This window comes from Mirounga leonina, unplaced genomic scaffold (genome assembly GCF_011800145.1).
Source record: "Mirounga leonina isolate KUSES-001 unplaced genomic scaffold, KU_Mleo_1.0 Mir_127, whole genome shotgun sequence".
Lineage (NCBI taxonomy): Eukaryota > Metazoa > Chordata > Mammalia > Carnivora > Phocidae > Mirounga > Mirounga leonina.
The window spans coordinates 27,279,866-27,351,954 of NW_023270316.1; positions in this window are offsets into that span (position 1 = coordinate 27,279,866).

Below are 72,089 nucleotides of genomic sequence, written 5' to 3' on the forward strand. Positions count from 1 at the left end.
TATTTAAACTAGATTCAGACTTTTTTTTGAGCATCTGGCCAAAATATGAGTTGTTGGAAAATAAAAGCAAAGGGTATCCAAATAAACTTATCTTCTTTTTTTTTTTTTTTTTAAGATTTTATTTGTTTGAAAGAGAGAAAGACAGTGAAAGGGGAAACATAAGCAGGGGGAGTGGGACAGGGAGAAGCAGGCTTCCCACTGAGCAGGAAGCCCGATGCGGGGCTCAATCCCAGGACCCTGGGATCACGACCTGAGCTGAAGGCAGAGGCTTAACGACTGAGCCACCCAGGCGCCCCAAATTTATCTTCTTAAACATAAAACACACTTCAGTATTACAATAGAGTTACAAAGAATATCAATTTTAAAATTAGAGATTATTTAGAAAAGCACTACATATCAAAACCTGCTGAATAGGGCTAAAACAAAAAAGATTGACAAAAATTAGACATTCACTTCAAGGATCAAGGGAAAATAAAAAATAGGACTCAATTCATAAAGGGAATGAAATGATGAAGATAAAAAACAAATCAAATAAAGCTATAATAAGACCAATAATGGATAAATAAAAACAACAGCTTGTTCTTTGAAGAATTTAGTGCAACAGACCAAGTTTTTGCCTCATCAAAAAAGTTAGAAAACACAAACAGCTTTCAGAATGGAAAAGCAACGTAACTACAGATATGGAAGAAACTTCATAAATTATAGGAGATTACTACCTGTAGCTGTCTATTGATAAATTCAAAAAACAAGAAGTTGAGTTGTGAGGAAAATATGAAATAAGTAGAATGACCCAATAAAAATGGAAAATCATTGACATTTAAAAGATTCTACTTTAAAATGCATCAAACCCCAACAGCTTTATTTGCAAGTCTTTCTAAATCATCAGAGTAGAGTTAAATTCTATGACATTAAAAGGTTTTTAGAAAATAGAAAAATACACAAGGCTTCTCAAAGTTGGCAACATCTTCATGGCAAAATGTAAATGGTTAGGATTTTAAAAAATTCCAGTGCAATCCCATTGATAAATACAGACATAAAAATATAAATAAAATTTAAAATACAGTCCAGCTGTGGGTTGGAATAATACTTGTAGCCAAGGAGAATATTTTCCCAGGAATGCAAGGACTGTTCATCTCTAGAGCATCTCTCACCAATATAAGTATATGAAGTTGTTTATAAGACTCGTATAGAAGCTAAAGGCTTTATTCAGATGATGTATCTCCCAGTACCTGAAGAAAATGTAACTCCCTGAGCCAAAGCAGGACTGCACGTTTTTTTTTTAATTTTTTATTGTTATGTTAATCACCATACATTACATTATTAGTTTTTGATGTAGTGTTCCATGATTCATTGTTTGTGCATAACAGTTTTATAAGGCAGGGAGAAGAGCCCCCCCACACCCACACCCCCGCACATCCCTATGGGCTAGTCCAGGATGCACTTTTCCTAATCTCTGCCTGCCACTGAATTTATGGTTGGGACAACTGGAGATTGCTCGTGCCTCTTGCTTGGGATCACTGGTAAAATCCCACCCCAACAACTATCAGAACAATTCTTTTAAGATCTGATTTCCCAAATCTTATAATTTGTCAAGGTTCGAGGGAGATAGGGAGTAAAAAACAAACAAAAAAAACCCAAAAATGAATGGCAGATGCAGAGTGGGGAGGAGAGAAAAGAAATGAGGGGGGAGAAAAGCAATGAGTCAAAAGTTGAAGCAAGAGACATTTGGGTTTTTTTTTTAAATCCTTTAAATACTAAAATGATATGAATAGATTTTAAAATATAATCTAGAAGATCATCTAGACAAATGCTGAAAACACATCACATACATAAAATTTAACAACAATTCATTACTTTTTGAAATGTATCTACCAGAAAACTATAGCATTTACCACATATCACACTTCATAGATAAACATTTTTTAAATACAATCCCATTAAAGGCACTAATAAGATTAGGAAGTCCACTATTGTGGACATCTTCTGTTTGTCTGCTTAGCACTATTCCTTTGCTCTAGGGAAAATAACCCCCTTCCATGGGGAGCTGCTCCCCGCAGCAAGACAACTCTATGGTAGGGATAAAGGGCCACCACTCTCAGTTCATTGTTAGGGTTAAAATCTGAGCTGAGCCAAGCCAATCGTCATTCTTTCCTAGATTTTATTTTTGTTTTTGTTTCCCCTAATTAAGTGGAACAAAGGAATTGAATTCCAACTAGTGGCAGACTTTCTGAGACATGAAACCTGAAACTCTCTGTATCCGGGGTCCCTCTCAATAAGGGGGCAATCAATAGGTATAGAAAATGAGGCCCAAATGGAGAGAAAATTAAAAATGAGCTAGCGAGAGCCTGCGTCCTGGCTGTGCTTGTTTCTGGCTTAGAGTGTTCTTCAGGCCAAACTGCCTTGACTTCAGGCCAGCTGCAAATTGTGTGAATCTCCTAATAATTTCCTCTTTTATACCTAAATTTATTCAAATTAAATGTATGTTATTTGCAACCAAAAAGATCTTGACTGAAATATCATCACTACTACTCAACATTGTTCTCAGGATCCAAAAAGTGCAGTAAAAGACAGAAGATGAATAGAAGAAATAGAGTGAAAATAAAGATGTGATTATGTGAAGATGGTGTTTATATCCATCTAAAACAAAGAGAGATTCAATTTAGAAATATTTTTAAAATATGAGCAAATGGTAATGTTGCTTAAGGTAAAAAAATAAAAATAAAAAATAACTTTTCCTGGATTATCAACAAGAAATTAGAAAACATAATAAAAAAGATCCAAATGCAGCAAAACTCCCATGTTCCTAGATAGGAAGACAAATAATAAGATGTTTATTCTTTAAAAATAAATCTTCCCGGGGCGCCTGGGTGGCTCAGTCAGTTAAGCGTCTGCCTTCGGCTCAGGTCATGATCCCAGGGTGCTGGGATCGAGCCCCGCATCGGGTTCCCTGCTCGGCGGGAAGCCTGCTTCTCCCTCTCCCACTCCCCCGGCTTATGTTCCCTCTCTTGCTGTCAATCTCTCTGTCAAATTAAAAAAATAAATAAAAATAAAAAATAAAAAATAAAAAATAAAAAAATAAAAATAAATCTTCCCAATGATAACACCCTAAAATGTTAGTATTTTTCACCTCTGGGCAAGGACAGTTGGAGAGAGATGGAAGGAAAGGGGAAGGTGAAATCTTTCATTCTTTAGCTGGTTTGTTTTTGTATAATTTGAATTATTACAACTATGCATTCATGCATAACTAATGTAATTCAAGAAAGCAATGGCACAAAAAATATTTTTCACCCCTAATGTTACAAATCATGTAATTATTTTACAAAATGAGGGGTCAGAAGTGGGAGGATGATCTGCCATGATTCCTTGAAGAATATTAATCAGTTTTTATAATAAAATTTGCTGTGTGCCTCCCTGCTTCCCCAAACTGGAGGTCAACCAGACAGTAAGTTCCTTGAGAGCAAAAACATCTTTCATCTTTCTACTGTGGTGCTTACCACAGTGGTGGTATTTGGTGGCGTTTGATTAAGTGCTATTGTGTTTGTTAAGTGAATACATGGTCGAAGAGAATGTCGCTATTCTGGGATAATACACTCACATCATAAGGCCATCTGCCTTTATAAGATAAAGAATCCCCTAGAGGTACATGGAAAACTCTAAGTGAAAATGTAAAGTCTTTAAAGTTTCCTCTTATAGCTTCTCAGATGACCTTTTCCAACATGTGAAGAAATACAGTGATGGAGAGAAAGAGAATGATTTGGACGCATGCTACAATTGATTTGAGAGCATAGGGATACATTCAATGTTCCAAGAATGAGAAGGACACCCAAAATTATATATATATATATGTATTTTTAAAGTCTGGTGAATTATTGATTATTAAAAGAAAAAGTTCTTCCCACATTAAGCAGATTCTCGCAATGTTCCTAGGCAAAGAATGTATCCCTGGGTAATAAGACATGCCAGGCTAGGTTAATTCTAGATGTACTGCATGTCATGGCAGTAAATGCAGTACATGGCTCAGATGTAGAATATAAATATTTCACCAGTTTCTTACCATTGAATTAAATAACAGCATTAACTTTTCCACAATAATGCATATTTGTAACTGTTGAAAGTGTCAAGAATAGTCCATTCTTTTTTCTTTATTTATCTAAATCTGAGGCTCAACTTTCATGAACATTTGCAACAATCGTTTTCTAGCAAATATATTTTTAAATCACAAGAAATGCTTTATGCTTAAACTGAAAATTATTTATAAATATTATTTCCTCTCCTAGATACATTCATTCTTTTGTAAAAGAGACAATAGTGAAAGAAGAAAATATTCCAAGATTTGCTGGAAGCAGAGAGCCTGATCTCTTTGAGATGAATGAACTATCTCTAAAATCGATACTGTAAATGACATCTTCCCCTTTCTTCCCCTTTCCAACAGAAAGATTCTACTCTGAAATACTAAGTTGGGTCTTGGTAGTTCTGATGCTGGTGATTCACATACAGCCAAAGGCTGGTCCTATAGCCAGAGTTGAGCTTATCCAAAAACAGTGCTTTGAATTTCAGAAAAGAGAAAGAAAGAGACTCTGTATCAAGACTCCATTACGTAGATGATTAAAGGGAACATTTCTATGAGTACTGATATAAATTTAGTTTTATAATGAACTGTTTTCTTCCAGTAGGTTTGGCTTCTTAATTACGATGAGCTGAAAGATATCAATAATAGTAATAACTAATAATAATAAAGTAATAATAATAAATGCTAACATTTTTTAAAACACTTGGCACCATGTACTATTTTAAGTACTCTACATGTGATATTTAGTTTCCGCTATTACCATATACAATAGTTGCTATATTATCTCCATTTTGTAGATGAGAAATCTGATTAGTTTAAGCTGATCAGTTTTTCCAAGTTGTATCAGTCAGGAGCTGGCATAACTGAGTTTGAAACTGAAGCCTGACAAACCCGGGAGTTCATGTTTTTCTTTTCCTGTTTTTTCCATTACCCTCATAGACCCACCATTTTCACCTATGCAGCATTTTTTTCCTTATCCTTTCTTGGACTACATTTTTTTTCCTGGGGTTACGTTAAGAGAATTTCAGCATGGAGACCGTAATAATCCTGGATTTACTATTTCATGGATGTTGTAATTACTTTCACTTTTTAACAATTAAAACCTTTCAAAATCAAATTTTCCTTTGAGGTTCACACCACCTCAGAGATTTGGCGTCTTCCTCATCATTTTCTTCCCTGCCATAATTTGGAGAGACTCCTTTTTTTTTTTAAAGATTTTATTTATTTATTTGACAGAGAGAGTGCGCGAGAGAGGGAACACAAGCAGGGGGAGTGGGAGAAGGAGAAGCAGGCTTCCTGCGGAGCAGGGAGCCCGATGTGGGGCTCGATCCCAGGACCCTGGGATCATGACCTGAGCTGAAGGCAGACGCTTAATGACTGAGCCACCCAGGCACCCTGGAGAGACTCCTAAGTCATGTAGAGGACTCTTCTGAGACCGAATAGCTTTACAGTTTATTGGCCCCTCAACTGGATGACTTGATTTTCACTTGACTTCTGCAACCACCACCTTCATCAACCGGCAAGTGCTTTCCACCTCAACAAACAGAAACCCCAATATCCTTTTTCTCCTCCAACAATAATTTTCTGTTGTGCTAAGATTTTTTAACCCTCTTAGCTTGCCAAATATATCTCCTGATACATCCCCCTCCCTGTTTTTTAACTCAATTTACATCCTATTCTTGATGATCTGTTACCCTGCTCTTCTTCCAAAGTGTCCCCTGCAAAACACCTGCACCTAGGATGCTAGGCACAGCTCAAAATAAAAAAAAAAAACAGACATACCCACACAACTATGTAGATCATTAGATTGTTCCAACAAAACTTTATATTATGCATTTTCATCTGTGCTTCCAAAACTATGTAGCCATCCGATTGTATATTCTGAATAAGCTCCCTCTCCCAGCCCCTTCAGTGGCCATTCCAAGCTTTCACACTTACCCTCATGCTCTCCGTCCCCACACGCTCTGACCTCACAGCAGATGACTTCACTTTCATCATCACACAAAGGGCAGAGGTGATTATAAGCCCATTCCTGCATTCTTGCTTCCTTACCTTGTTCACCCTGTCACCGAGGAAACAGTGTCCAGGCTATTCAAGCATCTGCACCTGAAATCTCTCCCCTCCAGAATCTTTATCAATGGGCTGACCCAACATTTCTGTGCACCTGATCTCACTTTCCAGTGGCTCTTCTATGTTAGCATATAAATATCCTCGAGTCAATCTCATTAAATTAAAACAAAAAAACAAATAAAAAAAACCCACCTTCATGGCTTCACACACTTTCCTAGATTTTTGCCTCAAAACTTCCTTTCCTTTCATTACCAAATATTTTACAAAGCATCTCCCCTCATTGTCCCTACCTCAACTCCCTAAAATCCAGCATCTGACCCCACTTCTTAACAATGACCTTCCAGTGACTAAATCTGATTCCTCCTCATCCCTGACCTTCCCTGCTGCCCCTGAACTTGGTTAGGTTCCCTACCTCATTATGTGTGATTGCATTTAATACCTCCCTCAGAGTTACCTTTTCATATGCTTATCTTACTCTCCTCCTTGAATATAAAACACCATCAGTATCTGCTGATATTTCCTTCCAAATACTATCTCAGTCCATTGTCTCATTTTCAGCCCAGGACAATTCAGGCCTTCAGAATTTCTTATCAAAAAAAAAAAAAAAAAGTACGTTACAATAGATTATCCTCTACCTTTAGCACTTCCAGAATAAACTACACACCAAGTAAACCGATCACACTGAATGATTGAACATACGCATTTTGATTTACTCCATGTTCCCCAATTTTCTCAGGACAGCAATGAAAATAACGGAAAGGTGAACTAAGACAAGATCTAGGTGGATATGTCCCCGAAACTAGGGCAAAGATTGGAAAAAGGGATACAGAGACATCCCAGGGAAGGCAATATGAAACTTACAGTCCAGGCAGTCAGGGTACCATCAGGCTCTCAGTCTCCTTCTTACGGGAGCCAAGACATTCTGTCCGCACAAGGTACGACACGAAGAAGAAGGTACCATCATCCAAAGTTTTCCAGATCTATCAGAGACTTAAAAGAATGACTTTTAGGGCGCCTGGGTGGCTCAGTTGGTTAAACAACTGCCTTCGGCTCAGGTCATGATCCTGGAGTCCCTGGATCGAGTCCCACATCGGGCTCCCTGCTTGGCAGGGAGTCTGCTTCTCCCTCTCCCACTCCCTCTGCTTGTGTTCCCTCTCTCGCTGTGTCTCTCTCTGTCAAATAAATAAATAAAATCTTTAAAAAAAAAAAAAAGAATGACTTTTAAAAATCCCTGAAATAAAAACAAGAAAGTTCTAAGAAGTATTTTTCTGCTTTTTTTTTGTTCCTTTTCTTCAAAAAAAAAAATTTAAAAAGTAACCACACTATACTGTTGCTTTGATGAATTATGAGTTTAGCGAGCATATGACGACTGAATTTGTTTGTGGTGAACAATATGCTCATCACCCCATCAGTAAAGCTCTATCCAGTCTTATGAGGCCACTCCCTTCAGATCTTCATTTTTGTGCTTGAAATTAGGACATAAATACAATGTTATAGCAGTTATAATATCCTTGTACAACACATTTTTTCTTAATGTTACTTTGTTTGTTTATTATAGTTCTATCCCTAAGCAGATATGTGATCTTGGGCAAGTCACTTGGAGAAAAGGGATGCATGGAGAGTATTGAACCAGATGATTTCTAAGGACTGTTCCACCATGAAAGCACAGTAATCCTTTGCATGCATCTCTTTTTTTGCAGCATTCAGGGTTGATGAGCTCTTTCGGGAGACTATAACTTTAGAGGGAAACTGGCTACACAGCAAGACAGCAGTTGCCAGCCCCCCTAGTACTCTCCCTGGGCAGATGATCACTCCCTGTTTAAAACCCTGAATATTTACGTCACTGATAAGTGCCTGCGGAAGTGACATTTTTGCTAGTGACCAAATGCCAAAATTACCAAATCATAGAGCTAGAAGAGACCCTAAGGTATTATCTAGTCCAGTTAGGGTCCTCAGACCCCAGTGATAGGGGTGCATCCCTGAGCCAATTTCAGTATTCCAAATGTCCCATGATAATTCTTCTACATTTGAGGACAATCTTGTAAAGTTAATCAAGCTAAATTCATGAGTTTAGATATAGAAGAGATGGTCCCATAGATTGCTTTTTAAATAAGCTATTACAGTGTAAGAGACTAGATGTAATAAATGCCCTGAATTATAAAGAGCTATTATTCTGATGATTTTTATTCTGGATTTCAAAAATTGTTCTAATGTTCTGTATTTGGAACCAGAGATTATTTTAAAATGATTGACAAGTAATATGGTAAGATTTTTTCTTAGGAAGAAAAAAAAGAACCTTAATCGTGGCAAAGGAAATCATGTTGCTGTTGTAACAACCATTTGAATATGAGAAGGAAACTCTTGATTGTATAACAAGAATGTTCAACTGCAGGTGCAGGGAATAGGAAGTTATTCTCACAAGCAGAACTTTCACAGCGCAGAAGTACGAGATAGAAGGATAAACTCAGCTTTGGCCCTCGTACTGAGATGGCTGGAATGATGTTCCACTCACTGTGGGGACCACCTTCACTGCCTGACACTCTCATGACAAAATCACAGCTGGCCGGGACCCTAGGGACCTGGAGCCCAGGCTCTGACCCCGTGTAAGAATGTCTTTCCCCACGTCCCTGACAGATGGCCTGCCTAGTTCCAGCGGAAATTCAGAACCTCAGAAAATAGCCCTGCTCACTTCTGGACATTTCGAGAGATCAAAAGCTGTTACTGAACTTTGTATCAAAATTTCTATCTTTGGACCTTTATGTGTTGGTCTTGGTGTTGTCAGACACACCAGAGACCTGACAAATCTATTCATTTGATAGGATAACTTTTTGTGACATCTATTATCAAGCTTTCCCTTCTTGGGACTAAACATTCCCAATTTTTGCAATGATTTCATATTTGGCATAATTTCCAGAATCTTCACGATCTGTATTTTCTTTTGCTAAACAAGTTTGCCTTTCCAAAACTTGCCATAAAACGTAGCATCATATAGCTATGGTACTCAGAAGTAGTTTGACCAGTAAAAATGTGATGAAACTATTCATTCCTATAGTGAACTATTAATTTTAAACTATGTAGCTGTATTAATCAGCCTAAAAATAGAACAGATGGACCTTTCCTGTTTTTAGTCATTGTTAGTTCCCATTAACTTATGAAAAAAAAATCTTTTATACAGAAAATGATTCCAAGTAAAACTGATTTTTAAAACACATGGTTTCCCTGTAAACTTTCATACATTCCACTCATACTTGCAATATAAATAATAAAATAGTTTGGTTTAAATTTAAATAGCAAGTCTAGATGAGTACATGAAAAAAAGTACAAATTTTTATTGAGGTAGATTAACAAAGCAAACATAAAAATGTCTTTCTGGTTAGAAATGCTAAGTATTGTAAATAACATTAAATTTCCTAAAAATATTTATTAGATGAATATATCTCATGTAATATTACCTATGGAACTTTTGAAGGATCTTAACAAAGTGTTTCTAAAGGTCATTGAAAAACATGTGGGTAGAAACAGACAAGCACTTAAAAAATGGTGAGAGTTCATATCACTAATTATTAAGACACACTGAGACTTCAAAGTAAACAATGGGATCTGCGTCTAGAGTATGCAGAAATCAGAATTTGTTGCCCTGAAGCAGACTATGTACTGTATTAGAAAAAAATATTATATATATGGCTTTTCATCACAAATCAGTAGAAACATAGAATATTAATACAGAAAATTTTGACCTCTTCTTCATTTCTGGTGGAATTATAAAATTGGCACAATCTTTCTAGAGAGAATTTTGGCAATACTTATCAAATCTTTTAAAAGATTCTACATTTTTTATGCAGCACATTCCTGCCTAGAACCCCTAAGAAAATAATCAGGTATTTGGACCAAGGACAGTACAGAATAAGTTACTTATATAGGGGGGAAAAGGGAAAAAATGTATAAATTCTAATAATAGTGGAAAGAATAAAAGTTATGGACCATATATTGACAAGCGAACACTGGTTTCTACAAGAGGCAACCTCCAGACACAATGCCTCAAATATAAACAAATTTATTTTGTTTCAGTACAAACCGAGTGTTTTTGATCAGTGATGGCTCTTCTCTCATTTGTGATCCAAGTATCCGTGCTCCTTCCAGCTTGTGACTCTGCCATTTTTAATCCAGGGTTTCCAAAGAAGCTAGTCTCTGTCTAGCAAAAGGCAAAAAAAGCCTTGGGAGTAACATCTGTATGAGATGTCCCATGTCAGTCCTTCTGTGCACGTTCCCTGTGCAGGAGCTCATTCAGATAGCCGCCTGTGATTGCCAGGGAGCCTGGGAAGGAGAGCTGAGCTACACGCACCAGATGAAAGGCAACTGTTGGCGAACAACCGAGCTGCAGCAACACAGCCTCCCTTTGGAACTCCAAATTGTACCTTTCTTTCCACACAGAGCATGCCCACCCTCTCCGCCCGGGAAACACCCAAAGTGCCCCCCTCAAAGTCTAGGATCCCTAAACGAGTGGCAGTTCTCTCCGTCAGATCTGGAATGAGGTTCCTTGTGGGTCTAGTGACCTATCTGCTGAAAGGACCATTTATTTCTTGCTTCACAGATAGATAACTCTGGGGGCGGGGGTGGGGGAGAAAAGAAAAGAAACACCATTTGGAAAAACTTAAGAGAGAAACAGAGCAATTGCTAGTCTTTGGCAATTGTGAAATCTTCCTGAACAGACATTTGGGAGACCCAAAGATTATTTTCAGGCTTAAGCAGTGGAAGATTGTTTTTATTTTGCCTAGGTTCATACCTTTCCATCAAGTGCCAATGAGGTTTCTGTTCTTTTGCTTTCTAGTCAGTTCTATGTACTAATTACTGCATACAGAGTTCTTTTCTAGATGCTGTACTTCTGTCTTAATTTAACTATGGCTTCCTTGAAACCATTTGAAAAAAATGATGTGGGTCAGAAGATATTATCCTTAATCTACTCTTTGCCATAGAACTAATTTGATTTCATTCCAGGGACAGATCTGTTCAGCCTATGGTTCCCAGCCATTCCCAGCCTTCCTTTACCATTTAGGATGCAGAAGTACTCACTTTCCAAGCATATAAACCTTTCATATCTGGACTCTCTCTGTTCTCGCCATCTCTGCTTGTACCCCAGCCTAAACTTATTTCTATTACAATAATTTTTAGTGCTTTTTTAAAAAAAATAATCAGCTTTATTGAGGTAAAACTGACATATAAAATTGTTAAGCTATTTAAAGTGGACATCGTAGTGATTTGATATACGTACACATTGTGAACAGATCCCCCCAGTCTTTTTAATTAACACATCTATCACACATATGTTTTTGTGTTTTGTTTTATTTTGTTTTGTTTGGTGAGAAGATTTAAGTTCTACTCTCAGCAGATTTCAGTTCTACAATACAGTGTTAACTGTAGTCACAGTATTTTACATTGAATCCTCAGAACTTATTCATTCAGAGAATTTTAAACTGTATTTTTCTTGTGCTTTTTTTCATCTCCAGCCTCTTGTCCTTAATTAATTCAATTCCATTCTTTGTAGTTCAGTGTTATGAGGTTACTGCTCTAAATTTTATCTCTGTAGAGCTGAATCTATGGGACACATTTTTATATGTAGCATATTATCATGTTTGTTGTTTTCCGGATTTTTTTTTGTCTTTTAGAGCCAAGAGGAAATAGAAAATAGAAAACATTTCAATATGTCCAAATGGTTAGATATTTTTGTTTGTTTCTAATTTCACTTGTATTTTATTATATTATACTCAATTTATTTGATTTTCATTATTTCATATTTTAAATATACTTATGCTTTTATTTTGGCCTAGTATAAGTTCATTACTTTTGCAAATGTTGTAAGAGCACTTTGCAAAGAAGATGCATTCCCTGTTGGATATAATGCTTACTACCAGTCTTTATATAAAGATGTTTCATTCACAAGTTCTTTTTCCTTTGAATTAATATTTCAGTTATTGGGCTTTGTATCCAAGTAATTTTTTCAGAAAGATCTAAAAATATACTATAATCACAAGTTGTTGCATAATTATGTTTCTATTTCCTTTATATGTGCATGATTTGTACCTAGTTAAAGAATTCTTAATTAGGACCCTGTAGGGTCTTCTTACTTATGTTTAAAGAAATTTGCCATCTGAGTCATTTCTGGAGAGATATGCATTAGTTCTTGACATCGATTTCATTTAGGCTCAGGTTGTCACTGTTTCTGAAAGATATTCCATGGTTTGATAATGTGGCTATTCCTTAGTTTATTATAGTTAAGGTTAATTTTCATTGTTTTTGATCATTTTGGTAATTTCAGGCAGAAACTTACATAAAAACAGCTTCTTTCTCTTACCAGAACTACATGGTGTGCTGAGCCTTTGCCTGTTTAAAAATATCTTCTTTGTTGCTTTCGGACATGGACTATTATTTAGATCAACACATATTCTTGAATCACAGTTAAGTTTTCTTTTATCCTTTGAATTTCTCATTGCCCTCTGGTACCTGATTCTGCAATATCTGAAGAGAGCCTATTTTTGCTTTCTTTATTAGTAACCTGTTATTTTTTGTGCTCAATTACTTGAAGTTCAAAACTTACTCCAGGATGTTGCAGGGAAGTATATAAGCTCCAGTCATCATATTGCTGCATGGTTTCATAAAATGAGAACACTAACCAACACTTTTGTCATCTCAGTGAAGCATTTTGATATAGTCTCTGCCCCTCCCCACTCCCCCTCATGAAAAGAAGGCTACAAAACCTGATGGGAGCTTAGCTAGCATCCTTTGTTTCCCCTACGGGGTGGTAATATACAGAAGATCATTGCTCACATTTGGCCATGTACCCGCTGCTTTTCCTCTCTTGTAGGTACCTGCTCATAAAAGTAAAATGTGTTCTTTCTTTTTCCATGTTTGGTAACCTGCCCCTTTGCGGAAAGATCTGCTGTCTCCCGCTATCTATCTATAACTGACAGGTAAATTCATTTTTTTTTTAAGATTTTATTTATTTATTTGAGACAGAGAGAATGAGAGACAGCATGAGAGGGAGGAGGGTCAGAGGGAGAAGCAGACTCCCCGTCGAGCAGGGAGCCCGATGCGGGACTCGATCCCGGGACTCCAGGATCATGACCTGAGCCGAATGCAGTCGCTTAACCAACTGAGCCACCCAGGCGCCCAGGTAAATTCATTTTAAGAAGTTAAAAAAAACACCCAGTATCCTCCAAATAAGACATAACTTGATGCTACATTTGACTGTCCAACTGGTTCTTGCATCTATTTCAATTAACAAGAAATCAAGGGTAGGCAGAGAGATAACTGATAAGCTTCTACAAACCCCCCACAAAGATAAATCTTTGTTTTATCTATTTTTATTAATTTTCTTTTCTGGGTTCCTGGTGAACTCTTTTGTTCTGCAGATATGAACTTTAACTTATTTTTTTTTAATTTTTTTGAGAGAAGAGAAGGTGCTGGAAATATGGGTAATTCCAGATGGAGAATTACATGTCTTCGTGGCCTCGTTTCTCTTTTGTTTTCATGTGTGCATTTGCTTGTTCAACTTGTGAAGTACTATGCCAGCTTCTAGGCTCTGCTTCACTCTGCATCGCCATTTTTTCTGGTGTAGGAATAGCATTGTCTCCTCTCAGATGGAATTTACCTTGTGAAAGGAGTTCACAGGAGCGACACTCTTGACTGCTTCTCTCTGACAGCTAGGCCATCTCTTGTGATAGCTTCTGCCACCAAAGCTCAGCCTGAGTTACGGGGCTGCCACTTGCCACACTGATAAACCAGCCCTCCTGAGGGATGAGCACCACTGCTGAGATGGCTCCAGCTGTTAGTGTCACCTGAGTGATGGCATCTAATTAGCATATTGGCTTCAAGTGCCTTTCCCTAGCCTGATCTTACAGACTCTGTCTGGCTAAAATTGTCAAAATGACTGTCAGTTTGGTGACTTTTATGATTTTAATCATAAATGCAAGTTGTCCTTTGTTCTGTATTTCAGAGAGGAGCTGATAAACCACACATGTCCTCATGTTCCCACCTTTTGTCATAATTCTTGAATTACAAATGTTAAAAGTAGTAAATACCGGGTGCCTGGGTGGCTCAGTTGGTTGAGCGACTGCCTTCGGCTCAGGTCATGATCCTGGAGTCCGGGGATCGAGTCCCGCATCGGGCTCCCTGCTCGGCAGGGAGTCTGCTTCGTCCTCTGACCCTATCCCCTCTCATGTGTTCTCTCTCTCTCATTCTCTCTCTCTCAAATAAATAAAATCTTAAAAAAAAAAAGTAGTAAATACCTAGATCTCTAAAACTTTAGAAAAGGAAAAAAGTAGATAGAAAAAAGCAAGTTTTTGTTTTGTTTTGTTTTGTTTTGTTTCTATAGCAAGCACACACTCAGGGTTTCTCTGCCCATATTCAAATATGGAGGAATGATTATAAAGCTACAGGAATGAAACTGTGCTTTCCCACCCACTGTACAACTGAACTATTTGTGTTTCTGTAATACAGGGCTCAGTTAATTAAATTACTCTATATATCAAATCCTTGGGAGGGAGGGAAGAAAGAGCAAATAGATTGCTTTATTATGAGTATTGTATTTGTCTTATTTCCTTTCACAAAGAGAAGGGACATAAGATCACTTAGGCCTCATCCTGACTTTCAAAAGATATGGCAAACTCCTATGAATTTCTAATACTATTTTTTATTATCCTTGTGTCAAATTTAATGTAAACTAACATTTATTTTACTAATTTTGCTAATAATTCTCTGCACTTAAACAGCACCCACATTGGCAATCACTATTCTGAGTACAAAATGTCATACTAAGAGAGCCCATTGGTTCTCAAGACCAGAGATGCAATGAGTTATTAATTCAAAGATATTGGATACGATCTAGATGGAATAGGTAATGCCAAAACCACTGAGGGTATCTGAAATAGGCTTTTGATTAATGATGTGTGTTAACCAGTCCTAGGTATTCACAAATGGAATGTAAAAGCACGGCAAAATAGGAATAAAAGCTAACCAGATGTCACTCTTTCCAGCAACCCACTAATACATGCCTAGCATGCATTTTCCATATCTATAGATGAAAGTAAATTAGCTATAATAAGCTGCTAACTGGGCATTATCTGAGGGTTGGAAGTAGTCCTACCATTTGGAAATGCTAAGATATTTAAATGAATAATACTAAATCTACTATAGCAACTCTGAGTCCAAAAGCAATTTGTATTTTGTTGTTGTACATGTTGATGTAAAAGAAAGAACATAATGAGCTGGTTTTTCCCCCAAAGGAACTTGACCTCCTTAGTGGAGAGAAAAAAAAGTAGAAGAAGAAAGATAAAATAAAAAACAGCTGTTTGGCCTAGAGGAAGAAAAGGATTCCCCAGTGACAAATTTATAATCAAGAGAAAATCGAGTCCAAAGAAATGAAATAAAGACAGCCAATGGGATTGTCTCTAAATTTATATAAAATCGTTTGAGTATCAAAGGACAGGAAAGAGAAATGTCTCCAAAGAACCAAATATTACAGTAACTCTCCAAAAGGAACAAAGAAGAAAGAAGAAACAAAATGTAGTACTTGTATATATTATGCATTTCTGAACTTGCTTTAAAACAGCCACAAAGTTCCCATATATCTTTAGTATATATTTAACATAGTTACAGCAAGGAAAGTTCTCATATATCTTTAGCATATATTTAACATAGTTACAGCAAGGATGGATGGATGGGCCCAGACTCTAACCACACCACAACCTGCATCTCAGACACAGAGACATCACATATGTCCTGTAATAAAAAATAAACAACATTTCTGAGACAATAAGTAAATGGAATAAAAAACATGGATGAAAATTACAAAGCCTGTTCCTTCAGCAATTTAATTAAAACCAAAGCATTCAGAGGAATTAGAATCAGAAGTGGTAGTGAGGGACGCCTGGGTGGCTCAGTCGGTTAAGCGTCTGCCTTCAGCTCAGGTCATGATCCCAGGGTCCTGGAATCGAGTCCCGCATTGGGCTCCCTGCTCCGCGGGGAGCCTGCTTCTCCCTCTGCCTCTGCCTCTCTCTCTCTCTCTCTATCTCTCATGAATAAATAAATAAAATCTTTAAAAAAAAAAAAAGAAGTGGTAGTGAAATCTGGGTGTACATTGATCAACTCAATCCATCCAGAACTTACAAACGGATTTTCTTTTTTTATATGAAAAAAAAAAACTATTATTGCATACAACAACACAGGTATTTTCTGTTTGCACTCTTTGCTCTCTTAGCAACAGCCTCGAATCCTAACACTGACCACTGCCTGTGTTGTGTTCTCACACAGGTTATTGTAAATACCAGGTGCCTCACAACCTTGTAGATATTTAAAATAGAATTCAGGATTTGAAGAGGACTCAAAAGTCTCACAATATCATCCCAAAACCTTTGTTTAAGAAATGCGTTTTATGTTAGTTGGCTTTAGTGTGAAACCTCAAAAGATAGGGTTCATTTTTCAGTCAATTGATTCAGTTGAGTTCTGCCAGTGGGGGTGGAGAGTGTTAAGATCTGATGGTACCCTAAGGACTCCACCTGCAGTTATCACTTTGTGTGCCTGCCCTCCGTTCCTGTCATTAACTTTTCCCTTCACCTGCCACAACGTGAAATGGGTACCAACATTGTGTGTGCTTCCTTCTGAGTCAAGATGAAATTCTGCACTGTGCTGTCAGAGGGGTAGCTTGCAGTCATATGTAAGTCAACAGATGAAAACTTTTGAGATGATTTTCTCTTATAAAATATGATTTTTTTTCTTTTTTTTGTTAGAAAAGAACTCCAACTTGTTAAGATGAGATTTCCTTTAGTTCTCTCTTAATGCTTTTAATAGTATACCGATTGCTTGGTGTTCCCTAAAGATATACACACATATGCAATAAGAAGCCCATGTATAGGATTTTTTGAAATGACATAATAGCAAAAATGGGGGTGTAGGTAATTAATGATAACATTAAAAAATTACTTTCAAATATCCATGCTATTCCCAATGGCAATAAATGGTTTCTGTATGAATAATAACATGTACACAAAATTAATAATAACTGGGCCATGTTTTTAAGCATATGCTTATACCAAAAAGAAAGAGAATAATGATGATTGCATCTCAAATCAATAGAAGAAAAGAATTGCAGATGTTATGGCTCCTAACCACAGGAGGCAGGAGCCCTGAGCAAGGAAACTCTCTGGTGGCTGGAATTGCTGAACACACATCCTGAAACAAAGAGACGCTAAAGTTGGATGAGAATTCTGAAGTGCCAGGAGAGGCAAAGCAAGCCTCCGAATTGAAAACTCACAGAATTGTCTCCATTTGCTTTACCTGAAATTTAAATTAGGTATGATGGAATTGGGTGGTCTTTCTGACTAAACGGGGGGGGGGGGGGGGGGGGGGTGAGAATAGCAAATAATTTTTGGAGGCAACAAAAAGAAAATTGCTTTTCTGTCATAGGACTAATCATAATATTTGTGCATAAACGTGAAAAACCGGAGAAGAGAGCTTTCGAGAGGCTGTTACAGATGGTACATGTAGAAGAGGTTTTATCTGTATGAGAATCTCAAAGGCAACCTTGACCACACTCATAAGGAAATAGCCACAAATGCAGGAAGCTGTATAGATGGTTCTTCCAGCCCACATTCTGCCAGCCACAGTGGATGAGGAGCATCTTTTGAAATATTAAAACCAGGTTGCAACAAGGAGATTTACTACATGCTCTTAGATATATTCAGATTTCTGTGTTTTGAAGATACCGTTTATGCAGCAGATATATTTGCTTAATAAACATGGGAAAATAAAGGAATTATTCTTAAATAAATGCAAGAAAGTAAATTCGCTATAATTTGAATAAATGCAAGAATAATTCATTTTATTTCCCATGTTTGTTAAGAGACTATATATTGCAGATACATATATGTATGTATATACATATGACCTCAGAACAGCATAAAATGAGCAGTGTGACACTGAGTTGATATGATTCCAGCTAAAAGTGAAAACACTTGATTTGACATTTTAGTTTTTTCCACCCTCATTCTCAATTAACACCAAATGTTCCTTATATATTTTTTAATCCTGAAAATAGCTTACAAGCCTACCTTCTCCCCTGATTGTTTCCTTACATATCATATAATTACATATAATTATAACAAATCTTTAACAGATTCAAAGGATTTCATTGTATTTGGAACTGAACTGACTTTAAGAGGAATCCAATTTGTTTCCCCTCCCTGAGGTAATGTAAGTAGATTTGATAAAGACTTAAGTATGTTGTTCTAACTGAATAAAATAGTTGTTTCTGCAAAGGCTAATATAATCTTGAGCCTTATCAATTGAATATGACATCTAAAATGAGGAAGCTAAGAATCTCTCTCTACTCTGCTTAGATCATTGTTGAAATATTTGTCTATTGTGGCGACCATGCTTTCAGAAAGACATCAGTGAATTTGAGTTTTTCCAGAAAAGGGTGTTGTATTTGATAAGGAAATTCAAAATTATGCTCAAGGGGAAGCACTGGTTGAGCTACCCCGATGGACCTGGTAGGCCCAACTATTCCATATTTCTATGAATAAATTCAACTTAGATTATGAATAATGTTCTTATATAATGTATGTCAAGTACATCAAAGTGAGAAGTTTCATGACTTCCCATTCACGTTATAAGTCAAAATCTGATGACTTAATAAACCAAACTTGAAATCCTAATTTAATTATATCACAGAGCTAAAATGCACATTTTAGCCTCACTTCTTTTTGGCAGGAATTATGACTTTTTTCTTCCATCTATAAAAGACAGAATTTTGACACTTTTATTATAGAAAATTGAACTTTTTACAGGAGCTCAGTTTTCTATAGTTTGTGGATGCCTAGATTTTACAAAGCAAAATCTATTTTTAGAATATAATTAGAAGAAAGGAATTTTTTCATAAAGATTAAAAATATTTAAGTATTTCCAGGAAGGAGTAGGACACTGGAGTTGGGATGATGATAGATTTGAGGGATCTTATCCAGGATAAAATAGACAGGACTCAGATACAGTTGTGTGTTGAGGAGGAGGAATGTCAATGAAGATATCTGTCCCCCGTTCTTTAAAAACTAAGGTTAAGGAACTGATGTTTTCAGAATTACAGCATTCCACCAGAACCACATATATATATGTATATATGTATATATGTATACATTCCCTAAAGTTTCACTGAGAAAGGACTTGCCCTTCCAGGAAGACACATTTTTTTTCTCTGTGCCACAACACTTGCCATGCTTTTTTCCCATCAATAGAACGTCAAGCCCCTTCCCTTAAAAATCCACCCTTTCCTCTACCTTCTTGAAGACACACCTCAGGCATCTAAGCAAAGCACATACTGTAATTTATTAATCCACCTTCAAATTCTTTCCATATAGACCCACTGCTTTCTCTTCATCCTTGCAATGGTTGGTTTCACTTTGGAGGTCTTCATCAATCATCCCTTTTCTTTATCCCATAGTGCTTGCACAATATGCAATTATTTCTTCATTTCACTTAGTTGCCTGATTATTAGATATTTTTTCTACCTGTGTGGGTGAACTAAGTATAAAACCATTTCTGCCATATCCCTTTGATTAGATATTTTTCTTTGTTTTCACTTTATTTTCCCATTTTTCTTTAAAAGCTTTTATCACCACAAGTAAGTAAGCAATAGAATGAACATTGCCTAGAAAATGTTGAATGCCTGCTGGAAAAAAAAATCCATATTCTATAAGGAAATATCCTGTTTTTACCTAAAATATTTATAGCCCTGTGCAAATATAAAATCAGCCGTGGGTAACTTTTTGTATGTGTTATGTTTCTCACAGGTTGTCTTTAATTTCTTCTGTGATGCTTAAATTTATTACACAGCAATTCCAAACAAAACCAAACACTGCAAAACAACTGAATAGAACATATATCAAGAAAAAAAATCCTTTAAATTTAAGTAAAAAAGAGCAAAACAAATTAGGGATGTTTATGCGATGGAGTTGAATTTATTTCTTTAGAAATTTCCCTCACTTACCCATGAATGCTTATGTTGATTAATAGGGTACTTTTCATTTTTTATTTCAATTCATTAGAATCTCTGAGATGGGAATTTAGGAGTTACCAGTTGTCCCACATGACAATCCAAATGAGGAGCTAGCATACATAGGCTTTTGGAGGAGGTCCTAGCCAATGTCCAGTGACCTCTGCTGAGTCAAGGGCCAATGAATGGCTAATCAAGTGACTTGTCAAGGCAATATTTTTTGTCCTGAAAAACAGAAGAATGACACAATATTTTATGCTTTACCATTTCCCTGCAAGTTTTATCTTTTCCTTTCCCAGAACTGATGAGAAGTTTATTTTTTCTACTAAAAGAAAAGTAAAAAAAGAGGAAGGGACTACTCCATTTAGACATAAGAAATGGTACCTTACAAAAACAGAATGAACAGAGATTATACAAGAGGATTGTAATGGAGGTGTTCAAAAGAACTTCACTCCAATATAGGCCAAGCCCCGTTCACTGTTTTCATCCTAGCTTGATTAGCAGGAGAAATCTTTCCTGTTGGTAAAACTAATTCTCTCAGAACTGATTGCCGAAGGTCTCAGTGTAGCAAAATCTTTCTCTGGGAACATTTGCTACTGTCTACATAAAAGCAATTGCTATCATAACTTCTTTAAAGTAAAACATATAAATGACATTCTTTTCCTCTTGCATTCACTGCAAAGGCAGGACTCTGATTATTTATATGACCTATGTCTTAATGTCACCGCAAAGGTTAGTTTACTAAGTGTTTATAGATTTATTTCCTAAAAATGAAAGGTAAGCTTCTCAAAAATCACAGAGTAGTAAATTTTCTATAAACTGGCAAGCTATTGCAAATGGGGAAATAATGTTCTAGAATTGAAAAACAATGCAGATATTTGGAAACATTTAAATCTATAATGAAACATGCAATATTGTCTTTAAATGTTAGGAAAGAAAGAAAGAAAAGAGAAAGAAGAAAGAAAAAGAAAGAAAGAAAGAAAGAAAGAAAGAAAGAAAGAAGGAAGGAAGGAAGGAAGGAAGGAAGGAAGGAAGGAAGGAAGGAAGGAAGGAAGGAAGAAAGAAAGAAAGAAAGAAAGAAAGAAAGAAAGAAAGAAAGAAAGAAAGAAAGAAAGAAAGAAAGAAAGAAAGAAAGAACAGAGAATCCTTTAGGAAATGGATCTTTTGGGAAATCATACAGATGACTGTTTTTTTAAGATTTTATTTTTTTGACAAAGAGAGACACAGTGAGAGAGGGAACACAAGCAGGGGGAGTGGGAGAGGGAGAAGCAGGCTTCCTGCCGAGCAGGGAGCCCAATGTGGGACTCGATCCCAGGACCCTGGGACCATGACCTGAGCTGAAGGCAGACGCTTAACAACTGAGCCACCCAGGCGCCCCTGCAGATGACTTTTTCAACTGCTCTTACGGAAATTGTAAATCAAACTGAAGCAAACCCTAAAAATATTATCTTTAGTTTATTAAGGGTCATAAGTCCAATTAAAGACCAATTACCAATTCTGGAACATTTCTAGTTGTGTCTTTAGCAGAGACATAGAATTAATTGACCCCTCATGCATATGCCACTATTTTGAAGGAACAGAACTCTCAGTTTGATCAAAGCCCAGGTCCTTGTCTTTTAATATCTTTTTGTATTAGTATTCTCTCAATTTTTCTTCTAAATAACTTAAAGCATTATATATTTGTCCCTTTTGTGAATCTTCCCATCATCCACGTGGGAGAGGAATATGATAAAAGATAGGGTGACTTATTTCACTTAACATAATACCCTCTAGGTCCACCATGTTGTCCCAAATGGTAAGATCTCAGTCTTTTTATGGGTGCATAATCCTGTGTGTCTGTGTGTGTGTGTGTGTGTATGTATACATCTTCTTTATCCATTCATCTATTCATAGACACTGAGATTGCTTTCGTATCTTGGCTATTGCAAATAATGCTGCAATAAACATAGGGGTGCATGTATCTTTTCTAATTAGTGATTTTGTTTTCTTTGGGTAAATACCCATTAGGCTACTTGTAAGGTTTTGATAATCATCTGTACACTGATAACTCAAAAATCTGTATCTACAACCTCAAATTTTCTCCTGAACTCCAGCCTTCTGCCTTTAACTGGAATACAGCCTATGTATTCCACAGGCATCTCAAAATCAATTTGTATAAATATGTACCTATTATCTTCCCCCAATAGTCTATTCTCCTATTGTAATCCCCAAACCAGGAAATAGCACCAGCTTCTGCCCCAATGCCCAACCTGGGGACCTCTATATATCATTAACCATGCCCCACACACCCACACATCCACTTATCTTTGCTTCTACTATTACTTCCCCAATCCAGACTACTATTCTCTTTTGCCTAAACCCTTATTTTTGCCCAGTTTCCTAAATATGCACTGTTTCTTTCCAATCTATCTTCCGCATTACAGTATAATCTTTTTAGAACTTTTTTCTCAATAGGTTAGTGTTTCAAAAACATCACTTAACCCTTTGAAAAATTTCAAATTCCTTGACCTGATCTTAACAATGGGTTTATAATGAGCCCAACTTTCCTTTGTCACTTTCTCCCTAATAATTCCACCCCAACTTTATAGACCTTTGTCCAGTTCTTTGGAATTATCACACACCTTCCAAGTCGACATTACCTCTGATGAAATATTATCCTCCATTGTTCTTGCAACTAATTCCAACTCATCCTTCAGGTTTCAACCAAGAGGTTTTTACTGCCAGAAATCTTACATGATCCCCTAACTTGGACTTTCATATCACCATATAAACAACACTACACTAGAATTGGTTTTATTTATCCAAATGTGGCCTACAAGCTCAGAAAGAACAGGGAATGTGTCTGTCTTGGGCATCACAGCAGCCCCAGCACCTGGCAGCCAGAGTAATTGGCACTTAGTAGTTACTGAACACATTAGGGTCAAATAGATGAATTTTTTAGGGCAAAGTCCAGAATATGAATTTTAGTCCTGACTATTACCTTACTAGGTTAGTTCATTAGGTCAAGGATAAAGTAAAGCAGATGCCAACATCTGAGGCTGTTTTTAAAGATTTAGGGAACAGATTTTCAAAATGGATTCGTATGGTTTTCAATCTTCTCTCTTAGCAACTTAGCAGTCAGATATCAATTGGTAGAAGGCTTTTTCACACCAGAATTTAGTAAAAGCCAAACTGTTTATTGAAAATGTCTTTCATCTCCTTATTTGTCATCATTCCCAATCTTAATAGAGATGTTAAATGAAATTTTAATTAAATTTTCATTGCCCTCTGTTAATTAATGGATTGGTTTGCTATGATTATTTCTGCTCAGACTCTTTGCCTAATAAAGATTGATTGACTCCCAGCCTTCCACCTTGAGATCTGGAATCAGTTTACTGGTAGTTTACTGGAACAGAGCCAGAGTTGTCCTTATTCACTTGACATAAATAGCTGTATGTGACAGCTGTGTGATTATGATGGTCTCGTACTAATTTACTAATGGAATTGGACGGGTGGATTTAACTTTCCTAAAGAAAATATTGAGTCTGATCTAAGTCAAGCCCACTATAATCTCATATCGCCAATCCTTATTTCAAACCATACCCCTTTACTAACATCACCAATTTGGATAAATGCTGTCTGAAGCAACACGCTAAAGTGAATAATTAGAATGGTGGCTTTGTGGTGACGAGGTAATTTTAATTTCATTTCTTTGTATCTGGTTATTCCATATTCACTTATATGATGTGTGTAGCTAATAATAAGCTCGTTTTCATTACTTGCTTCTTTTCATATAGATAGATATGGATATATAAATATTGATGCAGAGGTATGACATGGGTGTAGATGTAAATAGATATAAATATGAATATGATATAGATATAGATGATACAGATAGGTATAAATATAAATTTGAGGTATAGAGATAGAAATATAGATAGATATACATATAATGCTGTTTTTTCTTTTTATCAATTTCTGTAAACTGTCATAGTGTTTAGTGGTATGCTTTACCTAAGATTACTGGTATGCTTAAGTATCTCTTAGTATTAATATTTAAAAACATTGGTCCTTTAGGAATTCATTTTTTAAATTTATCTTATTGTTAAAAATAAGGAAATGGCTTAGAAAATTTCAATCCAAAACCTTATGTGAAATTTTCACTTTTAAGGCCAGTTTCTAAAACTAATGCCTTTTTTTCTTTTTTTAATGTGGCCTGAGTCTTAAATGTGTAGTACTAAGGTTGTTTGGTTTTTCCTACAGAAATAGTAAGGAAAACCTGAAGTTCCTTTTCGTAATGTTCACTTGCACAGAAAGAGATGCATATATATGTTTTAGTGACCCAGACTTTTAGAACAGCTCATTAGTGCCATTTAGCATGTAATAGATATTTTGGCTAAAGAAGTTTATGGGTTTTACAAATAATTTCTTCCTCCCACACACCAAATTTAACAGTTTTATAGTCTTTTACAACTTCCACCCCCATTCATGCACCTCATCATTATACCAAGAGCCAAATTTTAATGATTTTTGTTGCCTCTAGCACCAAATACATGTTCAGAAGTGATGCACCCCAAACTCTGATTAAATGCCAAACTTTACTGATGAAAAACAGGTCCACTGAGTAAGTAATAATGATGAGTGAGATTTCATGCTGTTTTACTGCCAACAGACCATCAGAAACGGAGTTCAGTTCATATAAAAACAGGCTTCTACCAAACAAGTCAGGATGGCTGGCAGCCTTGGTAAACATGTAAATGAACTTGATAACCCTCCCTATTTGGAGAATTCATGTAAAATACTCTCCTGCTTGCTTTATTTGGCTTGCTTTAAAATGTCAAGGGATTTGCAATGGGGCCTTTAGCTTCTAAAGTCCTAAATTAACTAAATGTGTATTACGATAGCTGACCAGAACCTGAAGTACAATTTGCAGAGAATCTTGAAGAAACCTGAGAAACACAACAGAATCTAATGTTTTATCAAGAATAATGTAAAAGGTAATTAAAAGGTACCATTATTACAGGGCACTACATAAAGAATTAGCTTCATGAAGAATTGTATCTTGTTATCATTAACAAGATATAATGATACGATCTTAATAACAATACATATTTACTAATCACCTCGTATTTGCTAGACCCAGTGCTGTGTCTCTGCATATATGAATTCATAAAACCCTTACAATATTTTCATATAAAGAACATTATTTTATTTTATTTTATTTTATTTTATTTTATTATTTTATTTTATTTGACAGAGAGAGTGAGAGAGCACAAGCAGGGGGAACAGTGGAGGGAGAAGGAGAAGCAGGCTCCCTGCTGAGCAGGGAGCCCAATAAGGGGCTCCATCCCAGGACCCTGGATCATGACCCGAGCTGAAGGCAGATGCTTAACAACCTGAGCCACCCAGGTGCCCCCATTATTCTCGTTTTACAGATATGAACAACACTGAAGATCAGGGAAATTAAGTACCTCGCTCAAGCTCACATATAAGCTTTGTATTTAGATCTAGAGCTCAAATCCTGGTATATTGGATCCAGACTCTTCTCACTACACAATAAATAACACACAGCATGCACATACACATACACAATTTATATTTCATTCATTCCTTTTTAAACTTAAATTGTCATATTAATCATCTGAGTCTTTTTAGAACCAAATCCCTACAATCTTTGTAACTGAAATAAGAAGGGGCAAAACTTGAGTGATTTATAAGCCAATTACTGAAACAAGACCATGCTATGATGTGCACACATACAGTTGTCCCCTTCAAGGCTGAGTTGGTTCTAGACAAAATGAGACAACAAGGTTTTGAGTTTGAGCCCCTCCAAATTTTATTTTACACACCATTCCCACCACTTACCTCCAGAAAGTGCTTGCCCTTTTTCAGTCTTATGAATATCAGGATGTCCTTCTTTATAACCCAACTCCACTGGGCTGGACAATGGCCCAGATTTGCTGATGTCTTTATGTAGCTTTCCAACAACACATTCTATAAATCTCGTTCTCTGTATGTCATTCTCTCATGCCTTCATAGGAAGCTTCTTCTATCTGTTAAAACTCAAAAGATTTCTATTATCCCCAGTGAGAGGAAGGTCTGTTACCCTAATAAGACTTTTTCTGAGTGTTCAACCAAACTAACAATAACTGCAAACCTCTGGGTCAGTGCTTTCCTTTGCCTAAAAACTTATTTTCTCTGCTATCTTAAAAACTATTTTCTCTGGATGTATTCTGTAATTTCCAAATTTTGTCTATCCCTCTTGCTTCTAACTAGCTCTTATATTTAATGCCTGAGTGACTCTGATTCAACTTTACCTCTAACATTCACAATTTTGACCCACAGAGTGCACGTGAGCACTCACACCCACACACACGCACGCATGCACACGCGCGCGCACACACACACACACACACACACACCCCTCTGGATGACTTCTTGAATGAATGACCTCTTTTGCCTCCTGGATACTAAACTTAGTATGATAGCCAGCCTCACATTGCCATGACTACTTAGCTCATTCTACAATCCTGTTAAATTTCATTGCACCTCAATAGAGCAGTAAAAATCAAAATGATATTTTTATAAAATATTAAATATTTTGCAAAATACTATCATTTTCTTAAAATAGCCATTCTGACTTTTTATCATTTCACAAAGATGAACAATGGCATCAAATACTGTGTCCTAGAAAAATAAATTAGTAAGACAATTTGATTACTGGGTCTTTGGTTCTAGAATAAAGGACATCTTTAATTCACTCCATTTTAATTGTACTGTACTTTAAGTATACACCTAAAAGAAGTTATTTGAACATAATCCATTCCTAAATACAAGCACTAAGAACAGAATTGATCAGTATTGTTAATAAAGTAAGTGAAAGATAATAGTGCTACAACTAGGCAGCTTATTAAATAAGAATTTCTAATGGAAGAAAGTACATATTGGACATACTTGAAATATGAAAAAATACTTAAGTTAACATGCTCGAAATTGGAATTAAAATATATATATATAAATTTTAGCTGTTAGGAGAAATTAGAAAGAACAGGAAATAAAAAGAAGAGAATAACAGCAGTAAAGAATTAATTATAAAAATGTATCAAAGTGCTATTCTGATGAAAAAATAGAATAACATGGAATTGATGTTAGAAAAATTGCCAATAGTAGAACAAAATAAAAAGTGATAATATTAAAAAGCAACATATTTAAAACAAATCTGAAACACTTTAGAAGGTAATAAATTTTTTGCTTTCAAAGTTGCTAGGCAGCAAATAAAAAATATTTACTTCAGAAGATTCTCAGTTCAAAGAAAAAGCATGAACATAGATCCAAAACATAGAAAAATGCAAATATAATAAAGATTTTATTAGTCTTATTACCATTGACAACAAAAAGCTTACGACAAATGTGAGAATAAAAGAACCTTGGGTATAAAAGTTACTTGAGTTGAGGTGCCTGGGTGGCTCAGTTAAGCGGCTGCCTTCAGTTCAGGTCATGATCCCAGGGTCCTGGGATCAAGCCCTGTGTCGGGCTCTCTGCTCAGTGGGGAGCCTGCTTCTCTCTCTCCCTCTGCCTGCCGCTCTGCCTATTTGTGCTCTTTCTCTGTCTCTCTGTCAAATAAATAAATAAAATCTTTAAAAAAAAAAAGTTTCTTGAGTTGAGAGTAACTTGAGTTGCTTGGAATGAACACAGATTAGTAAAATGAATAATTGTCCTTCGCTTTAAAAGAGTATTAATTTTCAATAAAATTAATTTTCAGTAATTAAAAACCTAAGACTAGAATAACATAGCCCTGCTATTTCTTCATATCTGTTCTTCATGGAGTAGCCAAGGACTTCAAAGGGAACCTAAGTAGAGAAATATTAGAGGTTCTGAATTCTGGGATGCCTGGTTGGCTCACTTGGTTAAGTGGCTGCCTTTGGCTTGGGTCGTAATCCCAGGGTCCTGGGATCGAGTCCCGCATCAGGCTCCCTGCTCAGCGGGAAGCCTGCTTTTCCCTCTCCCTCTGCCTGCTGCCCCCATGCTTGTGCGCTCTCTCTCTCTCTCTCTGGCAAGTGAATAGATAAAATCTTAAAAAAAAAAAAAAAGAGGTTCTGAATTCTAAGAAACCTAGCTCAGTAGGAAGAAGGAGTGCTGTCTTTCACGAATCAACATCAATTTTTAAAAACTTGTATTGGGGTTTGTACTATAGCCTCTAGAGCAAAACCAAAGAAGTCTAAAATCATGCCTTGTTTTCAGGGTGGGGGGAGATTTATTATTGGTTAATAACCAGACTTAGCACATAGGGAGGAAAATCACGCATAGCATAATAATAAGTCAGAGTAGAGATAAGAATTATATGAAATCCAAGGATGGCCTTCAAAAGCAAAATGATCAGAAAATGATTTTTTGCAATTTGGGATTTGAGCTTGACTTTGAAAATAGGCATACATTAAGGTAGAAAAAGATAAAACCAAGAAAGAATAAATAAAGTGTATAATGATCCAGATACAGCAACACCAATTCTCCTGGGATAGTGAGGACCAGCACCAAGACTTCATTTCAGAAACGGTAGAAAATAAGGTGGTCATAGGATAGAGATGGATCATGAAGTTTTGAAAGGAAATAGAGCATTTATAGCGGTAACCACATGTGTTACCATTACAAATATTACACACTCTTCAGGGTGATGGAAGAGAACCAGATAGACCCTGTATGTGCACAAAAAGGATTTCTTACACCACAGAAGAGAAAACCCAAACTCTAAATCGGGAAGATTGTACTGGCTACCTAGTGCCCTCTCCCCTCTTCTGAGAGGGAAAGAAACCTTTGCTCCCTAATGTTTTACAATTCTTTGGAATGTGAACAGATAGCCCCAGGTTTTATCTGGGTTTTACGCCCTTGGAAAAGCAAGCACATTTAGAAATAAATCTCCAACTCTGCCCAAAGCTTTCTCATTATCTACTCAGTCATCTTTTACTTCGTTTAATCCAGCTTCTAGTTTTCTTTGCTCAGAAATCCCTAAATGTGCAGAAACATGAATATATGCCCTTTCTGACATCAAGCAGGCCTGAGTTTAAATCACAGATCCGTAACATACCAGCTAAATGCATTTGCACAGTGATTTAATATCTTTGAGGCTCAGTTTCCTCAACTGTAAAATAAAAATAAAACTTTAAAGGACGTAACTTAAAAGTTGTTGTGCAATGTAAAAGGGACAATGCATGTAAAGAACTAAAAATGTTGCCTGGCCCTGTAGTAAGAGTTTAAGTCTTGTTAGCTACAATTATTTGTATTTTGAATTCCAGAAAGAAGCCTCTAAATTTTCTATAACTAAAATATGAGGGCATTTACAAATTGATAGGCTTGAGGTGGAAAATGGTATTTAAGCACCATCATTAAGAGCAAAGTCTTTGGGATGAGCCAGTTCTGGATTTGGGTTTGAATCCTTCCTCTGTCATTTACTGACCATGTAACCTTGGAGGGAAGACTTGGAAGTATCTCTCAGTCTTCTAAGCTTTCTTTTCATCATATTTAAAAGGTTGGTAGTGATGCTTCACTAGGATTGCTACAAAAATTAGATGAGAAAGTACACAAAAAGCATAAAATTTGGTGTATAATAAGGTCTCAGTATATGTTAATCCTTTTATTATTGTTTTAATTGTTATTGTTATTACCATGGGACTCCTAGGGAGGTGGGTTTAGAAGTAAAATTTAGTCAAGAGGATAACCAGTACACTCTTGGAGTGATACAAGGGTGAGAGCCCAGAATTCGTATGGAAACAGAGGGCACTAAGCCTGTCTAAAGCTGTGAGGGACATTCTGAATTTCTCTACTTGCATTTACTTCAGGAAAGAGTCTCAGTGTTTATAAAGTACATGCTCAATTGTGTTTTCCCAAATGGAAGTGGTCTAGGCTTAGTCATGGTAGAGGGTTGACTAGTATTCTGGGGTATTTCTAAAGTAATGGAAAAGATGACAGAGAAGAGGGTAACATGTTTAACTTGAGTGGACCAAGGTAAACAAAGAAAGAGCTGGAGAAGAATTTTTTGTCCTATTCTTTGAAATGGTCATATATTCCACTATTTTCTGAACACAAAGAAATGAATCAAACATCATGAATATTGACAAAATATGAATAAAAAAATTGAATGTTGTATAATAATAGAGAAAATAAAATAAACAGGATACATATGACTTTTTAAGACCACAATGGATGTCATCCATTCAATATCTTTTTTATGAATATGAGTCTCAAAATCCTCACAAGTAAAGGAATTATATAAAGTGATGAAAATGGAAAGATCATGAAAAACTCATCAAAGCTTGGGGAGGGAGTCAAGAGACAACTTTAAGGTAGCAATGGAGAAGACAATATGGCTTATGATGATTATTTCCATTTGTTATCAAAGATAGTTTTAAAAACCATTTTTCCCAGTAGGGCATACTTTTTTTTTTTTAATCTGTGTTAAGTACAGGCTTTGGTAAACACAGGAACCCACAAATGGGTGGTTTAAAATGGTACTTTCCCACAAGTCTCCTGGAGAATCATTTTCTAACAGCTAGAATGCTTCTTTTGTCTTAGAGCCTTTTATTTTAAATTAAACTGAGAACAAATTGCATATTACCTCTTCATGGTATTTCTGCACTTAAGGCACCAGGAAATTCTATAATATGATTCCTTTTCAAGGAAGTTAAATAGAACTCTTATTTCAACAATCATACCAATTTCTACACCATTTGTAAAATTGATTCTGACCTTATCAGTCTCCATCATGTTCTTCAGATTTGGATCAGTAATTCAATCCTTAATGCTATTGAAGAGTTTAAACTGGACTTTCAAAAGCCCTGCCACTTGTTTGCCTTTGTTTTTATAACTGGGAGAGAGCAATTCACACACATGCACACACACATGCACACATACACACATTATACACATGTGTATTATACTGTATGTTAATACCTAGTAGAGCCTTATATATAATTTGTATATAACATCCTCTGGCCTCATTTTATTATTCTACTCTATTTTCTCTGTTACTCGTTTTTTATCTTATTGTTTTACATGTATATATTTTTTAAATATTTTACTTATTTATTTTAGAGCTAGAGAGAGAGAGAATGCACCACATGCGTACCTGAGCACGGGTGGAAGGGGAAAAGGAAGAGAGACAAGCAGACTCTGGGCTGAGCGTGGAGCCCACAGGGCTCGATCCCACGACCCTGAGATGATGACCTGAGCCAAAATCAAGAGTCGGCAGCTTAACTGACTGGGCCACCCAGGCTCCCCTACATATATTTTTAGAAGGCACTTTATCTGGGACTCTAAACAAATCAGTAACAAGGACCTATCATTAAAAAAAAAAAAAAAGGGTTACCTTGTTTCTCAAATACACACACACAGATGTATACACACATATACACACACATCTTTGCTGCTTTGGTGAAATCCATAATTAGTTGCTTTGGAGATCTAAAATAGGTATAATTTGTAATTATATAGACTGGTCATAATGTTTAAAAGAATTTTATAGGTGGGGGTGCCTGGGTAGCTCAGTCGGTTGAGCATCAAACTCTTGGTTTTGGCGCAGGTAATGATCTCAAGGTCGTGGGATCAAGCCCCACATCAGACTCAGTGCTCAGCGGGGATCTGCTTGTCCCTCTCCCTCTGCTTCTCCATCCCCCCTCCCCCAGTCATGCTCTCTCTCTCTCTCCCTCTCTCAAATAAAGAAATAAATAAATAAAATATTTTACAAAAAAGAAGAACTTACAGGTGAAGATATTATCATATGCATATTATTTCATGTTCCTTTTTAAAAAAGTTGTTCAGGTCACACTTTGCTCCAAAACAGGGTAAACTCTACTAGATACTAATATATACTACATGCCTAAAATATGTCCACTTAAAGATAAATAAACCTTTCTAAAGATTCTATGTTTAGAAAATATTTCAGGGGAGTTTTAAACTAATAGTAATGAAAAAGCACTTTAAAAGGATATTCTTAAAACTATACTCAACCTCTTCCTACTCATTTAAGAAAATCCTAATTTTTAATAAATAATCATTCTCTAAATGTTGACAGGGTCCACTTAGCAATATATAGCCAAGTGCAACTGTTTGCAAACTGGGACATTTCCAGATAGTTAAAGCATGTACATCCCCTCTGTAAGAGGCAAAATAATGGCACACCGATGCTGCCCCCATCCAAATCCCCAAAGCCTGTGAATATACTTTATACAGCAAAATTGAGTTTTCAGCTGTGATTTAATTAAGGATTCTGAGAATGGGAAAGCTATCCCAGATTATCCAGGTGAGTCCAAAATAATTACAAAGGTCTTTATAAGACCAGAATCAGAAAAGGAGATTTGACATTGGACGAAGACGTCAGAGTAATGCATTTGCTGGCTTCGAAGATGGAAGAGGGCTGTGAACCAAGGAATGTAGATGGCCTCTAGATGCTGGAAAAAGGCAATGAACAGATTCTTCCCTAAATCATCCTAGAGGAATGCCATCCTGCTGAAGCTTTGATATTAATCTAGTGAGATTTCTGAGTTCCGAATGGAAAGAAAATAAATTTATATTCTCTAAGCCACTAAGTTCATGGTAATTTGTTATAGCAGCAGTAGGAAATTAAATCAACGTCCAAAAGAATTGATCTATACTTGGCATTTCCACTTTCTTTTCTCCTATTCTCTCTCAGTCCCTACTCCAACTAGTCATTCCTCCTCACCACTCCACTGAAAATGTTCTTGAAAAGGTCAGCAATGACATCTACATTGCCAAAACCATTAGTCAGTATTCCTGTCTTGCCTTCGCAACCCCTCAACAGCATCTTACACATTTGATCACACCATTTTTAAAACATCTTCTTTCTGTGGCTTCCAGGACACAGCTGTCTCCTGGTTTCCCTCCTCCTGCTTCTCAGTCTACTATGAAAGATCCTCCTTCTCTTACAACTTCTAAACATCAGTGGGCTTCAGGGAGCAGTCTTGCAACCTCTTCTCCATCTACAACATCCTCCCTAAGCATTCTCGTTAATTGCCATAAATTTGAATATTATGTGTAGCCTAATAACTCCTAAACAGAGAGCTTCAGGTATACAACTGCCTAATTCATAGCTCTTACATTTCTTTTAAGTTTTTCAACCCTAACATGTTTATAAGCAAATTGGCAGTTATTTTTCCTGTTCTTCAACATGTTTCGTCTATCTTCCCCATCTCAATAAAGGGCACCACCATTCACTGAGTTGCTCAAGCAAAAACTCAAGGGCATCTTTACTCCTTTCTTTCTTGTACACTTCATATTAGAAGATCCCTTTAGCCCTTATCTTTGTGGAGGGACGATTAACTGCCACCAGAGTTTGTGTTTCAGATTTCTGCTTTTTGTTAGGCTACAGAAACTACAACAGAACAAGTAAGATCTGTAGGACATTTTCAAATGATCTAATATATATATATATATATATATATATTACATTCAGGGAGCAAGAATGTATATACATATACATAATTATATATATATATAACATATATATATATACATAATTACAATCCCTGAATGATGGGAGAAAAATAATAGGACAGAAGAACTATTTGAAAAGATAGTATCTAAGAAATTTCCAAAATTGATATAAAAAACATAAAGACATTAATCCACAGATCGAAGAATCTCAATGAAATTCATGCCGAATAAATACAATAAAACGAACCATGCTCAATCAAGCTGCTGAAAATCAAAGATTAAAGAAAAAATCTTAAAAGCAGCCATAGCTACAGATATACAATAAATAAAGGAGAAACATACAAATGATGTCTAATTTCTCAATGGCATTAATAGTGTGGAAGTGTCTCACTGATTCAAAAATGAGTTTGGTTGTACCAGTGCAAACAGGCTGAATTTAGCATGGTTTACTAAGTCTTGTATGTTCTGACCCCAGATTTCCTCTTCAGCTTCATATTCTACCTCTTTTCTTTCTCTCCCTATGCTTTGGCTATATTGGTCTTAGGAGACATGTAAAACACACATCATCTTAGGGCCTTTGTGCTTGCTCTTTCCTTTACTGGGAGGTTTACATTATACACTGCCTCATTTTCTAAGTTCTGTGCTCAAAGTTTACCTCCTCAGAAAGAAACTCTTTTGACTGTCCTGTCTATAGGAACATCTTTTTCACTCTCTATCCCCTTACCCTGCTTATTTTTCTTCAAAGCCCTTACCACCTCCTGATATTATCTAACATCATATTTGTTTTTGCTGCCTCTCCTACTAAATTGTAAAGGCAGGGACGTGGTATGTCTTATGTACCAAGAAATCACTAGCACTTACAATAGTTCCTCCTGATCACCTGAGATCACACTTCCAGAATGATCTGATAACTAACATGTTATGCTGGTAATAGACATAATGCTCTATCAATATAGGAGAGGGTGATTCAAGACAAAATTTTGTGCAAGTGATAGTGAAAAAATTCAGAGTCACAAAGATTGGTTGTAAAATCAGGAACCAAGATCCAAAGCTTTCCAAATATCAAATTTTATGCTTTTAATACCATGATTATTTGAGGAACTATGACAAAAAAAATGTAATATAGATAGAGCAAATTGCTTAAATTTTTGGAAAAGTAAGCATTTCCCCATTTCAACAACATATCCTAATATTCTGAACTTGAAACAAATAACAAAGAGTGTCTGCAATTTAGCTCAGGGCACGAGCAGGGTGGCATGAGTTTGGGGTTGGAAATGCAGTGGCCAAGGAACATTATCTACAGAATCCACATGGTGAACAAAAGATGGAGTGGAAGGACCTTCAAAGGAGTAGATCCCTTCCAAGGAATGCAGTCAATTTCTCACATCCAGTAAGAGACACTCCACAATCACTCAGTATTTGGAAAACTATCTCCCAAAAAAATGGGAGGACTCCACCCCCAAATATCTCATTTTATTTTCTCCCAAATATTCTATTTTATTATGCAATTTTTTTGCACAAACATTTATGAAAAGGAAAAGTGAAATGATGAAATATATATATATATATATATATATATATATATATATATACCACAAGCATCAAAAGATTATGCCTGATTTATCTGTGCATACATACTTCTTTGTACTTTTCTAACATTTTCCAAATATTTTATATTAAAATGAATATTATTTCAAACAAGTGCTGTAGTTGAAGAGCCATAGTACTGGGACAATCTAATGCTTTTGAAAAAAGCTGGCCATTCACTTAGATTATTCTTTTTTTTTCTGAGTCTTCCCCTTTCATCCGACTTGCAATTTTGAGGAAAATATTGTGGAAGTTTGGGGAAAAAAAACTCATTATTTTATGTAAATTTTTCAAATACAAATTTATCTTCTCTCCAAGAAATTTCCTTTACTTTTACCTTTATGGCCACTCTGGTTCATTTTCTTCAAATCTTTGAATCATATTGTTTTACTTAGTGCAGCATGTTGTGCACATTCCTGGAAATAACTGATGTATTTGTCTCATAAAACACTGTGTTTTTCTTCCACAGGTGGCATTGTACCTGTGCCAGGCATCCCTGGGTGGCCACCTTGCCTATTTAAATGTAAATTATGTTGGTATGAGAATAGAACTGCAGGCACTGTTATAACAACTCACATTAAATAATACACTGATGTCTAGAAACCAAGTGCAGGAATTTTTCACTGTTTGGGGAATAAAGTTGGCATTAGCATGGGCAGAATGTCATTAATGGAGGCCATTAACTGTCCATGCCATCCAGGCAAAATATATCAACAGATTGAGGATAAATTTGGAAGATTGGTATGTTTCTAGCCAGAGCTCCAGAACACAATTGAGAAAATAACAGATCCACAGTGGAGAGTAGTTTCCTTTTGCACCTTTCTTCCTCCAATTCACATTCTATTATGTGTAAGTGAAATAAGTTCCCTGTTGTTGCAGCTGAGTCAAAGCTCTATTGCATTTTGTTTTATTTTTTATTTTATTTTATTTTTTTACAGAGGGAGAGAGAGGGAGGGGGAGGCAGTGAGGGGCAGAGAAAGAAGGAGAGAGAGAATCTCAAGCAGGCTCTACACCCCTGGCACGGGGCTGATCCCACAACCCCTAGACCATGACCTGAGCCAAAATCAAGAGTCGGATACCTAACTGACTGAGCCACCCAGGCGCCCTACAGTGTTTTGTTTTCAAAGTTCGCCTAACCACTATTGCCATTCACATGCACAGTTTTATTGCCTCTCCTGTCCTTGTCCTTACAGCTTCCTGGAAGATTCTGACAGCATCTGAGCTGCATGTGAGATCTCCTCTTGATTGAATCAAAAAGTCATGTTATTTGCAACGATGTGGATGGAACTGGAGGGTGTTATGCTGAGCGAAATAAGTCAATCAGAGAAAGACATGTATCATATGACCTCACTGATATGAGGAATTCTTAATCTCAGGAAACAAACTGAGGGTTGCTGGAGTGGTGGGGGGTGGGAAGGATGGGGTGGCTGGGTGATAGACACTGGGGAGGGTATGTGCTATGGTGAGCGCTGTGAATTGTGCAAGACTGTTGAATCACTGTTCAATCTGTACCTCTGAAACGAATAATGCAATATATGTTAAGAAAAAAAAAGAAAAAGAAGAAGATAGCAGGAGGGGAAGAATGAAGGGGGGGAAATCAGAGGGGGAGATGAACCATGAGAGACGATGGACTCTGAAAAACAAACTGAGGGTCCTAGAGCGGAGGGGGGGTGGGAGGATGCGTTAGCCTGGTGATGGGTATTAAAGAGGGCACGTTCTGCATGGAGCACTGGGTGTTATGCACAAACAATGAATCATGGAACACTACATCAAAAACTAATGATGTAATGTATGGTGATTAACATAACAATTAAAAAATTTTTTTAAAAAGTCATGTTACTTCCTCAAACTTCTTTTGGTTCTTTTTCTTAACATTTCTGCTCACTAGACTCATCCCTGACTTATTGTCTAGCTGTTTGTTCAGTTCGGTGGTCAGCATATTTCCCACGAGGTAAGAGTAAAACCAAAGGTTATATGGAAAGCTGAGATTTTGTTTAGTTTTATAGTAGCATCCTTTTGAAAGAGTAAAAAGAAAGCATGGAGAGACATTGAAAGAATGATAAATATAGGGCGCCTGGGTGGCTCAGTCGTTGGGCATCTGCCTTCCGCTCAGGTCATGATCTCAGGGTCCTGGGATGGAGTCCCACATCAGGCTCCCTGCTCCACGAGAAGCCTGCTTCTCCCTCTCCCACTCCCCCTACCTGTGTTCCTTCTCTCGCTCTATCAAATAAATAAAATCTTTAAAAAAAAAAAAAAGAATGATAAATATATGTGTCTTTTTCATTATGTGTTGGGAATTAAATCCCAAATGCAATTTGTTATATGTTAATGGTAAGGTAACTGAAAATGGATATTAAAATAAAGCTAGTTATGCTAAATATATTACTGAGTGGTAAGAAATGTCCTTTCGTTAGAAAATCAATTTTTCGGGCGCCTGGGTGGCTCAGTTGGTTAAGCGACTGCCTTCGGCTCAGGTCATGATCCTGGAGTCCCTGGATCGAGTCCCGCATCGGGCTCCCTGCTCGGCAGGGAGCCTGCTTCTGCCTCTGACCCTCCCCCCTCTCATGTGCTCTCTCTCTCTCATTCTGTCTCAAAAAAATAAATAAAATCTTTAAAAAAAAAAAAAGAAAATCAATTTTTCTACACAGACATAGATTTGTTTGCTCCAGTTTTTCAGTTTTCATGAACACCTGTGAACTACAGACATTAATGATAAGACAGCTGATACTGGTTTCTCTCCTGAGAAAGTGAGGTTTTACTAATTGATTAGCTTTTACACTGCATTTGTGTTTTCTTTCCTTACAAATTTTTCTGCATTGTTTCTAAAAGATTTCTGGTTTCCAAAATGTGAAGCTTAAAATGGACAAGCTATTGTGATTTCTTGATGTGACAAAATTTCTACTTTTTTCTCACATTTCAATGATCTGATCAAGGAGTATGGGGCTCCTTGAATAAGATAATAGGATGTTTGTTGGCCATGAAAGCTAACTGGAAAAATAGAAGATCTAGCATGAAATTATGAGAAATTTGAATTTTAGTGGTGATGGTACCACTAAAAAAGAAAATTATAAAGGCAAAGAGTTAAAACTAATGTCTTATGTGTAAAACACTTTTTCTCAGTTGGAGACTCTGAAACACAATTTATCCTCTATACTATATTATGACACATAGGGCTTGGGAAAATAATTTAATCAATTTACTCTCAATTCCATAGAAATTCTCTTACCTTGACCTTAATTATGAATTAACTGTGTGTATTCCATGTTTTACTTACACACTAGACTAATGATGATCTTAAAGATCTGTCTAACTCTTTGTAGGCTTCATAAGAAGATTTTTTCTAGAAACCTATTGCCAAAGTTTAGCTTAATTTGTACTTTGGAAAATAGAGAGTGGTTTTATCCAAAAAGTCTCCCTAAATAAACTTCACTATATTCTAAACCTACCTTTTCCATCCTGTAAACTAAAGATAAATGTGTAAGTGCTAAGAACAGAATGTCTGGTTGTTGCTTTTTTAACATATACTGTATATAGAGAAAAATTTTCAAAGTGCCACATCAGTTATACAAATGACTAATTCCCCCATTATGTATGTAGTGTTAGCAAAAAGTCATTAGCTGGTGCACATTTGGCTGGGGATCTGCAGTGTTGGTTATAATCCATATCTTGGTTATGACATGAATTCTGTTAAGAATGAGAGGAGCCCAAACTCATCAACTGGAGTGGCTAGTCCCATAAGCAAAAGACAGGTTGATGTGATTGATACAAAATGCCCTTCCCACTCTAACCCTGTACCTATTTAGAAAGCCCTTTGTTTAATCCTGTATGGCCCAAGGCTACAGGCAATAGGTCAAGTTTAATAAGGAGCCCACTTCCAATTTGTAATGCCCTCTTAAACAGCAAAATAGTGTCATAGAACTCTAGGCAGAAGGTCAGGAAATCTGGGACTAATCAAGGCATTTCAAGCCCACAAGCTTTTATCAAGTGCTGACCATCTGAAGATACATGTGTTCAGGAAAGCACGCTGTGATGAAGCATGTCGTTTAACCATGAAGCGCTTCCACTAGTCAGTAGGAACTGATACAGTTTTCCTTAGCCTTTCAGTGCCCCCGTTTTAAAAGTGGAAACAGTTAGATCTCCTCTAGCATATTTCATATATATATTGTAATGCCCATCAGACTTACAAATGAGAATAAAAGCATCTAGTCTTAGAAAGATCACATCTCACAAAAATAAAACCCAAGTTGGTCTCAATATGTACTTTAATCCACATTTTTTTGGCCTTAAATGTTGCAAAAGTGATGACAACTAAAATAAATGGACCATTGGCTGATGCTCCCTGCATTTTATTTTTCTAAAAATGATTTCTTGATCACTTATGTTTGTGTACAGTAATTTTGTTCCTATGAAAATGTATTTATAAAAAAGAAAATGTATGAGAGACCTATTATGTATAAGAAAAGTAAGGAGAAGTGGAAAGATTCTATGAAAGCCACAATGAAGAATCTTTACTGAGAAGTCAAGCACACTTTAGAATACATCTAAGCAGTAATCAAGGTAGATTATATAGGAAATAAATGTTACAAAATGAAAATAAAATTTGAGGAGAATTAGGGAAAGCGAGGGGGAAATGAGAAAGAAACAAAGAAAGGAATTCATTAATATGATGATTTTTTCTGCTACATCGTATCTTCTTCAATCCTTTTCCCCCAAGCTTCTTAGGAAGGAGCTAAACTGTGGGCAAAATAAGGGGCTGTCTCCATGGTGTGATTTAAGAAGACATTAAAGAAAAAAAACCTATAAATCAAAAATCTCTCTCTTCCATTGGTCTGCCACAGTATATGTTGGTATAAAGTAATTATAATAATGATGAGACTAAGGCTATTTAGGGACTTTATTAAAATACTCTTCTCCATAAGGCACTGTACATGAAGCCATTATCAAACACTTATGTAAGCCTGTATAATATTGGGCAAGTAGCCTTGTGAAGAAGTTAAAGGGAAGTGGACAGCAGATTTTGATAGTGGAGAGGGATTTAGGGAGGTGGCACCTGAATGGGAAAATCTGGATGGAGTTATTCAGTAAGGGAACTAAACCATCAATAGCACCATAAGGAACCTGAGACTCTGGGCTGTAAAATGCTAGAACTGAAGACGAATCATGAGCAGATGGATGAGGAAGCTTGTCAATATATTACTATTTCATAAAATTCCTTAAAGCCCATCCTCCCATAAATGTTTACTTCAGGGAAATAGCTCTGTTCTTTAAAATCTCCCATGTATGATTGTTCAACTTTCCATAAGATTCTTTTATTTAAGATATTATTTATTTATTTATTTATTTATTTATTTATTTATTTATTTATTTATTTAGAGAGTGAGCATGAGTGGAGGGAGGGGCAGAGGGAGAGAGAGAATCTCAAGCAGACTCCATGCAGACCCCAGGCTCGATCCCACAACCCTGAGATCATGGCCTGAGCCAAAATCAAGAGTCAGACGCTCAACGGACTGAGCCATCCAGGTGCCCCAACTTTCCGTAAGATTTTATGCAAAAGCGATATTCTCATTTAGCAGTTTGATTTTTTTCAAAGACTCCTTCATTCATTTATTCATTCATCATTCGGCATCATATTTTTATTGAGTGCCTAAGAGTAAAGGCTTTGCCATGTTCTGAAGATAAAGCAGTAAACAATAAAAAAGAAGCTGCTTCCCACATGGGGTTTATGGTCTGGTAAAGACAAACTAGTAAACAGGCTAATGAAAGAGCAAATGATAAGATATAGAGATGAAACCCCACGTGCTGAGAGACTACAGAGGCGGACCACCAGATCAGCTGTGGAAGGGAATGAAAGGCTTCCTGAGGGCAGCCGCATGTCAGTTAAGTTCTGAAAATGTATAAAAGGCAAAAAGAGAGAGAGAGACATAGTCCAATGTTCTGGGCAGAAAAAACAGTACGTGTGGAGACCAACAACAAGAGAAAGCACAGCACAACTAGTGAAAGTAGTCATTTGTCTGGTGTGCAGAGTTCAAGGTGCAGAGTGTTCAGAGATGACACTGGGCTGGAGGTCGGGTTCCAGAACATGAAGAGCCTCACAAGCCATGCTAAGCAGGGGGTTTGGACTTTAAAGAGCATTGGGGAGCCAGTGAGGGAGAACTGGATGCAGCAGGGTATGGAGTCAGGCTGATATATAACAAGAACTCAATAAATACCACTAGAATGAATGTGATTATGAGAAAAAGAAAAATGATACAAGCAAAAGAAGACCATCTTGGAGAAGGTAAGTAGATAGGTGAAGCTGCCTTAGGAGAAGCTAATTTTATAAAAATTGAGGGAGTAAAAGAAAATAAGAAAATAGAATGAGAGTAAGAGGCTTAAAGGTGGTAGGTATGTGTTGCTATCAATAGGAAAGAGTTCAACATGCTTATGGGCTGAAATTAAGGCTTCAGAATAACAGCCAGGAGAAGAGAAAGGGGACACCCTTGAATAAGACAAAGAAAATTTCTTCCTCTGAGATTTGAAGAAAATAGTAGGATTGGTGAGGATACAAGTATCATGGGAGGAGGGGCTGGGCAACGGGAGTTGCACTTTCATGACTTCTATTTTCTCTAGGAAGTAAAAGACAAAGTCACCGATTAAAAGTAAAGGCCTGGAGCAACACACATTGAGGAAAGGGGTAGGATTTGCAGTATCTGCTTCGGAGAAACAAAGTTGATTAGAATGGGGAGAAAAAGTATTGCCAAGGAGAATATGGGCTCAATTAGGGTTGGAAACCAATTTCTAACTGTTGATCCTCTCAGGAAAGGACAGATTTTGAAGACACCAACTTTTTGAGACTATCCACGGGGAAAGTTCATAAAACATAGTCCTGGAGCCAAGCTAGGGTATTCAAAATATTGGATAATAAGTTTAAGCATAACAACTCTCGGAGATTAGCTTGAAGCTAGTGGATGAAGCTGGTAAAAATAAGCAGAGATGCCAAAACTGGAAACAGGGCAAACACAGATGGAATGAGGAGGCAAAGGGTCATAGCCTGAGCAGTACAGGAGAGAACAAAGCCTGTGGGCAGTAGAGGCTTGATTCAGGAGAATGCATTGTTTGCTGCTACATTCATTTTCCTGTGGTTCGGTGAGTTCCAGCTAAGTCCAGGCAGGACATTTATAAGGGTATGCATGGATTCAGGGTACATGATTTTCTCTAGCAATTTCGATGGCCCTGGAGTAGGAACAAAGAAATCAAAGAGGTGCAATAACTCGAGATTTCATATTAGCTGAACAGGAATGTTGGGAAAATGAACTAACACAATGATCCAGACAAGACTTTTTTTTAAAAAGTAGTGTTGGCAGAAGTTTGCTAATAGACCAAAGAATAGGGGACTGAATGGCTGTGGACGAGTGAAAGAAAGGGAGTGAAAAGGTGGTTATATCTCCTGAAAAGGCAACGCCATGTCCCAAAACAGTTTTTCAAATCAATTCTGGAAATGAGTAACATGTAACCTGCAATTAAGTTTGTGCCGTACATGAGCAGTTAGGATAATGAAGAAGATGGAGAAAGAGAATATGATGCTTCTTCCTGAATATTTTCCAGTTCATCAAAAAAGAAAAGAATGTTAATGCTACGCAAAATAAGTCAATCAGAGAAAAGACAATTATCATATGATCTCACTCATATGTGGAATTTTAGAAACAAAACAGAGGATCCTAGGTGAAGAGAGGGAAAAATAAAACAAGATGAAATCAGAGAGGGAGACAAACCATAAGAGACTCTTCATCATAGGAAACAAACAGAGGGTTGCTGGAGGGGAGGGTGGTGGAGGGGTGGGTAACTGGGTGATGGGCGTTAAGGAGGGCACGTGATGAAATGAGCACTGGGTATTATACAAGACTGATGAATCACTGAACTCTACCTCTGAAACTAATAATACACTATTAGTTTGAATTTAACATATCAACTATAGTTGACTTTAAATTTTTTAAAAAAAGAAAGAAAAGAATGTCAGGCTATGAAAAAGATCAAATTATGTGTATTTTCAGTGAGCATCCAGAAGAGTATGTTTAGGGTAGAAAGTGAGAATGTTTCACAAATAAAACAGAGACATCTCAATTTGGGGCCTTCTACACGAATGGTTGTCCTTTGTCACTAACCCTTGAGGTATTACAGACCTGAGATGCAAATCAGAAATTAACTCTCATTTTGATGGTACTTTGCTGTCCACAACTCAATTTGCCTTCTCCTATGTTCAGTGACCCTCAGAGTAACCCTGTGGGAGAGAAACAATGTCACCTCCTTCCCCGTTATATAGAAGTAGAAACTAGCACTAAGCAGATCCTTTAAGCAGAGGTTCTTCTGGCTCTAAAGCCCAAACTTCTTCCTTAATACCACACATTATGAGCAAGACAAGCTTTACATCTCCGTATCAAGATGGAGAAAAACGCAGAGATTTCCTGTCAGGTGGAAACATCAGCTGCTAACTTCAGACCCTGTATGAGTAAGTGGTGAGAATAATACTTTTGGTTTCCTGGTGTCATGCATGAATAAATCTATAGTATTTAATAAGTTATGAAACTATATTGCTATTATGAGGAAATGTTATCTCTTTTATCACTCAATAATTTGTGTAAGCATAAATCTATAGACTTGGCAGAATAAGTAATGACCCAATATGCCCATAACTAAGGCTCAATTGCTGTTTACTACTTAGAAGAGATTCCTTGCTGCTTTTCTATTACGTCATTTAAAATATTGATCTTATGTTATTACCCATATGATCATGAATCAGCTCTGTGTGTTTACCTGCTGCAGCTGAAGACACTGATCTAACGTATGATCTAACGTAACATGGAATTTAAAGTATTACAGCTCCCTAAGGAAATTTGCTGAAACCAGTTGGACCCACTTTGAGTTATTTGTTTGGTTAATTATCAATGGCTCCAAAAGGGGCCACTGTAAAAGCTTTCTCAGTAAATTGCTTTCAAAGCCTTGGGCAGTTTGTAGACATTATGCTGCTCTTACACTCCACACAAGGTTCTCTTTGTTTATTGCCCTGTGCGTTACACATATCCTTGCACTTTTCACTAATGGTTTGTATGCAGCCCTCGTTCGTGATCAGACTGCTCTGATAACTTGATAGTCTTCCAGTCCTCTCAGAAGCGGTTTGAAATTGGAACGCAAGATCTTTACCATCATAATAAACATACCCATCAGGTCACTATGGACGAAGAAGTTGAACGTGCAAGTCTCCAAGTCCTTATTACCCAATATCTTTCTTCAGGCTGCCAGGGCCAGACTGACATTACCACATCATATGGCTGTTGCGTCCCTTATTATCTTATTATCTTCTCTTAATATCCTCAGCAATTAAGATCTTATCCAGTGTGTCTGGAGGAAAGGTGACCTGGATGAGACTTCTGAAGATGTTATCTGATGCAGGCAGTGAAGCTCTGATGAAAAGATAACATTGACCAAAAGATATTGTCTTTGTTCCAGGAAGAAGATGGACTGTTTGGATTTTTATTTCATGTTTTGTTTTTAACGTATGTGAGGTGATTTGTGCTGTGTCAGCTCATCTAGTTGGAACTATAATTTTCAGAATTCCTTTCCAAGTTATGAGTTCCTGTGAGCCACAAGAGCTCTTTGGGGTGATAGCTGAAAGGTGGAAAGAAGGAGCAGCCGTATCCTTTTACAGTGCAAAGGCTGGTGCGAGCCACGGGGTGTTGTTGCAATGGGGTGCATTGTTTCGCCTCTGCTGGCTCACCCTGTCTAAGTGGACCTCAGCCAGCCTGCAGCAATTCCAGTAACCACCGGCTCTCCTCCTTTGGCTTCCCCGAATCCCAGCGGTGTCTGCCTCTCCTTTGGCAACAATAGCACTTGCTCTTCCAACTCACGCTGGGTTTCCTCCAGTTTCTCTGACTTTGGGGCCAGCTCCTGGAGTTGGGCCCATGGTGAAGGACACCAGCCTCACACTCAAGTCACCAGCAGCGTTGATGTTGAGGCTTGGCGGTGGCAAGAGACCTAAACGGGTTCCAGCTTCCCTCATGGGCACAAATTTGTCCTGTCCCTTACCAACTTCACCATCTTTCCTCCCCAGTGGCCTCCCCTGGTGACCTCAGGCTCAGCCTCCAATGTAGAAAAACAGCTTATATAAACTCTTTAACTAGTTCCTACAAATGGGTAAGGTCAGATCCCTGTGATAACCCCCTAAGTCTTCGTTACTCCTAGTGCCTCTGTTTCTCCAATCCAAACTTAACTAATAAAATTTGCATATCTGTTATACTAAGGGGGATAGTATCTACCAAAATATGCTTCAACAACAAAGCTCATGTGAGCCACTAAAATTTGGGGCCGTAGAGGAGAAAATCCCACATTTATTGTTTTAGATTGATATTTTGAAGCTTCTATCCTTTTTTTTTTTTTAAGATTTTATTTATTTATTTGACAAAGAGAGAGATAGCAAGAGCAGGAACACAAGCAGGGGGAGTGGGAGAGGGAGAAGCAGGCTTCCCGCGGAGCAGAGAGCCCGATGTGGGACTCGATCCCAGGACCCCGGGACCATGACCTGAGCCGAAGGCAGACGCTTAACGACTGAGCCACCCAGGCGCCCCGAAGCTTCTATCCTTTTAAGTAATTTTACTTTTAAAACAGTTTTCCGTGGGTAAGGTACAAATAATAAATCCCACATTTATTGTTTTAGATTGATATTTTGAAGCTTCTATCCTTTTAAGTAATTTTACTTTTAAAACAGTTTTCCATGGGTAAGCTACAAATAATATGAAATTATCAAAAATTTACGATTACCTCCAATAGGCCATTCTGAAAGTCACATTCATGCAAAAATTAATTCAGTTAAAAGAGAACAATGTTCTTAATTAGGACATGGATGGGTTTTGTAATCCAAACCATTGAAAAAAATTTCTAATTCTGACATCATAAAGAATCAATTCTTCTTATATTTGGGAAAATAAGAGAACTCATTAACATCATTCCAAGGACTGGAAGACTATTTAAGTTGTCAGGGAAATATCTTGTATTGAAGACACTTCCTATAGGTAAGTGAAACCAGCAACAGAGCCAAAAAATTATTTATGAATATGAATGTTCTCCCCAATACATTTTCCCCATACAAGCTATTAATTTAATTCATATTGCATAATTTTTTAACACAAAGAAAGTTAGTTCTATGTAATGTCTGGGTTAAAATTTCAGATTAATGAATAGGCTCGCACAGGTAGCGCAGTGACTACAATATAAGCAGAGCTCCAAGGACAATGGCCTTTGTAAAAGGATGGGATTATTTCAGTAGAGGAATGAAGAAACACATTTCAGAAGAGGTGGTTACTCTTGAAAGGTAAATGTAAAAATAGAACCACAGATCTTGGCAACAAAAGGAGAAAGGCGCTGAAGTGCAAAAACTCAGTCTGTTTAAAAAAAGCATGAGAGTTGGAGCAGCTGGGTGGCTCATTCTGTTAAGCGGCTGCCTTCGGCTCAGGTCATGATCCCAGGGTCCTGGGTTCGAGCCCCACGTCAGGCTCCTTCCTCAGTGGGGAGCCTGTTTCTCCTCTCCCTCTGCCTGCTGCTCTGCCTACTTGTGTTCCCTTTCTCTCTATCAAATAAATAAATAAAATCTTTAAAAAAAAAAAAAAAGCATGAGAGCATCTGAACTAAAATATATACATATAGGGGAACAATAAGAGGTAAATCTGGGAAGTAGGTTGCAGCATATTATGGACTAGAGAGCCCTGAATGCCAAACTAAAAAGGGGGCTTTTTTACCTTATTTTATTGGAATAAGTATCCCAAGAAAGCACCTCCTAAGAGAGCATTCTGGAGAAAACTACTGACTTGGAAGTTTTATCTAAGGTTGAAGCATATAGTGTAAAGGTAAGAGTTGTGGGGACCACTTCAAAGACAACATGGACAGAACAAAAATAATGAGGACCTGGAAATTCACCCTAAGTATGAAGAGCAACTATTTTATTATAAATGTGGGGGAGGTTAGAAGGAAGAAAAATGAAGTTTGGGGGACAGGTTCCTATTAAATAGAAAGTAAAGGTCAGTTTTGAGAAGAAGGATTTTCAGTTTGCAAGAATTAGTTTACTTGTTTTTATTGAAGTATAGCTGACAGGCGATGTTATATTAGTTTCAGGTGTACAACGCAGTGATTGGACAAGTCTGTACGTTCTTCTATGCTCACCACAAGGGTAGCTACCATCTGTCATCATACAACACTATTACAATACCATTGACTGTACTCCCCATGCCGTACCCTGTATCCCCGTGATTTATTCATTCCACAACTGGAAACCTGAATCTCCCACTTCCCTTCACCCATTTTGACCAAGTCCTACCCCATCCCCTCTGGCAACCATCTGTTTATTCTCTGTATTTATGCATCTGTTTCTACTAATTTGTTTGTTTGTTTATTCATTTGTTTTGGTTTTGGATTCCACACATAAGTGAAATCATATGGTTTTTGTCTTTCTCTGTCTGACTTATTTCACTCAGCATCATACTCTCTAGGTCCATCCATGTTGTCACAAATGGCAAGATTTTGAGGTTACAACTTAAGGAAAATAGAAAGGGCTGATGAATCAGTGTCTATGGTAGCATTTGTCCATCACCCTTATAGTTCCAGTAACTGTCCTGTCTGCTCTGCTTCATCCATATTGTTCCCATTGGAACTGCTCAACTATTCTATCACAAATATGCCTCCTTGGCCTAGATCTGGGCACCAGACTCAAGTATAACCAATCAGAGCATCCACCTAGAATTTCTGGAACTGGGCCATAAAAGTCAGTGTCTTTCTAGTAATCTGGGTTTTACGACAGAAACCAGAATGCCATGTCCTACTGGCCCTTCATTGTGTTTCCCATATGTTTCCTACCATACAGAGCAGATGTGATCTGCACCAAAAAAAAAAAAAAAGGTAAATGGATTCATAAAGAAAATAATAAACACACGATGGAGAGAGGTGGAATGTAATCCCCTGATTCCAGGTGTTACTGAGGACCTGTCCTATTCCCATCCTTTTATCCTCTGAGACATCCCAGAAAGATTTTAACAAATTCCTCCGATGGCTTCAGCTAGTTCAAGCTGTTTTTCTGACACTTGCAATAAGAAGGTTGTAAGAAATAAAAATTGTTTCAGTGGAGAAGTAGCAATAGAGCTGACTAGGAAGACATCTAAACATTACCAGACACTGTCAGGTCACAGGACCCAAAAGAAGTTGCAGAAGATAAATGGTAACAGTGTTCATTGGTTTGGTGTGCAAGTTTCTGCAGAAGCATTCTGTAGCCCAGGGATAGATGAGGAGAAGGTAGGCTCTTGAATTGATCAAAGTTTGTGATTTTAATTGTAAAGGAACTGATTGGAAGAGCAACATGACACAAGGTTAGTGATATTGACAAACGTGATTAAAACTCAGGGTAAAGTGTCTCTCAAAGGGAATGATGAAATCCATTAGTGATATCTGCCCTGATCAGAAGAATAGGAGGCACAAGCATGATTTTTAATACATTCCCTTTCTCCTCTTCAGGCTCTAAATTTATACTCCATGACTCTTTTAGTAAAACCAAATTTATGTAACTGTCCAAGTCCATGACTCTTTTAGTAAAACCAAATTTATGTAACTGTCCAAGTCAAGATGACAGTAAAGAAACTGATCCAAAATCACTGAGCAAAACTAAGAGTTTTGTTGTTTATTTATTTTGTTTGTTTGTTTACAAAAAACAGATGTCCAGGAGACAAAAACAGGTGGCATATCTTAGAGATAAGATACTATAAGAAATAGTAACAGAAAGAAATGAAAAGTCTGCCCTTATGTCCTAGGAATTAAAAAATAGGCTGAAAAGAGAATTAAGTACATATTGTGTACAATTTACATAGTGTAAAATAAAATAGTAACCAAAAATACCAAAATTTTGTAGTTTCCATTTTATGTTTCCTGTTCTGTAAGATTTTGAAGTGGGAATAGTTACTGTTGGTATCCCGCTCAAATCCTCTCACGCTTATCATTTCAGTACCTGCGATCTGTACTTCCAGCTGCGTACGCCTGTGTTTTGTTGCCTATTTTATCTGGCTACCAAAGCCACTGTGGCCTAAGAATTCACACCCCCTAGGAGCATCCCTCAACCAATGACAGAAGGGAGTTTGGTGTGTAAATATTCCAGCCTGCTCTCCCCACCTGGTGGTAACTCTAAATTACACCCAGATTTTCTCATTAGAGCAAAATGTGGTTATGGCCAGTAACAAGCTGCTTCCTAATGAACTTATTATTGGCTGCTTTTTTCTTCCCTCTTTCACCTTCCTTCTCTCTACTGACATTTCCTGAAATTTTCTCTCAGATAAGTAATTTGAGCTGGAATACTTGTTTCAGGATTTGCTTCTGGGGTTATGCAAACTACCAAAAAATTCAGGGTAGAGTCAGAGAATAGTGTTGAATTATCACTCTGGGACCTCTTTTCTGAGAGTTCAAGATTTGAAGAGTTTTATTCTCTGGGCTAAGAGAAGTGTCAGTTCTTTAATTTTATGTAGTTAAAAGGTATGTAAGATCTTTACAATATTAAGGCTTATACAAAATTAAACAGGATATGAGAAGAGGGTTAATATTTTATTAAGAAAGATTTTCTTAAATCTACAAATGCAGGTTCCTAATCATTGCAGTGAAAATACCTGTATGTTAAGTGAAAAGCTGCTTTGGTAAGTTCATCCTAAAACATTGTATAAGAGCTATAAACAATAGACAATATCATAACTTTGGATTATACAGTTGACCCTTCAACATGGGCTTGAACTTCCTGGGTCCACTTATGCATCCATTTTCTTTTTCAATTAAAACAGTACAATATAGGTAATGTACTTTCTCTTATAATCTTCTTAATAACATTTTCTTTTCTCTAGCTTACTTTAAGAATATAGTATATAATATGTATAACATTAAAAATATGTGTTGGGGGGCGCCTGGGTGGCTCAGTTGGTTAAGCGACTGCCTTCGGCTCAGGTCATGATCCTGGAGTCCCTGGATCGAGTCCCGCATCGGGCTCCCTGCTCGGCAGGGAGTCTGTTTCTCCCTCTGGCCCTCCCCCCCCCTCATTCTCTCTCTCTCAAATAAATAAAATCTTTATAAATAAATAAATAAATAAATAAATAAATAAATAAATAAATAAAAATATGTGTTGGGGCACGTGGGTGGCTCAGTCAGTTAAGCGTCTGCCTTCAGCTCAGGTCATGATCCTGGAGTCCGGGGATAGAGCCCTGCATTGGGCTCCCTGCTTATCAGGGAATCTGCTTCTCCCTCTCCCTCTGTCCCTCCCTGCCACTAATTCTCTCTCCCAAATAAATAAATTAAATATTTTTAAAAATATATATGTTAATCGACTGTTATGTTATCATAACAGTTAGGCTTTCCAGTCAATAGCAGGCTATTAGTAGTTAAGTTTTTGAGAAGTCAAAAATTATGGGGCGCCTGGGTGGCTCAGTTGGTTAGGCGACTGCCTTCGGCTCAGGTCATGATCCTGGAGTCCCAGGATCGAGTCCCGCATTGGGCTCTCCGCTTGGCGGGGAGTCTGCTTCTCCCTCTGACCCTCCTCCCTCTCATGCTCTCTGTCTCTCATTCTCTCTCTCGCAAGTAAATAAAAAATCTTAAAAAAAAAAAAAATTATACCCAATTTTCAAATGGGTGGAGATTGGCATCCCTAACCCCCCACATTGTTCAGGTGTTGACTGCATTAACTTGTAACAATTTAGGAAGTAGCTAAGAAAGAGTACTAATGTAAGTTGCTACGATAACTCCCACAGTTGAATGGTTTCACACAACTAAAATTTAATTTCACACTCTTAGTACCCAATGCAAGTGTTCCAAGTCCAGGCTAGCAGGAGAGCCTTTCCCACCCAGTCAGCCAGGAGTCTACTTAACATCTACTTAGGTTACTCCAGGGGTCTTCCCCACCCAACCAGCCAGAAATGGAACAGGGCAGAAGGAGTGAATCTTGGGAGAGATTTATGGGGCAGGCGTAGAGAAATAGTTTATTTCTCTCATTCCATTGACTATGTCTCAGTCACATGACTGCAAGAGGGTGTGGAACAGGGAAGCACTCCCACTGAGAAAATGGGCAGATATTTCCCAATGACCACTCTGCATGTGGAAGAGAGAGTACTCTTTTTTGGCAAATAGCCATCTCTTCCACAACAAATATTTCTTTTCCTTATGCAAAATAAATATGCTAAATAAATTAATAATATAAACAAATTACAACTGAATGTTAAGTCAAACCATTTTCAAGAAGTAAAGGGGAGGGTGCCTGGGTGGCTCAGTTGCTTAAGTGTCTGTCTTTGGCTCAGGTCATGATCCCAGGGTCCTGGGATTGAGTCCCACATGGGGCTCCTTGCTCAACAGGGAGTCTGCTTGTCCCTCTCCCTCTGCTGCTCCCCCTGTTTGTGCTCTCTCTCTCTCTGTGTGTGTGACAAATAACTAAATAAAATCTTAAAAAAAATTAGGGGAAAATGTATGAATATATCAAAAATTCATATTCTTAATAAAATAGTCCTTACCTACTTATTAAAATTTCTCTCCTTAAATTTATGCCAAAAGCATACCTAAGTTTTCAAAACAATACAAATATTTTCTAAATTTTCAAAAAAAAGCTTATTTAAGAGCTCAGTCTCTGTAATGGAAAGTGCTAATATTTCAGTCACTTTAAAAAATAATCCATAATTGAAACATTTCATTTGTTTATATTGGTCTTCTCCTATACCACTTACTTAAAACTCAGGTAACTTTGTACAATGAAATCTAAGAAATTCTTACATCATTTCTGTCACATATTTGTATATTCTTCCTGGGGAAATATTAAGAGCATTTTAGAGGTGCCCCCCCCTTTTTTCTGAATAAAACTCTATTTTCTTTGACCCACAGAGATAAATGCAAGGAGGCAGAGATTATAGAAAATTTAAAGATCAAAATTTAGAGTCAGATAAGTATATGGTCACATTATCAGAAGTTGGAAAAAATGGTTTACAAAACCAAGATTTCTGTTATGAAGTTCGCTGCTATTTCCTGAGTAACAAGCTGGCCTCTTAATTATTTATTTGGCAAGAAGCATTTGCATTAACACATTCATTACAATTATCTACATGTGGTCTGTTAAGAGAGAAAACTATGTATAAAATATATTATTCTCATTTCTTTAAACAAAATCCAACATTTGTACTGTGAACTAATTCAGAAAATATACTAGTTTTATTATATAAAGTGGAGTCAAGCTGCATACCTAGGTGATGCTAAGACATTATGTTGTATAGATTTTAAGGAAAGAAAACAGCTATAACACTATATTCCTGACCGATATTATGACACTTGTTAATGGAACTGTTGACTTGTGATCACTGACATTGATTGAATACTTATGAAATATGCACCAGTTGTTTTAAGTGCTTTTTATTCTGTCTCATACTATTATTATCTCAAATTTATAGGAGAGGAAGCTGAGACTTAAAAAGTTAGGCATCTTGCCCAAAGTCACACCAATAGGAAGCAGGAGAGCTGAGATATGAACACAATTCACTGGACTAGCTTCTGTGCTCTTACCTGTGATGCTCTGGGACCTTGACCAAAGGTACATCACTGTTTCTTACTCAGTGATAAGTACAGGTTTAAAAACAAAGAACCAATTCAATGAAAATGAGCCCAGACTAAAAAAAAAAAAAAAAAAAAAAAAACAGGAAGAAGATAGTAAAAGAAAATTAGGCACTTCTATAACAGTAATCTTACTTGATTATTAACATGACAACTCTTGGAGATGAATAACATTTCCCTTTTGAGTGAGACAGCTAAGACCTGAACAAGTTGGATGGTGTGTCCAGCAATATCACACAGCAAGGAATATGCAGAGCCAAAACTCAGACCCAAGCCTTTTGACTTTCTATCACTATACCTTCTGCTGTACTACAGACCCTTTTAGGACACATGGTCTTCTCCTTGAATATTTTCTTTCATTGCTCAGCACATAAATTTACCTACACTTCAAGTCTTGCAATATATTAAATATGGTTTTTTCATTTCCTTCTGAAACAAATCGACCAATCAAATTTAGCATTACTTTGCTAGCAGTGAATGGAGATGTTAGTCAAAATCCAAGTCTGTGTCTCCAGAGTGATGGCTTCTATCAATATGATACAAAAAAAGGGTTGGGGGGAGGGAAGCATGTACAACTCTGGAGGTTCATTTCTCCTGCTCTGATATATAATAGAAATTGTCAGCCTGTTTTAAAAGGACAAGAATAAGAAGGTGAAAAAGGAAACCTTGAACAAGAAGTAAATGCAGTGATTGCAAAAAACAGTAATAAGGTTAGAGTTATGTAACTGGCCCTGAAAGTGATTTTATGTACACATGCTTCAAGAAAAAACATGCACTCAGAATGTAATTTGGGGTAGATTATGAGGAAACCAAGCATTCTAATAGTGTGAAAGTCTGAGGAAAGAGGAGGGATGTAGTATGAATTGCCTAATAGCGACAAGAAAAATATCAAGAAATATAATATTTGTGATGGGAGAATGGGTAGAGAAGAATCTGTAACTAGGAGAAGAATTTTCAGAAAATGTAGCCCCCCAAATGGCAGGAAACAGTGGCAAAATTAAAACTTCTTTAACTGATTGGGAGAGCTTGCTTAAAAGCTGAGAGTAAACATGAACTTGCAAGAGAACTAACAAGTAAAAACTTAAATAGATTCAATTTTTACAAGAATTATGAAAAATCACAGTACAGGAAATAATAACACCAAAAAAAGAGTGATTGAGATAGAAGGGTAATCTTTAGAGACTTTTATTTTTATTCTGACATTCCAATTTGAAATTGGACATTTAAAAAAACAATTTTATACAGAAGCATTGTTAAAAAGGCGTAACTATATAATACAAACACATTTTTATCTTCATAGCTACATCATTGTTTAATGTGATGCTCAAATATAGAGTAATGGACTCCAACTATGACAAAAGAGAGAAAAGTCAGATAACAAGAATGAAGACTCCCCTTTTAAGGCTGCATACAACATTTCCTATCAATGTGCAAACACAAAACTTGTAAAAATGTATCTCAGGTAATACTTACTTTGTCATTTTTCCAGACAATTGGGCAACAGAAATGTCATTTGATCTGTGCTTAAGTTCTTGAGAGAACCAGAAACATAATGGGCTCCAAACCACCTTAAACTGTTGGCATCGCGAACACTTCCTGCCTAATTCTGTTGGACAACAGAGACAGAGTAAGCCCTGTAATTACATCCCAGCCTGATCTATGCTTGCAGTCATGTAATTAATACTTCCTCTGTAAAGCAATGGAATAATTTAAAGAGCAGATATTTTTCAACCATGGTCTGAAAAAAAATTCTAAGAGGAGAATACATGTGCATTTTAGCTATGTACAGACACTTCTGGGATTCCATTTGCTAAGAGAAATTGTAACTAGATTCTCAGAGCTTTCATTGTACCAAGAGATGGAAATGATACTTCCTTCCTGCTAACAGCTACAGTGGGGGGTAGAAGAAAGGGTGACTGGAGCCTATATTTATTCCATGAGGTTTATGAAAATGGTAAACATAATCTCAGTTCCTGGCTACCTGAGCCACCTAGTGTGGTGCCAACCACATTTGTAGAGCCTCAGCCAGAAAATCACTGCAGAAATCTGGCTCCAGAGGTTAGACTTTAACTTACATGGTGGAAATAAGACACTACACTCCAGCAAATCTATACTGACTTCCCAAATCCATTCATGGTTTCCGATGTCCATTTGTAGAGAGGCATTCACAATTGTGAATGTAGATCTCACAATTCAGAGACACGTACACAAAAGTAGAGGAAGAATGAGAATGTAAATGAACATTTTCAACAGTTGTTCCAATTTTAAATACATTGACATTATTTTCTTTTAAATAATTTGCATACATGCCCAGTGAAAGATTTATATTTCCAAAGTTCTTCTCCATCCCGAACTAAATCCAAAACAAATTTCATCTTTATCTACTTCTTTTCATCTATTTCTATTTAATATTTAGAATACACAAAGAGTGGCTTCTAGGGTGCACACAGGGTCAATGAGATGTCTGTTCCCTCTTCCCAAAACACTCTCCTGCCCTTACTCCTCACAACACTGATTAACCTTATTCTTGACAATAATGCCATCTCCAAAAAGAGATCTCTCCTGATTATTCTACTTCTCCACCACATTACCCTGTCTACATCCTATACAATACCCCACAGTCTCTGAACATTTTGTTTATTGATTTGTCTGCATTTGAAATACAAAGGATGCAATAAAATTCTGAATATGGAACAAGGAAACAGCTACCATATTTGTCTTGGTCTGCTTGGGCTTCCATAATAATAATACCACAGACTGGGCGACTTACACTGCAGACATTTATTTCTTCACAGTTCTTCAGGCTGAATACAAGATTCTGTTTCTGCTGTGAATTCTCTTCCTGGCTTGCCACGGTCTGGGCTATGTTCTCACAGGTGGAGAAAGATCTCTCTCTCTCTCTCTCTCGATTCCTCTTTTTATAAAATCACTAAACCCACCAGGAGGGCCCCACCCTCGTGACCTAATCTAATCCTAATTTCCTACTAACTACCATCACATTGGTGGTTAGGGCTTCAACGTGTGCACTTTGAGGCAGCCTCAAACATTCAGTTCATAAGGGTAGAATTCCAGATTTGGGGTCACCTCAACACAGTAGAAACAATAGCAAAAACAAATTGCTTGATTATTTGACTGGATGACCCTGTAACTCACATAAAGATAATCTGTTTTGTTCCAGCAGAAAAATATAGTTCTTAACTATATTTTCATTTCCAGAGCAACTTGACTTAATGCATCTTTACTCTGGTGGCTTGATTGGTTCCATTTTATATTCAGAAACTCAAGTGATTGGCTCATAAATTATAGAGGCTCTTAATTCTAATTTAAGAATTATGCCAAGAAAAACATGAAATTTTAAAGATAATATATGACTCTGCATGAATATTTAAAGGCAATAAGCCAGATTCACATTCTGTGAAACACAAAATAAAAACCTTAACAAAAGGACAAAATGATTGATAGAATACATCAAAACATACCACCTTTTTGGCACAGTGATTCTGAGCTTGCATACAAATACTCCCCTGTTCTGCAGGCAAGCTCACAGAAGAGGGAGTCCCTCTCCATTGGAGATCACTTTATTTGTCCATTAGAAAAGAGCAAATGGGGATTTTTAATATACTTTTGGCTTAGGAACTCTGAAATTTAATACACATTCCAATTTGCAAAAACCGGAAACACAAAATAGGCCAATGGCCCAACTCCAAGTAGACTCAGTTTTCCAGAGTCAAAAACTAAAGCATAGAAATGGTAAGAAAACTCACTAAAATTACCAAGAGTAAAGAATATTTTAATTGAATATTTTATTCATTGAACTCATCATTTTTCACTTATCAATCTCATCTCACAGATAGAATCCAATTTATTTATTTATTTTTTTAAAGATTTTATTTATTTATTTGAGAGAGAGAATGAGAGAGAGCACATGAGAGGGGGGAGGGTCAGAGGGAGAAGCAGACTCCCGGCTCAGCAGGGAGCCTGATGTGGGACTCGATCCCGGGACTCCAGGATCATGACCTGAGCCGAAGGCAGTAGCTTAACCAACTGAGCCACCCAGGTGCCCCTAGAATCCACTTTAAAATTATCAAAAATGTTTTTTGGAAAATTTGTTAGATTAATAAACATAGAAGTCAACAGCAACATCATTCATTCATTTGACATTTTCTGGGTGAACACAAGCTATGTACAAAGCCCTGTACTACAAACCATGTTCAGATACTACTTAGGAAACAATAACTACAGATTAAAATGGGGACGTTTGCCCAGAGATTATTTTGAGAGCTCAGAAGTTAAGTTCTTAATCTTAAAGCAAAGACATTCTTAAGTGTACAAGCAAATACTCTCCAATTAGAGAAAGAGAAATGTGAATATTTCAGTCAGATCACAACAAAAGACAGCACCATGCACTCCATTTGCACAGAGAGAAAAAAAAGCTGTTAACCCAGGCTGCCTTGAATACCTTTAGTAGCCTCTGCAGACAACCTTACCAAGAGGGAGATTCTGACTGAAGGGCAGTGGCAGGGTGATAAGATTCTCTGCCAATGCATCTTGCTCTGCACCTCCTGTTTGGATAGGTCAAACCACAGAACTACCACATGCAGTAGACTTATGTGATCTCATCACAATTAATATCTTCTCTTCTCAATTTTTACACCGCTATTCTTTTATTTACCATTCTAGTTCTTGAATCTATCTTCTTCCATCTCTTCTCTAGCATATTGTTACAGTTCACTCTTTAAATACTGAGATTCCCCTGCCTAAGAATCCCATCATCTAACTCTCAATCTCTCCTCTGAGTTCCAGATCCAAGTATCTAACTCTTTACTGGACAGCTCCTTTGGGATGTCCCTTGAGTACCAAAAGCTAAACACAACAAAAACCTAAGTCATCACCTGTAGCTTCAAAACCTGCTAGCCTAACTATTTTATTGACTGCTTTGTCAATAATACCACCAACTCAGCAACACAAACCTAAAATCTGAGAGAGAGACTGACTTCTTCCTTTCCTTCATATTCCAAAGAGAGGTCAGGTATTGTTGATTTTAACTCTTCTTTCATCCCTGGCAGCCTTGGTTTAAACTTTCATTATTATTTTTCATTTACTTATTAAAACGACAAGATATTACGCTAACTAAACAATGAAGGAGACTTGAAAAAGTGTCTATACTGGAGAAACAGACAAATTCAGAATCATATACTAACCTTACTTTTAAGTGCTATCTCTCAAACGCTCCATAGCCTTCTATTCTATCCTTGACATGGTCACAGTCTTCCCATCAAGATGCTCTTCAACTAGTTTAAAACCCTCCAATCATTCCTTATTATCGCTAATCCAGTAATAGATTCCTGAAAAGGATTTAAATGAATTTAAATTCCCAAACACGGATTTAATTTTTCTAAGAAAATTAAGGGACCAATGAATTGCAGTCCCTTTGAGACTTAAGCCCTGAAGACAGAAAAGCAAGGATGTCAAAGCTGGGTATGAACCAAAGTCAGATAATGAAGAAAATGGAGTGTATCATCACCCAGAAGCCATGAACATAGGTCAAAAGAAGGAAAGGGGGAATCAGAGCAAAAATGAGCAAGCAAATCAGTAAAGCAGAGCTCTGGCAGTCAGAGCCTTGTAGCTATTGCATTTGATAAAGAATTAAGTCAAGGAAACTCAGAAATGATTTTTAGGGGCTGGAGTGACATCATCAGTGTTCAGCAACTGCTAAAGGAGGTTCCTTCAGGAGACCAAAAATATGCTCAATATGTGTGTTCCTTAGCCTCTCCATAAGAGGTAGAGCTCTTCCCTGATTTGTACTCTTCTGTAAAATATTCTGCAAAGCCATTATCCTAAAAACTGTCTTGAGCTGTAGAATTATAAACATCAGTTGCTGAGCTACCCAAAGGCTGTGTTTCCCAGTTTTCTGGATGATGGCTAAAGCCAAAAAAAATACTAATGATCTCCAAAAGGGAAGACCCAGGTCTTGCATTTTAAGTATCCTTAAGGCCTCATAGTAAATATCCATACTTTCTGTACATCATTCAGTATTATATATTTTATCTACTCTTCCATTAAATATAAATCACATTATGTCAGTGACTAAGTCTCTATATCAACATAGAACTGAAAACAAGGGTTTTTTTTTTTTTTACAAGGAAGGCCCTTAAAAAAGATAGTAAAGTGACAGGAAGTTTGGAGTTGAACTATAAGGGCTCATTTTACAGACAATAGTGAACTGGATTTATGTATGGGAATGGGCAAAATTCACCTGTGACAACATGGTGATAGTATTAAGACAATCAAAATCACTGGGATTATTACCTCTGCATGAGGCAACCCGAGTAAGCAAACTTCATATGCAAACTTATTTCATCAACTGCCTTTCTAACTCGTTAAAGAAAGCCTAAATTTTGAATCCTAAAAGACTTCTAAATCCCTCTTAATAGATTCAACACTTTCACTTTTGCTATTTGCCTTCTTTGACCGTTAACCATCATCAATGTTAAGTAGTTTTCTGAGGATCTATGCATTTGGACATAGACCATATTTGCAAGTTTGCCTTTCTTCAAATGGATGTCTCTCTGAATGAGACCTATAAAATAAGATATGATTTGCATTTATTAGAAATATTTTGGTGGTAATGACAGATACTCAGTAAGAACAAACTTTAAAGGAGACTTTTTCTTGGAAAGATATTGGAGTATCTTGTAGAACAACCAAGCTACAGGCAAAGCAGAGAACCAAGAATTCAAATAATTCCAGTGCCATCAGGACTATCCATTTCTCCTCTTTCACCGGATGGGTCACCTTAATCTCTTTCTTTCCATTCGCATCCTCCCTTTCCCTCCTCTCCTCTCATTCTCTCTCTTATTCATTCTACTGTCCCTTTCCCAGTCCCCGCCCCCACAGAGAACCCACCCTTGCCCTTCTAACCAATGAAACATGACATGTGTCAATTTGCAACTGCTGCTTTCTTTCCATATTAAAACAGTAGCCACAATAAATGCACATGGCAGCAAGATAATACTAGAGAAGGGATGCACTGGCCAACTGTGGCCTTATACCCATAACTAGACCAGTCAATCTGAGGCCAAGCGAACGGGGTACTCTAATTTCCCCAGTTTTAAACTAATCAGCTACTGCATAGTAAAATGGCATCTCTAGGACAATGAAGTGGAGTAAGGCACAGTTTCCAGCCGAAAAGCAGATTTTTTAAAAGAATCAAATGTGACACCTACAGATTCAGCTGTTATATAAATGGGTATTCAGTAACTTAAACATAAATTTCAACAGTCTCTTGTGTAAATAAAGTCCAGGCTGCTTAACAGACCTTAAGCCTTGCTTTATTTCCATTGTTATTTATTTAATGTTCCCAGTGCTGTAATAAAACATTAAACAGTGGTATTTAACTTCTTTGTGTGAAGTAATTTTTTGTCTAAATGTTTTTAATAAGAAGTGGTTTTCTTTAAAGCAAATGGGATGCTCACACCACTAAATTCAAATAGACTTTTATGAGTGAGAATGATTTTCTCAACTTATCGTTGAGAACAGTGCTTCAAAGAAGTGATAATATAGCAGCTGTGTATTTAATATGATAATGGCCTTACTTAAGAATAGTTTTTAAAGCACAGTCATGTTAAAATCCCATCCAAATTCTATGGAATTTGTACTAACCATTTCATAAGAATTTTAAATGACGTATGCTGAAATAAGATTTTTTAAGTCCATAAAAAGAATACTATATTTCTCTGTCATATAAACATGGATCTTAGGATGATCATTATGATCCAAAAATATTTTTAAATTACATAAATGAAAGTATTAAGTAAATGATTAACATAAAAACAGGGTTTTTTTTTAAATCAGAAATTAAATATTGAGTTCAACATTTTCTACTTTGCCCATAAAACTCACACTCGAAAAATATAGGGCTTTCCATTTTTTTCCTTAATTGTCCTCAATAAGGGAGAGGGAGCTATTTGGCCAGGCTCCATGGGCCCCTACATGTACTTGTGGAAAAAAGCTGTGAAATCCTTTGAATCTATATCGGAAGAAAACACCCTTCTACCACAGACTCCTCGTCCTAAAAAGAAAACAGGAGACAAAGAATGGGGCAGGAATTTCCTGTCTAGTCTGTCTTTCACTGTCTTTTAGACAGAATCCAGTTCAAGGGCTATTGGTTGATGACACCAACATAATGTACTGAGTAAAGACCTCCGTGCGAGCTGCCCACCACACCTGCTACGGGCTGTTTGGACCCCTTGGCTTAATAGACTTGGAAACATTGGCAAAGAAAAGGCTCTTTCCAGAAACTATAGACTCAAAGAGTTCTAACCTCTTAATCTTCTTTATCAAACTCTATAGGGAAGGGACGCCTGGGTGGCTCAGTCAGCTAAGCGGCTGCCTTCGGCCCGGGTCATGATCCCAGCGTCCTGGAATCGAGTCCCGCATCAGACTCCTTGCTCAGCAGGGAGCCTGCTTCTCCCTCTCTCTCCCTCTGCTTGTGCTCTCTCTGTCAAATAAATAAAAAATCTTAAAAAAAAAAAAAACTCTATAGGGAATACGAAGTAAGGAGAGATGGAAAAGAATGTGCAAAGAAAAGTCTCATCGCCATCATCAAAGCTATGTCAGGGGTTATTATTAAAATACCCAATGGATGCCCGGGTGGCTCAGTCAGCTAAGCATTGGATCCTTGGTTTAGTGATTCAGGTCATGATCTCCTGTGTTGTGGGATAGAGCCCTGCCATGGGCTCTACACTCAGCACTCAGCAGGAAGTCTGCTTGAGATTCTCATTCCCTCTGCTCCTCCCCCTGCTCATGCACTCACTCTCTTTTTCTCAAATAAATAAATCTTTAAAAAAAATAAAATAAAATACCTGAGATAGAGACAGAAAAGAAGATAAATAGATAGATAATTGAACCCTTTGTCCCTATCCACCCACAAAAAAAAAAAAAAAAAAAAGAGCAGATGGTATACGGAAGAAAAGGAGTGAAAACAAAAAAGTTCATTAATCAAGGAGAATATGCAAAGAAAGGAGGAGGCAGAGTGCAGATTAAGGAAAACTAATATTACTCATAAACCAGTATATGGCATACCTATCCAGGTCACATATGCATGAGGAAAAATAGGACTAAATGGTATATAAGTTAGCTTGTTATTAGTTAAGCATAAAAAGTATTGGTTTTTACAAATAAATTATTTTCTCTTTTGTGGGTTTATTTTTTTTTTACATTCCTTTATTTTTAAAAAAATTGCTCTCAGTTTAGTTTCTAGTATCCAATGAACCCTCTTTAGCTAGATCAACTTATAAAGTTTAATCCATTATCTTGTCAGTTATAGTCTCTTTCATTGTAATGTACATAGGACTGCGGAATAAAAAGAGACTAAAATGAGCTAAGTTTAACATGTGAACATGAATTATCATTTTCTTTTTTCAAGTAAAATCTTGATGAGTAACTCACTGTCAAAACAATGCATTGAGACATGAGGAAAACTGTCAAATTAAAAGCAAATTAGCATAATAAATGGAGAAAAATAGACTATGACGTGAATAATTCTGGGGAGAATAAAAAGCAATGAAGATAAGTTTCAATATGGCATCCACTTAATTTTAATAGCAGAAAGAAAAACAGATCAGGAAATGTATATAGGAATAAGGAGATTCCTTTTAAGGCTTTCATAATAGCTCTCCGGAGAAATAGTTTTAAATTTATATATATGACAAAAGTGGGTATTGACCATCCTCTAAGGAACAAAATCCTCATCCATAAAAATAAATTATTTTTACCAGGTGATTAAATCTTGCTATTAGCACAAAAGACTATTTTCTAAATCAATTTGTGCTTATCTGTTTGCCATATATGATTGCAGATTTGAACCTAAGAAAGTATTTTTCATTGGCAAATTACTTTAAGAGTTCATTACTTTTGAATTTTAAAATATTTCTCCCTGTTAATACCTTTTTGGCCCCCTTTAACAGAAAAACTGGTTATATTTAAGGCCTGGAATAATAAGGGAATAGAAAGAAATGGGATAGCTAAATTTTTTTATTTTTAAAATAAAATACATATGGGGCGCCTGGGTGGCTCAGTTGGTTAAGCGACTGCCTTCGGCTCAGGTCATGATCCTGGAGTCCCGGGATCGAGTCCCACATCGGGCTCCCTGCTCAGCAGGAAGTCTGCTTCTCCCTCTGACCCTCCCCCCTCTCATGCTCTCTGTCTCTCATTCTCTCTCTCGCAAATAAATAAAAAATAAAAATAAAAAATAAAAAATAAATAAATAAAATAAAATAAAATACATATGTTCCTGAGATTTATAAATTGTTATTGTTTAAAAGAAATAGAAATAATTTAATTAAGTGATGATTCTCCATGTACGGTCAGTCTCTGAATGTGCATGACAGTAACTATCTCCAGTCAAAAGACAATTGGTGATGAGTCTTATAGGTGAGTCTGGACTGAGGTAGCAATGAAAATTCCTAAATAAGCACAAGGATCTCAATTAAGCCTAAAGAAGTATTGATTTCATGCAATGTCAGCTTGAACAATGTGAAACCTGAAAGTTGATAGAAGATACACTTGAAATCGATAAACACATAGCTATGCCCAAAAATAAGGGGAGAAACCCTCTGTCGATCAGAGACCATGTCAAATTGCTAAGTAATGGAAATAGGGACGGGAATACAATGAAGAGGGAAAATGTAACCCAGGAAATGCAAGTAGAAGCCCTCCCTAATGACTGGGTGTTCCATCATGGTCCTCCAGGCCTGGGAGCAGTGGAGGCTGAGCAGGTAAGGACATTCCAGGGACAACAGAAAGGTCCAGCCTTGTGAAGCTGCTCCATCTCCAGGGATGGTGGGGTCAACTTCAAAGATAGAAGGCGAGTGTGGGAGCTTGTGTTAAAGAAGCAGCACAGCCCTGGGTGGCTGTCAATGCCTAGAGACAACAAGAACCATTCAGAACAAGAAAACCAGCCTTTAAGAAAATGTGTATGTCTCTGAATGTAATGGAAGACACAACAGAGTATAAATTGTAGCAGAACTACACAGACATTCTAACAAGTCATCTTAGATGCAAACATTTACAATTAAGAATCCTATCATCAAAGAAGTTTTCAAGAGCTTAAAGTCTTCCCCACTATTTTGTTTTGTTTTGTTTTAATTCAGCAGACTCATTTCCTTCCCCAAAACAGAGTAGAATCAAAAAAGCAGTTGGCCACCATCACCCCCAATACTGTCATAACCTTATATCCCTGGGGTAATACCCACTTCTTAGGACCAGCAGACAAATGCTCAACAATTCATCTTTACACATGACGCTTGATCAAATGAGTCACTCTATTTGTAAAAGTCAAAAGCATATACATGCACTACTACATCTCGATTACCCATCCTAGGCTGAATTTTATTTCATTTTTATAGATGAGAGACTCACAAAATCCCTTTCAGTAACTATTTCCTGAGAAAAGCAGCCTTGCATATCCATGATTTAAGTGCTTAGTCAAATCATTTCCTCCAACTAATATGAAGAACGCTGAAGGCAATGCAATCCAGCTCAGCAATTCTACCTTTCATAGGAGTCAACATTCTGAATGTATTTGTGACATTAAGAAAGGAAATAGAGACTATCAATCAGACTCTCAGATCCTGTTTTAATCAGAACACATTCAGGAAACAGTCTCAAAAGCCAGAACTTTCAATGCCCCCGTTCAAAAAGGTTGTTTTTTTTTTTTTTTTTTAACTGATTTGCAGCCCACAGAGGAAGAACAAATACTGGCTATGCTTTCTATTTAATTTGGTATAAGTTCATAAAACAAATTGCCCAGATAATTGGACATGTCTTCAATTCTACACTACATTTTCCATAGATGTAAACCAGATTTATAACTTAGAAGTGCAGCAATAAATGAGCATAGCTTGTAATAGACTTGTGCCAAGTCTTATGTCAAAGTGAAATAAAAAATGAGACTGACCACTTTGAGTAATCAAATCTGTCAGCTCAGTTAACTCCTTCTAAAGTATTGATGGGAAATTCTAAAGCCTGAAAAAAAAAGGTTTAATTATTTCAACTAGTACAAATATACATAAGAAAGAAACAGCTATTTTAAATAGATTCCCTAAAAATAAACTTATCATTCCTAAATCCTATAAATGTTTTTTTTTTTTCTGTTACTCCTATTTTTCTTCCTTTGGAGAAATTAAAACCCTCTCACACATGGAAACTACTATCTTGAGCTAAATTCCCACTTTCCTCTGAGGAATTTTTCCACTCCCACTTAAATCAGAGTTGGCAATTACGCTTTTCCAGACTGGACCGTCTGGTCACCATTTGTCTGGTCCCTGTTCCAAAAAGAAAAAAAAATAGAGATCAACAATATTATGTTGGGAAACATAAGGTGGTTTTAGACACATCTGTTCATCCTGTGATAGCTAAATAAATCCAGTTATTATAAGGCAAAGCTCAAACCTAAAAGTGTCCTCTAATTGAATTCTTCCTCGTCATGGTCAAGAAAAGGGAAGAACATTAATGGTAATAAAATGGGGAAAGCAAAATTTCCATCTGCAAAGACTTTCCTAAATTTATATACTTCTTCAGGCTATTTGCCAAAGGCAATGTTCCAAAGAAAGCAGGTTTAAATAATACCCAAATTCCAGGAATGGGAAAGATAGATGTCTGGATACGTGGAGATCAATTGATATTATTAACACATTTCCAGGGTTTAAAAAAAAAAAAAAGCTTATGTATTTTCAAAAAATAAACTATTTTTTAAAAATCTCTGCTTGTATTAGTATTTAAGTAAATTATTTTACTCTCCATTGTTAAAGTATCCAATTTACTCAAAACAAATTCATTATCTTCCCTCTGCTCTTCTCTTTTCTACTTATGTGACTAATAGAAACATCGGTCACCATTTGGCCAAACTAAAAACCAGGTAATCATTCTTGGTTTCTTTCTTCCCCTGAATCTAATTAATGATAAAAACCTAATAGCGGGAGCCTGGGTGGCTCAGTCGTTAAGCGTCTGCCTTCGGCTTAGGTCATGATCCCCAGGGTCCTGGGATCCAGCCCCGCATCGGGCTCCCTGCTCAGCGGGAAGCCTGCTTCTCCCTCTCCCACTCCCCCTGCTTGTGTTCCTGCTCTCACTATCTCTCTCTGTGAAATAAATAAATAAAATCTTTAAAAAAAAAACAAACCTAATAGCTCTAACTATTAAATATTTCTCAAGACTATTCTTTCTTATTGCGACGGCTACTCACTTTTCTTTCTGCTTAAGTGTTCAATTCTCTCCAGTTCACCTTTCAAGGTCCTACCAGAGATCTTTTCAAAGGCAAATTAAATCATTTCTATCTCCCTCTTAAAATCTTTGACTCCCCAGTACCTATACCAGAGTATAAATTCCTTGGCTTCGCATGCGTAAGTCCCTTCAACCACCAGTCAACTCACTTCCTACCACTTCCTGCAAATCTGCAGTGTTTCTGCTGGGATTTCCAAAAGATAATCCAATCCCTCTCATGATCTGTGCTGTTGCACATTTCCTTCTACCTGAAGTAATCCCTCCATTGATTTATTGTTGAGAACTTAGTTATACTTAATTGAAATCAAGCATAGCTTCTGAAACCTTCCTTTGGTCTCCCCACCCCAACACTTAAACATCCTGTCTCCATAAACACTCATCACATAGCAGTTCCATGACGATCAGTTCTGGTTTTCACCTTCTCCAAAGGTCTGAGGTCCTAAAGAATGAGGACCACGTCTTTTTTCTTCTTCAATGTCCTGACACTCCACTGACAATAAACACTAAGTAATTGTTTATAAGCTGAAAGAATAAAGCAATATATGAATGATAGATCTATAGCTGACCTAGGTAATGAAATCTCTGCTTCAACTGTGGTCAACATTATGCAATTTATATCTTCCTAAGTTAAATGGAATTAGACAATTGGACCAATTGTCAAATTTTTTGACAAATTACTAAAGTATATTGGATATCTTTTGATCTCTTGAGTTCACGAGTCAACACAATAAAAGAGTCCCACTGATTTTTTAATTGGCATAGATTTTTTTTTCCTTAGAATTGGTTCTGCATTGCACTGTTTCCTTAGATTTTTATGCAATGCTTTTATTTTCTACTTTTAATTTGTATACTTTCCTTTCTCTCTTGGCTTTAAAATTCAGAGTTGGATGTCACTTTAAATATATCTTTCCTTTTCTTTATAATTTATCTAATGGAATTACATGCCATTAAGCATGTAATAAATATTTTTCTACACTAATTTGAGAATACATATTTGGAAATGGAACCAAGAGAAAAGGAACATGAATATTCTTCATGTTGTTCTGACTTAATTTCAAGACATCTCACCACCCTCCCCTCTCTTCCCACCAATCTTTGTGTTATACTTCATTTTCTGTGCTCTGCAATAGAAATAAGATTTTTTTTCTTTACACAGGGATATGGGGCATAAAAATATATAAACTTTGGGGGGAAATAATTCATGTAAATTTTTTAAAGAAATTCATGTAACCTGAAGTGCTCACTAGAAAGACTATTTGGAAAAATAGTACTTTTTTCCTAACTTCATATATTTTGCTTCATTTTTTTCTTCTTTTTTAGGAAATTTTTTTTTAAATATTTTATTTATTTATTTGAGAGAGAGAAAGAAGGATCAGAGGGAACACAAGCAGGGAAAGCAGCAGGCAGAGGGAGAGGGAGAAGCAGACTCCCCGCCGAGCAGGGAGCCTGATGCAGAAGTAGATCCCAGGACTCTGGGATCATGACCTGAGCCGAATGCAGACCCTTAATGACTGAGCCACCCAGGCACCCTAATTTTTCTTTTTAAATGTCTGCATGAGACCTCATCCAGGCATTTACCCATTAACTCGGATTAGGGTGGTTGGCCCTCAGGAGAACTCTCCTACCTTCTTGAAGTTCTTGTGGCATACAGCAGTCTCTTATAAACCACTCACTGCTATGGACTATTTTAACTTATAGAAATTATTCACCCTCCGAATTGCACCTTACGAGATCGGAGGCAGTTCTTGGATCCTACTTCACATGCTGCCTGTTCTTTTCTACTGGCATATCAGTTTGAAGCTGCACCAACACAACTCAGTACAGATACTTGCGTGTTTGCCTGGGTTTCCACATTTACTGTTATGTGTGCTTCTTTGGCCCAATATTTATTTATTCTTTGAAATTATTAAATATTTCATCCAGTTCTTGAAAATGAGAAACAGTCATGTTACCATAGATTTGTACTCTACTTTACTTTTATTTTTTATTTTTGTGTTTCTGCTCTAGAATGAGCAACACGTTCCAACTAATGCTCCTCCTGAGGGCACTATTTCTGAGTTCACATTGGAACTCTTAATCCACTCCTATTGATGGCAAGATTGATTTCTTCACTCTCTCACCTCACATATGAAGGTTGTTACAAAGTTGATGAGGATAATCAAGTCATACTGGAAAGAATGTTCTGGACCGTGAATATGCAGCTGCAATGAGGAGATATTTTGGCACTTCCAGCATTATAAAAGTTAGAATGATTAATAAGAAGAAGTATGGAATTGATCTACTGAGAATACTATAATCCCTTCATGGTTATTAAGAGATGTGTGAAGTACATAGAAATAGATGTAGATTATTTGTTACTGAAGGGATTCACGATTCAATTTTATCACCTTTAGAAAATTATGTTGGTTTTTTGCATTTTATAAAACATTTAAAAGTTGTGACTTCCATGCTCAGAGCAGTGTTCTTATATAATGCTATATCTTATGAAGCTATATCAAAAACTTGTATGTTCTAAATACAGAGAACCACATTGGTGATTGCCAAAGGGGAAGGGAGTGGGAGGTGGGCAAAATGGGTGAAGAGGAGCAAGAGGTACAAGTTTCCAGTTATGGAATGAAAAAAAAAAGTGTGTGTGTGTGTGTGTTCTAAATGTCCTAAATTGTACAGCAGAACCAATGCATGCTTACCTCTGCTTCTTCATGACCCTCTACTAAAATAACTTGGAATTTTAAGGTATTAAATGACAAATACAAATGTCACACAAGAAATGATATTGCAACGCAGTTTTGGAAGCTAGAAGGCAAATAGACAAATAGTAACTGCCTTAGCCTGAAGAAAGGTGAATTCCAAGACATTCATAAAGAATGTCCAGAAGCAGAAGCAACATTATTTGTACCACAAAACTCAGAAACTCTCCAGAATTGCCACCACTGGGTATCCATGAACCTAAAGATAAAGGTGGGGTTAATACAAGAGGATTGTTGACTGTCTGCAAGTAGAGAACCAGATCCCTAAGTGCATCACAAGTAACTAGGTGACTTCCTCTTCTATGGAAGGCTGGGGTTTACTTTCTGTAGAGGAGGAGTCAGAGGGCATGCTTAGTAGAGATCACAGGGCCGAACTAGGGCATTTCTAACTTCATGGACTACACACAGAACCCTTGAGATCTCTCTCATCTTCCCCCTAACCTAACGCTATGAATACTAACAGCCAATATTAGACTCTCCTGCCATGAGGTTGGATAATTCTTCTCTGGGGAATCGAACCAGACTAAGAGAAAAGACCTAAAATACATTAACAGTCAGGAGTTTACAGGGCCAGATCACCCACCAAGGAGGTGCACCAGTTGACAAGCTCAAAAGTATCTTATTAGATGTTTAGTGACTCATTCTTACATATTTATGAGCAGCCAAGTATCCCCAGACATCTGAAGAAAGCCTCTAAGGTGAAAGACAGAGACCAAACAAACAAAAATAACAAATGTGGAGAAAATAAAATGATGGAAGCAGTAGAAAACTTTAAGAGTGTGTGTGTGTGTGTGTGCACATTTAACATCTATCTCCCAGAACTAAGAAATTTTATTTCCTCGGGAAAAAAAAAGACCGTGATATTAAAAAAATAAATATCCAGGGTGCCTGGGTGGCTCAGTTGGTTGGGCGACTGCTTTCGGCTTAGGTCATGATCCTGGAGTCCCGGGATCGAGTCCCGCATCGGGCTCCCTGCTCGGCAGGGAGTCTGCTTCTCCCTCAGACCTTCCCCCCTCTCATGTGCTCTCTTTCTCATTCTCTCTCTCTCAAATGAATAAATACAATCTTTAAAAATAAATAAATAAATTAATTAATTAATATCCAGACAAGTAAAGGAAAACTTTTGGAGATTAAAAATAGGATAGCAGAAATGATTTTAAAAAGTCAACTAGAGGGGCGCCTGGGTGGCTCAGTTGGTTAAGCGACTGCCTTCGGCTCAGGTCATGATCCTGGAGTCCTGGGATCGAGTCCCGCATCGGGCTCCCTGCTCGGCGGGGAGTCTGCTTCTCCCTCTGACCCTCCCCCCTCTCATGTGCTTGCTCTCTCTCACTCTCTCTCTCTCAAATAAATAAATAAAATCTTTAAAAAGTCAACTAGAAAATGTTGAATTTTAACTTAAGGAAAACTCTAACAAATTAGAATAAAAAGCCTAAATGTAGAAAATCAAATAGGAAGAAAAAAATACAGCACCAATCTAAGAAGTTCATTATCTGAACAGTGGGAAAACCAGAAAGAACAGAAGAAATTATGATAAGGAGATTATCAAGTAGATGATTTCACAAATGTTCTGGAACTGAAGTTCAGAGTGAAAAGTCCATAGATGCCTAACACAGTGGTGGGGAGGGATACATATCACTTTAAAATTCAGAACATGGGGCACCTGGGTGACTCAGTTGGTTAAGCCTCCACCTCTTGGTTTCAGTTTCTCATAATCTCAAGGTCATGAGATCCAGCCCCACATTGGGCTCGTATTCAGCACAGTCTGCTTGAGATTCTTTTCCCCTCCACTTCCCTCCCCCTCTGCTCCTCCCCCCACTTGTGCTTGCTCTCTCTCTCTCAAATTAATAAATAAATAAAATCTTTAAAAAAATAAAATAAAATTTAGAACATGGATGAAACTTCCAGAGAGAGAAAAACAGAATGGCATCAAACTTGCCAGCAGCAACACTAGATAAGCAAAAAAAACATGGGAAAAATTAGGAATATTACTGTTATCCTCTATTTTTACAGCAGCCAAACTGGAAATAAAGTGTGAGAGTGGAATAAAGACATACCGTGTTTATAAAGTACCACAAACTTATCTCCCTGAGGACTTTCTCAGGAAATTAATAGAAGACATGTCACCCAAAAAAAGGGTGTAAGTCAAGAAAAAGAGAGACATGGACTAACACACAGGGGAACCAATGCATGTGAAAGAAAATGGGAATTTCTGGGATGACGGTGAAGGAAGATCCCAAAACTACAATAGCTATGCAAAGGGTTAACAGAGAGTCAGTCCAGAGAACAGGAGGAGAAAACTGTCCTAGCATATCTCAGAGAAGATAGAATGAATAGAAATGCCTATGCATTTAAAATATTGAGAAGATATTTACACTTTGGCAGAGTTTAGAGATAAATAAGTAATAGGTATATAGAAAATCAAGCAACCAAAACAACATGCCTACACACACACACATAATTTTTAACTCAATTAAAGGCAAAACCAAAATAAAAAGTTTCCAATAAAGGAAATGTGCACATAATTATTTATATGAGTTAGCTGTAAAAAATATTTACATACTCACAATAAGGTAAAAACTGATTATTGACCTAACAAACAGAAATAAACATATTGGAAAAATGGGAGAAGAAAGTGAAGGAGATTGGAGGTTATGAAGAAATTAAATTTCATTTTTCACTGTAGTAAGTGAATACATAATTTCTAAAAAAAGAAAAGCACAGCTGAATTATTAAAGTAATTCAAGACTATTTTTTTCTGAAATATATAGGTAAATATCAAAAACATGAATAAAGGATTTGAAATTGATTGGGAGAGGTAGAAAAAGGGAAAGAGAAATAGACACTGTTTCCATTAAAAGCCTTGTAGATATATTGGCATGTACATTTTTATCAAAATTATACTTTTACTTATTTTACTTCCTACTTATTCGTTTTAAAAGTAATTTTAAGCAGGAAGGGAAAAATGAAGGGGGGGAAATCAGAGGGGGAGACAAACCATGAGAGATTATGGACTCTGAGAAACAAACTGAGGGTTCTAGAGGGGAGGGGGTTGGGAGGATGGATTAGCCTGGTGATGGGTGATAAAGAGGGCACGTACTGCATGGAGCACTGGGTGTTATACGCAAACAATGAATCATGGAACACTACATCAAACACTAATGATGTAACATATGGTGATTAACATAACATAATAAAAAAAAGTAATTTTAAGAAATAATTTTGTTGGAATTGAAGCATTGAGTCTTTTTCT